General features: G+C 35.0%; 4 protein-coding genes and 1 long non-coding RNA gene across 5 annotated transcripts in view; all 5 read right to left on the bottom strand.

Annotated features, from left to right (window-relative positions):
• Positions 1-11,118: 11,118 nt before the first annotated feature.
• On the bottom strand, positions 11,119-11,910 carry LOC140852161 (uncharacterized). The gene is made up of 3 exons (XR_012135140.1): positions 11,615-11,910; positions 11,411-11,529; positions 11,119-11,337 (listed from the first exon to the last, which is right to left on the bottom strand). It is a non-coding gene; the product is annotated as an uncharacterized lncRNA (long non-coding RNA).
• A 22,721-nt stretch (positions 11,911-34,631) lies between these two features.
• LOC114914577 (uncharacterized) lies at positions 34,632-36,669 on the bottom strand. The gene is made up of 3 exons (XM_073244888.1): positions 35,542-36,669; positions 35,213-35,451; positions 34,632-35,072 (listed from the first exon to the last, which is right to left on the bottom strand). Exons 1-3 carry the CDS (start codon positions 36,062-36,064, stop codon positions 34,926-34,928), a joined length of 909 nt encoding a protein of 302 aa, XP_073100989.1. The 5' UTR covers positions 36,065-36,669; the 3' UTR covers positions 34,632-34,925.
• A 2,206-nt stretch (positions 36,670-38,875) lies between these two features.
• On the bottom strand, positions 38,876-41,588 carry LOC105053271 (protein NDH-DEPENDENT CYCLIC ELECTRON FLOW 5). Its single transcript, XM_010934379.4, is given in 6 exon segments — positions 38,876-39,143; positions 39,859-39,989; positions 39,992-40,316; positions 41,069-41,418; positions 41,421-41,525; positions 41,528-41,588. Coding segments are annotated over 6 exon segments (1,152 nt in total). The 5' UTR covers positions 41,574-41,588; the 3' UTR covers positions 38,876-38,948.
• Positions 41,589-45,432: 3,844 nt separating this feature from the next.
• On the bottom strand, positions 45,433-58,862 carry LOC105053270 (T-complex protein 1 subunit theta). Its single transcript, XM_073244319.1, has 13 exons — positions 58,405-58,862; positions 57,266-57,528; positions 57,026-57,172; positions 56,784-56,945; positions 54,859-54,936; positions 52,627-52,760; positions 50,659-50,731; positions 50,492-50,569; positions 50,261-50,383; positions 50,017-50,111; positions 47,855-48,064; positions 46,104-46,161; positions 45,433-45,797 (listed from the first exon to the last, which is right to left on the bottom strand). The coding sequence occupies exons 1-13, from the start codon at positions 58,550-58,552 to the stop codon at positions 45,732-45,734; spliced, it is 1,635 nt and encodes a 544-aa protein (XP_073100420.1). The 5' UTR covers positions 58,553-58,862; the 3' UTR covers positions 45,433-45,731.
• Positions 58,863-66,146: 7,284 nt separating this feature from the next.
• The window catches only part of LOC105053269 (uncharacterized), a 48,629-nt gene continuing 42,686 nt past the window's right edge, over positions 66,147-72,089 (bottom strand). The window contains 5 exon segments of the mRNA XM_010934373.4: positions 66,147-67,472; positions 67,475-67,724; positions 67,856-68,386; positions 70,537-70,656; positions 71,608-71,698. Coding sequence (XP_010932675.2) covers positions 66,889-67,472; positions 67,475-67,724; positions 67,856-68,386; positions 70,537-70,656; positions 71,608-71,698 — 1,576 coding nt within the window. The 3' untranslated portion in view covers positions 66,147-66,888.

Raw genomic sequence — 72,089 nt, 5'->3', positions numbered from 1 at the left:
ATTTTAAAAAAATTAATTTATAAATAAAAATAAATTTAAAAATATAATATTTGTATAGATATTATTTTGATTATTGCTGCATATTTTGAATTGATGCACCTTGCATGCTTATTTTTAGTATATTATTATTGTTTGATTTATCTAGCTAAAATGTTCATTTTTTATTAGTCTATATAACTCATTACTCTATATTTTATTATTTTATATATTTAGAGGACGAGCATGACTCAAAGATTCATTATCGGAGAATGAATTAGAAATAAAATTTGATATTTTTAATTTTAGATTAAGATTTATTGAAATTGATATAAAATTATAAAATATTATTCTATAAGATATTTGATTTAGTTATTTAAACTAAGTTTTAATCTTAATTTATTGATCATTTGTTCTACCATTGCTTTATAGTATCATAAAAAAATGCCTTACATATTCATGAGAAGAGTTTCTGTGAGTGTGTGATAGTTACTGCGACTCTAACTAGCAATCTTAGATCGAGGCTATAATAACTAAAATAAAAATTAGAGATCAAAAAGATCATCTTAATCTGAAAATATTGAAAACTTTAACTAATATTTTTTTCAAAAAAAAAAAAAAAAAAAAAGAGAGAAGGTGCTTTTCTTTTAGGGGTTTTTTCTCTCCTGGTTAAATAATAGGCTACGCACCGTCCTGGTAAAACTAATTTGCCCACTAAAATAGAATTTTATTTTATTCATTTGATTTTTTGTTTATATTTAATTAGCTTGATTTTATTTTTCCTATTATATGTGGCCTTCCTTATATTGCAAATGAACCTATATTCCACATAGCTTGTTTGGATTTTTTTTTTTTAATTCTTTTTCAACTCCTTAAAACTTCGTTGATAGTTCCAATCTAGCATTTCATTCTGCTATCCTCTATTAGTAATCTAAGATCTTCAGAGTGTGCAATGTCCGGCCATTTCCACCTTGAAAACAAACTAAATCATATAATTAATTTAAGGTTCGCAAACTTGCAATAAATATGCCAAGCTTCTACAAGAGAGACCTCAGCCCTATTCCAGGAGATTACGTCAAGCTTCTACATGCCAAATGATTTTTCCAAAAGCAGTGGCATCTTGGGCGCCACACAATTATCACAAAGCACAAATTTTTATTTATTTATTTATGTTTTTTGGGAAGTAACAAGTCACAAATCTTTGAGGTCCCAAATACTTCATTTGTCGAATCATTAACCATTTTTGGATGTACCCGTTTCTTTTCCCTTGCCAGCCTTGTCTAGTTCAGCACTCATTTTCTGCAAATGAGGCGCACACAAAACTAAATGTTAGATAAACAAACAAAAAGAATAAAATAAAGGAAGATGAGAAATGTCTTGTGGCCTGTGTAAACCAATGTAATTTCTCTTTCTGCCTCACCATCATTTTTTCTTCTATTTTATCTTTCTCCGCCTCGTTACGTGCAGACTTGTACTCTTTGAGTAGACGTTTTATAGTCGGGTCTTCCATTTTCCATTGATTTTGATGTAACTCGTCCCAGATACGAGTACGACCAGTCGAACTTCCAGCTCTGCCGTTGTTTTTTGTCTTTGGCTGCTCTTTTGCAGATTCTGCTTTAGGAAGAGACAAGCAGCTTGATTCACGTGTTTGTAGCAATACATATCTTAATATGAATTTAGTGATACAGCAAACATGAAATATAAAACGCTGGAGGATGCTTGACACGTTGTGCATCATGGGCTTTTAGGTTGTAAAGGTTGTGCTTATGGGCCGTGAAAGTTGGGCTTTGCCCACGTATCAGCAGTATTTGCTTTGATCCAGGCCCGGTCTTGCCCGACGTTCAGGCCTACCTTCCGAGTCCAAGCCCTTACTTGGGCTTGGGCATTAGGCTGGATCTCGGGTTTCCCCAGGCAAAATATGAATAATTAAATATTGCTGATCATCTAAAGATGTCCATTATTCCATTAAGTTTATGTATCGCAACAAATGTGAAATAAGAATATAAATACATCAAATGGAAACAAAACAATACAACAAAAATAAAAATATTCAAGCCAAGCTGGCTTTAACCCTCATACCCGAGATTGGCCTATTTATCTTCTAGGTACCGTCCAACCTGCTGGATCTAAATTCTTGTTCTAAGGCCGTCCAAAAAATAGTGGGCTTGAGCAGGCCGAGCAGACCGCTCAGCCAGTGCTTTGAAGGAACTTCAACAGAAGCTCACACTCAAAGGAGAGCTCAAATGGCCTCATAAAATACATGCGACCACAATGAGGACTCTACATTGTGGGTCAGAAATTCTTGAATGAACTCTCACTCACCTTTCGGTGGTGCCATGTTGACCTCCCTCACGCTGATCAGCTTGAACCTACGATACGAACCAATCAAACCGGGCTTTCTCTAATAATGCTTGTGTACGTGGAAGGTGAATGCATGGTAGCCCTTTATATAATGAGAGTTGCCATTGTATCTGCCCCTGGGGCCTTTGCAGCTCTCCCTTTCCCGTTCCCCCTTCCCGGGGAGAGGGGACTCGAAGCACCCCGGGGAGAGGGGACTCGAAGCACCAGAACGTGATAATTTGGTATTCTCTATTGTGAGATAATAAGAAGGAGCATTAATTCAGTAAATCGTCCCACCGGGAAAGGAGTATAAACGGATCAGCGCCAAGGAGGACCGTTTGCTCCCCATGATCCTGATCATTTCCTCTCGCCGGGGAGACTGACAGCTCATGTCGCTCGGCATGCACGTCGAGGTCATTTGGCCAAGTGACAGCGCGTTTGTGATTTAGTATTCTCCCAAGCAACGGCCATCCATTTGAATGTAAAGACCTATAAAATTTAATTGTATTTTTTTATTCTTTCTTGGAGTTTGACTTGCAAAACGATGGTATCATTCAACTCTACTTTGTTTAGGTGTTCCCGCACCTTATGCCCATCCAGCTATAGAAAAAGCTGGAGCGGAGTCGACCAACCATTAATTTAGGAACAAAAATCATATGAAGCAGGTATTACAGAAGAAAATATGGGACAGAGTTATCAGATTTGGGCCGGTCTGCTCTAAAGATCTTTGGGCTTTCGTCTAAAACAAGTCTAGTCAATCAAACTGATTTTCCTATCTATGCTGGCTCAATTAGGGATGGCATTAAGCTGGGTTCGGAACGAATTTCTAATTATCCAAACTTAAATCTAAATACCCAATAAATTAACCAAATCCAGTCCAAACATTGTGGGGACTGGGTTTTTTTTGCTCCAATCCATCTCAATCGAGTATCAAATAATTTGGGTTTACTCATTCTAAATTCAATTAAGTCATATAGAGTATTTTTTTCATTTCTATCAATTTTAAAGCCAATATTAGTAGGTGAGGTGGCGGCCAACGGGAATAAGGGAAAGAGAAAAAAAGCGGAATGAATGAATGTTACGGTTTAGTAACTAGTAGGTGCAATTAGTAAAATATATTTAATATATATATATGGAAATACTAAAATAGTTCGGCTTGGGTTTAGATTAGATATCAGATCGGATGCATAATCCAGTCCCGATCCGAATCCAAAGTTAAGCATTCGGATTTTACCAAAATCTGGCCCAAACCCAATCAACCCATTGATTACCCGACCCGATCGGGGGTCGGATCAGATACCCATGGGTTTGGATTTTGTTGCTATCTCTAGGCTCAATCCCTTGAATCTTATACGATTTTAGGCCCAAACAATCAAACAAACTCTAAGCCATATCTTTTTGTAGTGCCCATCTTAAAGTAGAAGCTCAAAAGTCAAAAACTTCTACTGATGGAGTCATTAGTCTTGTGATTATAAAAAAAAATATCATATTTTTTCTTCCTCATTCTCAGAGCATGCTTTTTACTGGTATGTACTATATGATCAAATAATATATACCAAGTAAATTAGTCATCTAGTAAACTAATATACAGATCCAGAAAAAATGATATATAGTTTGTAGAATATGATGTTCATTAATACATAACATACAACCATATAATACATACTTAGCAAATTTGTCATCTAACGACTCAATACATACCTCAAGCGAATTGATATATAGTTTCTAAAGTACCATGGTCATCAATATACACTATATAATCGGATGAAATATATCCGTCGACTTTCTGATATATGCTGTAAACTTCTTTGATACATATTTAGTAGTCATTCAATATATACTTCGAGATAAAAATATATTTTAAAAATTATGTATAAATTTTTTTGGAGTATTGGATCACTACTGGATATGTATTAAAAAAAATTATGTATGTATTAGTAAGACGACAAATGCATATCATCCAGTCATGTAAAATGTATTAGTGAATATGATATTTTCAAAACTATGTATCAATTTGTTTGGAGATACGTTAAATGATCAATTTATTAAATATATATATTAAAAAATATATAAAATTGTTACCTAAAATTGAATTTAAGCTAATAATTAAAAAATTATTGTCATAGAATTATTTTTGCAATAATTTTTTACGGTTGCATCTCTACCATTATTTGAAGGATTTTTCTTTTAATGATATTCCAATTAGAGATGGCTAATTAGATTTTTATGTTGTGGTGAGATCTCCGAGACAAGTCTTCCGGGCATGACTACGACTTTGAAGTTGTCCAAAGACTTCTGACCTTTACCCTAGATTAGTTTAATAAATCTAATTTTACAAAAAAAGAACGAGCAGAAACCCATCCTTGAAGTGCTCAAGGATGTGACTGGTAGAGATGCATTCATTTATTTATACATATATATGTATGTATGTATGTATGTATATATATATATATACACACACGTGCGCATGCACATATGCATATTTATATTCAGTTTAATTTATATACAGTCTAAGTGAAAAATGACTACAGGCATTGCAATTAAGATTCCTCGTAATCTACCCAACTAGAATTATTGGCCATTTGCGCTTACATTAAGAAATAAAAGTGAAATATTTTAAAGGAAAATCTCCATACACTTTAAGTAGTTAAGCTATAAGAATCTATGGACTAGGTCTCATTAAGCAATAAGAATTACCCTATGCTTGGAAATAACCTTGAATCTGCATTAAGATGTATTAAAGGGAGAGTGGAAATATCCCTACGCTTTTAAGTGAATCATAACCAGCGCGAGTCTCCTATGAGTCATCACCCTACTCTTTTAAAATACTTTAAGAAGCCCTTCACGTGGAGATGTAGACTAATCAACAAGCAGCTAATTGGTACTTCCACTTTATATGCTCGTAATTTTGTCATGTATTAATGGACTCATCTCATCCATGTCTTCTGGGTTAAACAATACACCACAACAACAAAATATATAATTCCCCTCGAAATGTAAGTTTTAATGCTTACAGAAGTACGATATTAGAAATAATTTGCTGCAAAACTGTCACTTTGCAAGAGCAGGATTTCATGCTCCAAGAGATGAAGTAGGGAATGTTATAAATTAAGTGTCCCATCCGCCGCCAAAGCATTGCTGGAGTGTCCCTTTTCTAGACAATTTTAAGAGCTCTTTTCTCAAATAATACAAAAAAAAAACTTTTTTATCAAAATATACTAAAACGAAACTTATTTACCAAACTAATACAAAAGGAAAAAACGCCATTTTGAATGGCGTTTTTTCCCCTTCCACGTCAGCCCCCATTTCCACGGTGGCATCGTCCCAAAAAAAAAAAAAAAAAAAAACATGAAGAAACGCCATTCCGAATGGCGTCTTTAAAAACGTCATTTTGAATGGCGTTTTTAAAAACGCCATTCAAAATGGCGTTTCTCAATTTTCCCACCCAAAAAAAAAAGAAAAAAATCGTGGGAAAATAAAAAAATTTGTTTTTTAAATTTTGAAATTAGTTAATAAATTAAAATTTAAATTTGGATTAAAATTTAAAATATAAAGATTTTAATTTGTAATTCATTAAAAAAATTAATTTAGATTTTTTATTTCAAATTTTTTTTAAAAGATGTCAAAAAAAATCTTAAGAAAAAAAAAGAAATTATCATAGGAAATAAAAAAAGGAGAAAGAATTATGAAAGAAATAAAAAATTGAAATTTAATTGAAAAACATCATTCGAAATATTTGTCTTAAAAAATTTTTTTAAAAAAATTTGAAGTAATCAAAGAAAAAGAATTTTAATTGAAAATTAAAAAGAAATAAAATTTTAAAGATTAATTGAAATAAAAATATTATTTCAAATTACTTTCGAAAATTAAAAATAATTTATTTTAAAAAAATTAAAAATTTTTTTAAAAAAAGGGTTAAAAAATTTTATAAAAACATAAAAAATTAAAAAAAATAGAAATTATAATTGTAATTGAAGAACAAAGTTTATAATTTTTAAATTTAAGAAATAAAAATTATAATTATAAATGAAATTAAAAATTATATTTTAAATAACTAAATTAATTTAAATATAAAACGCCATTTTGAATGGAAAATTGGAAAATTTAGTTTTTTAAAATTTGAAATTAGTAAATAAATTAAAATTTTAATTTTGATTGAAATTTAAAATATAAAGATTTGAAAAAATATATCATAAAAGAATAAAATTAAATTAAATTAATTATAATTTTTTTGTTAGGGTATTTTATCAATGTGACTTAAAAAAATTAAATTTGAATAAAATTTTGATAAAAAAAGAAATACATTAAAAAGTTAAAGAAATGAGGAAAAGTTAGAAAGTGAAAATTTTTAAGAAGTCACCAAAAATAAGAATTATAAATTAAAATATTTAAAAAAAATTATAAAGTTTAATTGAAATAAAAAAAAAATTTTAAATATATTTTGTAAAATTAAAATTAAATTAATTGAAATATTTTTCAAATAAAATTTAAAAATAGCCTAAAAAAATTTCATAAAAAGATAAAGAATTGAAAAAAAAATAGAAATTGTAATTGTAATTGAAGAACAAAGTTTATAATTTTTAATTTTAAGAAATAAGAATTAAAATTGTAATTGAAATTAAAAATAATATTTTAAATAATTAAATTAAATTAAACATTATTATTTAAAAAAATAATTTAAATGAAGAAAAAAAAATGGGAGGAAAATTAAAATTTTAATTTGAATTAAATTTTGATAAAAAAATACAGTGTAAAGTTAAAAAATGAGAAAAAATATGGAAAACAAAATTATAAACTGAACTTTAGAAAAAATAATATTTTTTTAATGAAAAGAAAAGAATACGTAATAGAATGCTAAAGAATAAAATTAAATTAAATTAAATATAATTTTATTTTTAGGGTATTTTATAAATGTGACTTAAAAAAATTAAATTTGAATTAAATTTTGATAAAAAAAATACATTAATAAGTTAAGAAATGATGAAAAGTTAAAAAGTTAAGAAGTTAAAATTTGTAAAAAGTCAGAAAAAATAAGAATTATAAATTTAAAATTTTAAAAAAATAAAATTTTAAAGATTAAGTGAAATAGAAATATTTTTTAAAATTAATTTCTCAAATTAAAATTAATTTAATTAAAAAATTTTCTAAATAAAATATAAAAATCGCCTAAAAAAATTTCATAAAAAGATAAAGAATTGAAAAAAAATAGAAATTCTAATTGTAATTGAAGAACAAAGTTTGTAATTTTTAATTTTAAGAAATTAGAATTAAAATTATAATTGAAATTAAAAATAATATTTTAAATAACTAAATTAATTTAAACATTAATATTTAAAAAATATTTTAAATAAAGAAAAAAAATACGTAATAGAATGTCAAAAAAATAAAAGTGGAAGAAAAATAAAAATAAAAATAAAAATTATAAAAGTTATAAAAAAAAATATTTCATAAAAGAATAAAATGTAATAATTAAATTAATTACAATTTATTTTTTCGGGTATTTTATAAATGTGACTTAAAAAATTTTAATTTGAATTAAATTTTGATCAAAAAATAAATACATTAAAAAGTTAAAAAATGAAGAAAAAAAATCATAATTTTGTCAGATATGATTCTGAAGTCTCAAAAGCAAGAACAAAAGATGTGTAATCTATTAGAGGCAATTTCAATATTTTTGGAAGCGTATTTTCTAAGAAAAATAGATTTATATTTTTCTGTCGACCCCATGAATCGACTCATGGCTAAAAAAGTTTAACGGCACGCAAAATTTTTGGCTGCCGCACTCTGTGAGTCGACCCGTTGACTTTCTTTTTGGTAATTTTTATTTTTAAAATTTTTTAAAAAGAGGGAGAGAGAGGAAGAGAGAGAGAGGAGGCAGCTCACCGCGGTGCTGTAGGAGAGACGCCGGAGAAGGGAGAAGAGGGACAAAGGAGAAGAGGGAGAAGGAGAGAAGAAGGGAGGAAAGGAGAAAACGCCGTTCCCTTCGACGTTTTTTTATTCTTTTTCTTTTCTTAAAATTTTTTTAAATTTTTTTCATAATTTGTTTAATTATTTTTTTTTTAATTTATTAAATTTTTTAATGAGGATAGTAATTTGAATGATAATTCTTAATTTAAATTAAAGTTAATTTTTTATTTTAAATTATAATTTCTATTTTATTACCATTTTTTCTCTTTTATTTACTATTTTTATGATATATTTATGTTGCTCCTAGATTGATTTTGATGATTACAAAGCAGATCGAAGGGATACAAATATTTTTTATTTGAAAAAGTCTTTATGCTCTTCAGGGGCAAAAACGTAATTTTACCAAAATCCTGATTTGATAGTATCATTTGGTAGAACAAATGATTTGTGATCTATTGGTGAAAATTTCATTATTTTTGGACTTATATTTTTGAAGTTATGAATGTTTTAAGTGCATGAGTCGACTCATGAGTCAACTCATGGCACAATGAGCTGCTTGGCACGCTGAAATTCCTATTGGCACGCTGGTTTTCTGGCTTGGCACGACCTGTGAGTCGACTCATGAGTTTAATTTTTTAATGAGGATAGTAATTTGAATGATAATTTTTAATTTAAATTAAAGATAATTTTTTGTTTTAAATTATAATTTCTATTTTATTACCATTTTTTATCTTTTATTTACTTTTTTTATGATATATTTTTTAATTTAATTTGTAATTTTTATAATTTAAAAATATAATATTAGTTTTCTTTCATTTTTATGATATATTATGTATTCTTTTCCTTTACTTAAATTTGTAAAGGAAGGAGAAGATCGAGAAGGGAGAAGGAGAAGGGAGAAGGAGGGGAAAAAGGGGTTTGGGGAGGGGAGAGAATGGCGTTTTCTCTTTTTTTTTATTTTTTATTTTTTTTAATATCTTTACTTATCTATTTGTAATTTTTTAATAAATAAATTTAATTAAATAATAAAAATAATAATTTAAATGATATTTTCTAATTTAAATTAAAATTAATTTTTTTTTAAATTTATAATTATAATTTCTATTTTATTATTATTTTAATATTTTTTTTATGATATTTTGTTTAAAATTTATTTTAAAAATTTTATCATTTGAAATTATAATACAAATAACATGAAGTAATTTTCATAATCTTACCAAAAGACGTACAGTAGAACTCTCGCCCTCGTATCCAGAAACTGCATACTGAGACTGTCCAATGACTCGCACCGTAATGCTAAAAAATCAAGTCATGTAGTCATCAGTATATGAACGGCCTCTCAAAATAGGATCACCATGAACAATGTGATCTCGACGTGCATCCCAAATATCGATGTACTGTGCATGTCTGATACGCCAGTCGATACGAACTCTCTCTCGTCGATCAATACGATGAAGTCCCTGACTGGTATCAAACTGCTCTGGACCCACAACCAATCGAGACGGGGCCCACCGCCGGGAGAGACGGGGGCTGAGGACCGCCGTCGGGATGCAGGGGCCCGCCGTGGCCATCGGGATGCAGGGCTCGGCCCCGAGAAGTACGACCCGCCGGCATAACATTTTCTCTCCTAATGTTCTGAAACACGTTCGAGTATGTGTATCCATATGCACAAATCATAATATCCAATAATTTAAAATTAAATAATATAAAATGAAATCAATATTTAATATTATTCAATAGAATCAAAATGTTAAATATATCAAAAAAAAATAGTACAACAAAAATGTAAAAATACTAAATACAAATACAACAAAGACTAAGTCCCACAAGGACGTCGCGGCGCCCGTGGTCGCTTGGACCTTCTCAGGAAGGTCCTCGCCGGCTGCTCCTGCTGTGATGGCTCCTCTCCTATATCAGTGGAGGAGATCTGCTGATCATGCTGCTCAGGAATAACTGATGCTGTCGGATCATCTACGGACTGAGAGACCCGTTCAACTCTCTCATCTGGATACACGGATGGACCTGAAAAAAAAGTATCATACTCATGTGGCCAACTGGTACCCGGTGATGGCATCTGGGGGATGTAGGACGAAGAAGACACTGCCATCTGTGGATGAAAAGGCGGTGGCATCTGTGCAGCATCGAATGATGACATATGCGGAATATGCGGTGATGGCATATGTGAAGCATATGGTGACGGCGTATAACTCATATCTGGCGCCCGAACTGCTCCATACCAAGGCGCACAGGTATGTGGATCAACACCAATCGCCTCCAATGCTCCGGAACCTGTTCTCTCCATCTCCCGCAGTATCTGAATCCGCTCGTCCTCATCAGTCGTAGATAAAGCACGACGAGTGTCCAACACAAGATCCGACACAGAATCAGTCTATAAAATAAAAATAGAACTGTTAGTATAAAACAATCAGTATAGTGTACAATATAAAACAAAAATATAACACAAATAACATGAAGTAATTTTCGTAATCTTACCAAAAGACGTACAGTAGAACTCTCGCCCTCGTATCCAGAAACTGCATACTGAGACTGTCCAATGACTCGCACCGTAATGCTAAAAAACCAAGCCATGTAGTCATCAGTATATGAACGGCCTCTCAAAATAGGATCACCATGAACAATGTGATCTCGACGTGCATCCCAAATATCGATGTACTGTGCATGTCTGATACGCCAGTCGATACGAGCTCTCCCTCGTCGATCAATACGATGAAGTCCCTGGCTGGTATCAATCTGCTCTGGAATGCCCTGAGTCTGACCAAACTGCCGCAGGACACGATCGGGAAGATGCCACTCTACCACATCAAAACAAATAAGTGGCACCCTAGCAGTCCATATGTCGTGTCCAACTGTACACATCCGCGGCAGTATAGCCAATATCCCATCTGTATATGGCTTCCACAAAAACTGATATAATATAGTTAAAATAAAAAAAATTAATATAAAATTATAATAGATTATGAATACTGTAAATTGATATTTGTAAAAAATTCAAAATTTACCCGTCTAGATGTATCAACTAATGTATCCAACTGGCATCTATAAACCCGTGCCACTCTTGTCGATACGTGATGAACGTTGAATGCAACGTTCCATCTGTTTCACAATGTACTAATATTAAATAAATTTAAAATAATAAAATTTAAATAAAAAAAAAATATTTCGATACCTGTATCCTAATGGTCCGTCTAGTCTGAATGGAACATCAGGATCCTGCTGCTCTGATGGCATCTCGAGCAACTGTCGTCGTAATGGACTGATAGTCGGCATACGCTCCCATACCCAAATCTGCAAAATTTAAAAATTAAATAAATAATATATCGAATGTAAAATATAATTAAATATTAAAAATTAAAAATTTTAATTCACGTACCTGTAATAATACAAGATAACCGCCAATCTCGCTCTGATCAGCATAGGAACCCCGACACATAGCTCGGTATAGACAAGCTAGTACTGCACTGCCCCAACTGAGTCGACGAGCGAAATCTAAATCCTCTAATAATGGCAAAAACATCAACTTCATCTTATTCGATGAAGTATCAGGTAACAAGACACCACCTAACAATCGCAGCACCTGACCCCTAACATACTGCTGCACCATCTCCTCTGGTGCATCATCCGCAATATGAAAATGACGATAACGATCATCCAAACACTCAATCCTGAGTCGTGAATGATCAAAAAAATATGCGTCGGGCTCAAACCCTAACAACCGCAAGCACAAAGCCTGCCACTCCGGAATGGTAAGTGTGGGATCAACTCCGATAACTGGATCTCCATCAACTGGTAGTCCAGTAAGGATGCTGACATCCTGTAAACTGATGGTCGCCTCACCAAATGGAAGATGAAATGTGTGTGTCTCTGGACGCCATCTCTCAAGCATAGCAGTAATAAGACCAACGTCCATCTGTATACGACCGATCCGATATACTCCATAAAATCCCAGATATCGTAAATAATCTAACACTCTATCTGGGATGTCCTCTGTCCTCCAGAAATCTGCATCGGATCGTCGTAGACGAAGATGTCTGGACTCCTGCAAGAAAATATACTAATTAGATAACGTACATGATTTTTAAAATAAAAATTTTAAAAGTAAATAAGATTGTAATGCTTACGCCGCCATCTAAAATAGTCTGTGATCGATGGTGCTCCTGCAATGTAAGAATGCTGCTGTCTCGGGGACCGGGATATCGTGGATCGTAAGGGGGATGCCACCATGGAAATGGGGGGTGACGTGGAAGGAAAAAAAACGCCATTCAAAATGGCGTTTTTCTCTTTTGCATTAGTTTGGTAAATAAGTTTAGTTTTAGTATATTTTGGTAAATAATTTTTTTTTTTGCATTATTCTGGAAAAGGACTCCAATTTTAACAATGAGTTATAATTGCGAAAGATTCAGAGTACCGTGATGCTCAGAGTGGGCAAATGGCCTTGCCACAGCCTGTGGAAGCCTTTTGTTTCGGATTTTTTTTTTAAATAATATTTTTTAAATAAAAAATTCTCAAACTACCCTTATTTGAAAATTATTTCTGAATATACCGTGGATGACCATGTCAGCAAATATCATAGACTCAACCTATAAATTTAAGGCCCATATGGATAATTCATGGGTTGAGTCCACGAATATTCAGACTGTATGGCTAAAAAATGATTTCATGAGTTAAACTCACGATTTCGTTTAAAAGAATTTTTTTTGAGAATTCTAGACGAATTCGTGGGTGGAACCCACAAATTCGAAGCTAATTCATGGGTTGAACCCACGATTTTGAGCCGACCGGACGACTTTCATGGGTTCAACCCACGATTTTGTTCTCGACCATTTTTTTTCCAAAATTTCAACCAAATTTATGGGTAGAATCCACAAATTCAATGTAGCCGTCGGATTTGAATGGAATTTATGGATTCAACCCATGAATTCACTTTAAATTTCTAACGTTACATCAAATTCGTAAGTTGAACCCATGAATTCATTAAAATTACATCAAAAATGTGGGTTCAACCTACAAATTTATTATCTTTAAATCTACACCCCATCCTCCCTTCAAGTGCACACTTCTTTCTTACTCATTCACATCCCACCCTTCTTTCAAGTGCACACTTCTTTCTTACTCATTCACATCCACCCTTCTTTCAAGTGCACACTCTTCATCCTTTTTATTTGTTACTCATCTTTTCTTAAAATTGATTATGGCTTCCAAAAAAATAAAATTTTATCGAAAGAAAAGAGAGCTCGAGTAGAGAAAGAGAAGCAACCATTTCGTAGGTATGAAGAGTCCTTATTTCTAGATAATGAGTGTAGTGAAAAATTTCAATCAAATTTTTCTGTAAGAAAAATTGTAGGAGATAGTATAGTCGATTTAAATAGTTTTAGTAATTTTCATATTAAATTTTTATTTGAAATGATGGGTTGGCTATCATGATTACGCTCAACAAACCAACGTATCCTACTCTGATTTACTATTTTTATCGTAATTTTAGTTTTAATAGTAAGTCTTATTTCATTTCATCATATGTTAAAGGCCAATTAATCGAATTTGACTGTGAAATGTTAGGTCAAATTTTCGATATTCCATCGGATGGTGATAGATTTTTCAATAATAGTATTGTTTAGAATCATCCAGTATTAGACTATGCTTTCTGTGTTAGAACTATTTTTGACGATCATATAAATACGACCGCTAAATTTGATGCAAATCTATTACCACTTGAAACTATATTAATCCATCATATTTTCACGTTTAATTTTCTTTCCAGAGGAGGTCATAGAGAATACGTATCATATTTAGATGTTTATCTTCTTAGGATGATTCTTTTAGGTGATAGGGTTAATTTGTCCTATTTAATGATGTTCTATATGAATGAATATTTTCAAAGTTCAAAAATCATCTTGCTATATGGAGCTGTTCTGACTGCTATATTCGAAGCATTTAATATCCACATCACGATCGATGATGATGTTGACAAGGTTAAACATAATGATATTTACAATCATGCATCTCTGAGGCGTATAGGGTATACATTTCACGATGGTGTATGGACGCGTACGTCTACAGTAGATAAAGAAGAACATGACGATAACGGAGGTAGTCAGTCTACCGACAGAGAGCAGCCCACACATGCTACATGGTCTGATCAGCAGTCATCCGATCAGCATGCATTATCTGCTCGCATAGACGTATTGGAGATATCTGTTAGCGAGTGGTTTGCACATATGGATTCTCGACTGAACGAGAGATTTGCACAATGGGTGTCCGATTGGATGAGAGTTTTGGCCGATTTGATCAGTTCGTATCATATTTTTATCATCAATTTTCTTCACCACAAGAAGATCCTACTCCAAATGATTAAGCTTCAGCAATTAGAGCAGTACGTGTGGCTTCCGTCGAAGATCTGCCATCTTCGTCATTTATGTTTAGAGAAATATACTTTAGTTTGATATATGCATATGTACCTTTCTTTTATTGCTGTAATTTTAAATGTGTTGTAATCTGGCTAAAATTATGTATAATTTAAGATATGATTTTGACAGCAAAGTGGATAATCAAATAGTTAGTGTACAATGAGTAATTATTAAAAAATTAAAAAATTTATCGATGCCGCAATCCTAGCTCATCGGTCGAGTTCGGAACCACAGTCGATCGACGATGTGGCAGGCAAGTCGTGCCAAACTGATCAACCACCTGAGAATTTCAGTCGACCGTAACCCTAAATCCTAAACCCTAAACCTTAAATCTTAAATCCTAAACCCTAAATCCTAAATCCTAAACCTTAAACCTTAAATCCTAAAACCTAAACTCTAAATTCTAAATCCTAAACCCTAAATCCTAAATCCTAAATTCAAATCCCTAAACCCTAAATTGACCGTTCGATAATTTTAGAAAGTTATTTTAAAATTTATAATCTTCAAAAAATCAAAAAATTTCAGGACAGGTCGACCGTCTGATAAATTCGATCGATCGATCCTGATCGAGATGGTTGATTGACTTCTGGTCTCAGGTCGATTGACCGCGTGGGATGCAAAGTTTGCTGGACCGATTGACCGCCTGATAAACCTGATCGATCGATCCAGATCGAGATGGCCGGTTGACTTCGGGCCTAAAGTCGGTCGATCGCGTGGTACATAAAATTTGTTGGATCGATCGACCACCTGAGAATTTTGATCGACCTATCCAAACCGAGCCAACCGATCGACTCTTGTTTCGCCAAATCGGTCGACCACATGGCACGCAACTTGTGCCGGATCGATCGATCGGATTCCTCATGCGGTCGATCGATCCAGCATGGGTTGCGTGCCACGCGATCGATCGATTCGATGAATCTGGAGTCGATCGATCGGCTCGGTTTGGATAAAAAATCGAGCCGATCGATCGAAATTCTCAGGCGATCGATCGATCTGGCAAATTTTATGATTTTTAAAATTATCGGATGATCGATTTCAGATTTAGGATTTCAGATTTTAGATTTAGAGTTTAAGATTTAGGGTTTAAGGTTTAGAATCAATCAAAATTCTCAGGTGGTCGATCTGTTCGGCACGACTTGCCTCCCACATCATTTAGGGTTTAGCATTTAGGCACAGTTAGGTCGGAGTAAATAGGTCAACTCGATTTAGTGTTTAGGCACGGCCACATCGTAGTAAACAAGTCGGCAGCTTTGGCACGACTTGCATGCCATGTCGTCGATCAACCTGTGGGCTCGGCTTGTAGCGCTCAACCTGTGGATTCGGATTGCAACTCCATATGATATAATAGCACGAATTGCATAATATAAGAGCACTAATTGCACGAATTACATAATCTAATGCACCTGTTGATGTTATATAAAAAAAAAATTTATTACTTTCACATCCATATATTTTACAAACATGAAAAAATTACAAAATATACATCATGTTCCACAAGGTGGTCTTCGCTTCTTTCTTGCAGGTTGCACTCGACGACTCATGGGTGGAGCCTCACTCGGACCCTCGGTATGATGCTCGCCCAAACTCTGAATCGGTCCCTCGATATGATGCTCGCCCACATCGTGCGACTCTGTATGATACTCTATCGGACCTTCACTAGGTCCCTCATACTGGGTCGCTACATACTCAAAATATGCCGCAGTCTCTTTGTGGACTGAAACTGGATCATATCGTCATGCATAAACACGAACGAAGGCATATATGAACTGAAGGATGGAAGATCTAGAATCAAAAATGATGATGTACAATATCGTCTGGTAGCTCCTCTATGCAATGCAGGTGCTCCTGATGATAACGAATGCATGAAAGGTGAAGGAGTGGACTCTGCACTGCCATGATCATGATCATGGATATCGATGGAGATACGAACGTGCTGTCAGACGACGTGGAGATCTGAAGCACAAATATCCTGAATGAGCTGTCCGGATGTGGCTAATGAGTCTGGACGAGCCAAATGATGAATCCTCGCTAAACTATCACTCTGATATAAATAACATGCTCAGCATGGAGAAAATATAAATATGTTAGTCATACAAAATTACAGATAATATATGAAACCTTACCAAATAGTCAATCATCGCTCCCCCTCGATAAATGAATCGATGCGTGATGCGACGATACCACTCCATATAATCATCATAATAATCCATCATACTATCGGTCGGTAGACCGTCTACAATATAATCCTACCGACTTTTCAGAGTGCAACCCAGTGCTGATGAATTCATCTCCAGTCATGATCTGTGCGCCCTCGAAAGTCGATATGATGAAGTCTAAAATCTGTATCACAAACCTCCGAAATCGTCTGACATAGTCCGAACTGACGCATCACTCTATCTGGATAGTACCACTCAACGATAAAAAAGCATAGGAGTATCACTCAGCACCGCCATATATCCTGTCCACTAAAACAGTAATCTGGTAGTGTGGCTAGAATCTTCGGAGTATATGGCTGCCACATGATCTTTTTATTGACAATACCAATTATTGTGGTGTAGAGAGAGCTTCTTTAGTCCTACATCAGTTAGAGTCAAGAAGGAGCATGACTTATATAGATTGAAACTTTTTCTCTCAAGTGAGACACCTTTTAAAGGATAAAATCGTAAGACTCTAAATGACCAAGACCCACTGAAACCTAAGACTCATTGAAGTCCAAAGATGATCATGAACCAAAGCGGACAATATCTCACGTATGTGGAGATTCGACCCCTCCTTGACCCATGACCGCAATACAAATATTTCTTCATTTTTTTAGTAAAATAAGATTTTATATTATTTATTTTATTTTTTGTCTATAACAATTTTGCTTTAAGCTTCATTTTCTTTTTTCCATCACAAGTGGCCTTCCCTATATTGCAAACTAGTGTGTAACCCACACTCTACAGTGAGATTTATCTAAAATCAAGAATAAAATTTAAAATATGTAGATTTTTCATACAATATAATGTATAATATCTTCACTAACTAATGAATTAACATCCATGCTAATTTTATTTCATAATCTCTTCATTTAAACTAAAAATATGATTATCAAAAAAATTTTATCAGAATACTACAGAATTAAGAAGTTCCATAATAAAAAAATCAAAAAAATAGAAAAAATAAGCTATAATATTTGAAATAAAATTATCTCAAATGAAATTAAAAAAGAAAAAAATAAGTAATTAAGGTATGTGACTAGGGGTGGCAATTAGATCGGGTCGATTCAGATATAGGTCAAATCAACATGGATTGGATCAGAACATCATCCATCCAAATCCAAACTATTTATTAAATAGATCAAAAATTTAAATCTGAATACGATCTGTTTATTAAATAGGCAATTCGATCTGACCTACTTAACTCATTTATTAAATAAAAATATCATATTTTTTTCTTCTTCATTTTTAAAGCATGCTTTTTACTAGTATATACTATATAATCAAATAATATATACCAAGTCAATTAGTCATCAAGTAAACTAATATACATATCTAAAATAAATGATATATGGTTTTTAGAACATGATGCTCATCCATATATAGTATACAGCCATATGATACATACTTAGTAAATTTGTCATCTAATGACTCAACACACATCTCCTAGCAAATTGATATATAGTTTTCAAAATATCATATTCATCAGTATACACTATATGGTCGGATAATACATACCCATCGACTTTCTAATTTATACTGTAAGTTTCTTTGATACACATTCAATAGTCATCCAATACATATCTCGAGATAAAATTATATTTTAAAAATTATATATTAATTTATTTAAAGGTGTGTATGTATGTATGTATACATATATATATATATATATATATATATATATGTATATATATGTATGTATATGTATACATACATACATATATACGTATATATGCATGCACATATATATATATATATGTATATACATATATGTGTGTGCATCACTACAAGAAATCTAATTTTTAACGATAAAATTTTAGCGATAAAAATACTTTTTATCATAAATAATTATATTTTTACGATGAAAAAAAATTTGTTGCCAAAAACTGAGTACTTGCGATGAAAAAAAATTTTGTCACAAAAAGTTAAATTTTTTGCGATGAAATTCTTTTTCGTCACAAGAGTTTTACTTTTTGGCGATGAAATAATTTTTTCATCATCAAAAATAAAGTTATTTACAATGAAAAAAATTTTATCGCTAAAAATTAAATTATTTATGGTGAAATATTTTTCATTGCAAAAAATATAATTTTCATGATAAAAGTTTTTATATTTGGTAATGAAAATATTTCATCACTAAATATTATTTTGTTGAAAAAAATTCGAATCTTTTGCCATGAAATTTTAATTTTCGTTGCTAGAAGTATATTTTTAATGAAAATTTTTTTTAATCGCTAGTGTTTTATTTTTTTTCAATAAAATAATTTTTTTATCATCAAAAATAAAATTATTTACGACGAAATAAATTTTTTATCATTAAAAATTAAATCATTTGTGATGAAAAAATTTTCATTGCAAAAAAATACTTTGTGCGACAAAATTTTTATTTTTGACAATGAAATTATTTCATCGCTAAAGATTTTTTGGTTGGCAAAAAAAAAATTATTGTTTTAGGATAAAATTTTGCCCCAAAATGCGAGAACTCCCTCTCCTTGCCCACGCCACCAACACCCCGCTCCCTCCTCGATCGAGCTCGACGTCAGCAGTCGTCCTCCCTTTTCGATCCCTCCCCAATCAGCATCCTCCCTCTTCGATCGAGCTCTCTCACACTGGCGATCGTCCTCCCTCTCCAAAATGCGAGAACTCCCTCTCCTTGCCAACACCGCCGACACCATCATGTGCATGTGACCATTTCTCCACTGAAATTTTATTCAACCATTTAATAGCTTTTGAATTTACCTTTTCAATCTTCGTCAAAAATTTATTGAACTTTCTAAGTTGTGTCTCCATTCCAGTTATTTTCACTAAATCTCTGAGTCTGGAGTCTCGAAATCGAGTATTGAAGTTACTCGCTATGTGACGCAAACAATAAACATGATGTGCATCTGGAGGGTGCCAGCCAAGATGCTCGTTCTGTAAAGCCGACAATATACTTGAATGCTGATCTGAAATAAGACATATACTACGACGTGGTCAAATACAACATTTAAGACAAGCCAATAACCAGCCCTATGTATCAGTAGACTCCTCATCCACTATAGCAAAGGCAAGTGAAAAAATTTGATTATTTCCATCAACATCTGTTGCAATCATCAGCTTCTCCCGATATTTTTCATACACAAATGTAATATCGATACTGATAACTGATCTATAGTGTTTGAAGCCTTCAATTGATGGTGCAAATGCCCAAAAAGCATGATCAAATATAGCCAATGAAGGATAATCGATAGAAGTACTGATGAACTTCACCCAAGAGCCCAGATTAAATTCCTGTAAAGCACGCAACCATTTTGACAATAGGTCATAAGATTTATCCCAATCTCCATATATCAATGTCATTGCTTTTTGCTTTGCCTCCCAGAATTTTCTATAGCTGTCCGTATAGTTGAACCTATTTTTGATAATTGTACCGATACCGACAATAAAAATTATGGGTATTTCTTTTATAACATCCCGAATTTCATTGACAATAAAATTTGAATCAAGATCAGAATGATCCTGAGAAAGTATAGCTGAAACACATGTATGTGGACCGATATACCTTATGATTTCAAAGTAATCATATTGTTTAATAGCTCAGAGCATCCAATTACATTCTGACTATCTATTTTTGTATTTTACCATCCAAAGCTTTGACTCCGACTCGATAATTTTAAATTCATAATGCCTCTCAATATGATACTGTTTTACTGCAGTTTATAGTTTCATTTTTTCTGCAAAATGAAGTCCCTTTAACAACTCGGCACTTTTTTTCTAACTGGTGCACCGTGCCTCCAAATCAGAAGAGAATGATACATTAGCAGCCGTCCAATCAATTGATCTAAATATTGCAGACGGAGTTTCAAATACCCCTAAACTTGGATGCTCTTCCACAGGTCTGCAATCTACAGGAGCAGAAGTACCACCTTCTTCAGGATGGAAGTCCATCTCATCTCCACTCTGCATGTCACCTTCCTCAAATAGCCGATTATCTATGTGCACCATATCATCGACAGGTGTATAAACTGATGATTCTCTAATAGTGACACCAACCGCATCAGGATCAACGAGAGAAAATTGATCCTCTGCATGTCTGAAACTTTGAGTCTCTGGTACATGCTCAGTGCTCTGAGCTGTTCGAGATAGATCGATCTATTGAATGTCTTGAGTTATTCTTATATCTGTATCGGTTATTTCATAATCATTCTATTCAGTTTCAATAGATTGTACTTCTAGATACAACTCTGCACCAGATAAACATGGGTGAGAATTAACCGTTGAAAAAATTACTTCAATATCCTCATCTTCAGTAATCGAAACAGGTTCATATTTTAACAATATCGGTTGTATAACCTATGGATATCTATATATTATCGTGAGTTTATTTTTGCTTTTGTCTATACGAAAGAGTCTACATAATTTATTCTCCAACTCCTCAAATCTAATTTCTGATTTAATTCTAACTGTCCTTTTAAGATGATGAACGTATTCAATCACATTCGATCCATAAATTGTAGAACCATTTATGTAACATAAGACCGTAATATTTTCTTCTATCACTACAGACATAACAAATACAACAATTTTATCATACTCTATGTAAAACAAACTACATTGATCAAAATTAACAATTAAAATAAAATTTTTAATAAAAATTTACTTAAATTATATCGATATTTTTTTCACTTATAGAATTCTACATTCTTTTAAAATATTTCATTATCATATTTATTTTCTTCACTTACCAAATTTTACATAATTTTAAAATATTTATAATTAATAATTTTATTTTTTTACTAATGACCATTCAAATATTTATAACATTATAAAATTTTACATGCTTACAAAAATTTTATATTTTTTTCTAATTCTTCACTAACAATTCAGATAATTATAATATTTTAAAATTTTACATATTTAAATTAATTTATAATTATTAATTTTATTTTTTCCACTTATAACAACTTAAAAATTTATGATATTATAAATTTTAGATACTTAAAAAATTTAATAATTATTATTTTTTTACTTTCAATCATTATAAAATTATTAAAATTATAAAATCTTACATATTTACAAAATTTTTTACTTATCAATTTTTTATTCACTAATAACATTTCAAATAACTATTATATTATAAAATTTTACACGATATTAAATTATCTATACTTAATAATTTTATTTCATCACTTATATCAATTCAAAAAATACTATAAATTTAAACATACTTAACAAAATTTTATAATTATTAATTTAATTTTTTCAATTATACCAACTAAAATTATTATATATTTTAACTAAATTAATTTTCTAACTAAAATATTTAACACTTATTAATTTAATTTCTAAATTTACAAAATTTCAAAAAATAACAATAACATCTAACTTTACAAAATCTTAAAATTATAAAAATCATAATATTAATAATTATTTATAGAAATTAAATTAATTAAAAAAATATACCTGACACAGCCAGACGAGAAGGAGGGTGGTGGCCCGAGGGGAAGGCTTGAAGCCGATCGACCGTGTGAAGGCCGGGGTGGCCACAGGGGAGGGTGGGCCCATGGAGGGGGCAGCGGAGAGGATAGCACCGCGGTCAGAGGGGAGGGGAGCACGGCGGGGATCCATCGAGGAGGATTGTCGAAGGGGAGGGGAGCACTGCGGGGTTCCATCGGGGACTGTCGGAGGGTGGGGAAGCAGAAAAAAAAAACAGAGGAAACCTGGCAGTTAAGCTTGCCAGTCGGAATCGTGACCTCTGGTCACGATTTCAGAACAAAAAAAAAGAGAAAAGGCCACGTGGACCTACTGCATGTGGGCGCATGGGCGGAATTTATGGGTTCAAATCATGAATTCGACGTGAATTTTTTTTTAAAAAAAATTGATTAAAAAAAAATCATGGGTTTGACCCACGATTTCAGATGTGCTACCACCTGGACCATATTTTCGTGGGCTCAACCCACGAATTGGCCACGTCTCTAAAAATTCGTGGGTTGAACCCACGATTTCTGCCCAAATCAGCCCACCTACCGCATTTCGAAAATACTTTTCAAATGGAGGTACTTTCAAAATTTTTTATTTAAAAATATTATTTAAAAAAAAATCTTTTTGTTTCTGTATTTCAGCGTTGAAGCACTTGGTCCCATATGGATTTGCCTCCAATACTGAAGTATTTCAGGTATTTGTTTTTATTGGTAGAAAGAAGGTAGAACTCGAGGGTATAAGAGGTCCTTCTTTTCACGGATTGCAGGTCTATGTACTTCCATTGATTGCCTTCACGAATTATAATGTAAAGCATGGGACGTTGAAAATCTTTCAGCACAAGATTCGGCTTGAAGGCCATTTTCATATAACAATTCATAAGATCATATTAGTCATGAGGGTGAATTTAATTAAATAATAAAAATATATTTTGGTATGCAGTATATTATTTCTTCCTTCGAAGTTTATGTGAATGGGTAATGCACGGCAGGAAGAGATTTGAGTATTTTTTTGGACTAAGAGAGGATTCTATTTTTTCAAAATTTTCCATCTGGTATTCTTTACAGCTAGGTTTATTTTTGTATGGGGGAGATTAATATTTGGAGAGCAGCCACACGCACCTATGCTCGGTTTAAAGAAAAAATAGCTACACCTATATATTGTAATTAAGATGCCTCCAAATCCATCCAGCTAAAATTATTAGCTACTTGTACTACATTAAGATATAGTAGGAAAAAAAAAATGTTATTTGCTTGGCACCTATTTATCTAAAAAAAAAAATCAGCTGATATAAAAATTAGAGATCAAAAAGATCACGTCACCGTAACAATCATTGAAAATGCTAACTAGTACCTTTTTTAACAAGAAAGGAAGAGCCAAAAGGGTTTTTTTTTTTTTTTTTTTGTTTTCATCCTCAATAACTAACGAGCCATGTATCTTATTGATAACATCAATTATTATGGTGTAGAGAGAGCTTTTTTAATCTTACATCGGTTAGAGTTAAGAGGGAGCATGACTTATATAGATTGAAACATTTTCTCTCAAGTGAGACACCTTTTAAAGGATAAAATCATAAGACTCTAAATGATCAAGACCCACTTGTAATAACCCGGTCCGTTGGGCCAAAAGCCACTAAGCCCAGTAAACAAAAAAAAACAAACAGAAACAGGGAGGAAGACTCCCGATCGGAGTCTTCCTCTTCCCCGATTCCGATCAAGAATCGAAGTCCTAGGGCCATTAAAAGACCCTAGGACGAGCTCTATAAGAACTCCCCTCCTCTCCTCTAATAGTAGATCCATCAGTCACCGACGATCGCCAGAGTTTTTCTCCGATTTTTTCGATTGAAGCCACGGCCCCTCGACCGGTGCTCGCCGCGATTTCATGCCGGTGGGGGTCATCGGAGGCTGTGGTAAGGCCTCCTTCCTCTTCCTCTCTTCTCTCCCTTCTTTTTCGTGCCTGTGGGCACGATTGCCGGCGACAGGTGTCGCCGGATTTTATCGAAAAAGAAAATCCCTATTCGGCCTCTTCTTTTCCTTGATTTTTCGGCACCGACGGTCACCACCGACCGCCGGCTCTAGCCTCTCCGAACTCGAGGGAAGGTTGTCCCTTGCCGTCGGCAACCGCCGGCAAGGTGCGGCCGTGAACGACCGGTTTAAGGAACAGGGACCTCTAGGTCCCCTATTCCGGCCAAAGAAGGCCACGGGGAAAAAGAAAAAGAAAAGGAAAAGGAAAAAGAAAAAGAAAAGAAAAAGAAAAAAAAAAGAAAATAATAATAATAATAATAATAATAAATGCATGTGAGAGAAAGTTTCTCTCATCTCTCTCTCTTAAGTCTTTCTCTTTCTAAAATTGAACTTTCTCTCTCTACCTTCTCTCTATATTTTCTCTCTCTAAATTTTCTTTCTATTTTCTCTCTCTATATTTTTTATCCTTTTTATGGATTTTATCTCTCTAGGATCATTCTCTCTCTCTGATTGCTTTATAGACCCTAGGATAAACTTGAGATGAAAATATGATGATCCGAGACTGCTCTGAAATTCGTGCAGAATTAGATCCCGATCCAATCCTTATTCGAAATTGATAACATCGATCATGGTTAATCCATATTAAGTCACCCTGATATACCTCTGATGATCTTAATCGTGATTGCCACTTTTGAAGGATACGAAGATTCTCTCTCCACTTTCTCTCTCAAGACCGACTTTCTCTCTCTAAGAAGGTCTATGAATCCTGTACCAAGTCATGCCTTCATCTTTTAGGGGTTCATATTGACTCTAACAAGATGATCCGAAATTGCTTTGATATCCGTGCTGTATGTCAACCTCATTTGATCGTATCAAAGATCTTTCAAATTCATTATTAATGAACTCTATTGATTGATCTTGACCTTAATTCGATTTGTGCTTCACGATTTCTTGATCAAGTCACTTAAATCTGACCCTCAGATCAGAGACCCTGAATTGTCCTGGTATCTGGATGGACCGACACATCCGGTCAACAGTCCTCTTTCCTTATGATTTAATCTTATTATATTCATGGAATAGAAATTGACGATGATTTGATATTTTAAATAGGATTAGCTGATTCTTCTAACGAAGTCTGAAGATCTAAGATGAACGAGGTAAGTGGATCTTATGCTCATTATTTATTTTTAAATGATCATGTTTTTATGTAAAGAATTGCTATTGATGAAATCATAATTTTTCATAAAATAAGGATCGGCATATGTGATATGAAAAAGCATGTTTTATTATGAGCATTGATTTCATGAATATGTCTTATGAAAATAGCATGATTATGAAGCATGAATTTCATTATTTTTTCATCTATGTATATGTATGCTTTAAGAAAAAGATATAATGATTTCAAAGGCTCTCAGATGGCTATGAATAAATTTCTTCGGGAAGGTCGACATCCGGAGCTAGCATCCACACGAAACATGGCCCTGCCAGCGTGTATAAAGTTGGCACATGAATTAAGAACTCTGTCGATTAAGAAACATGGCCCTGTCACGGGTATAATAGTGACCTTAGCACGAATATCTGTGAGCAATGTTTTAAAACATGACATGAATGCATGATGAAAATGATTTACGATTCATGATTGTGAAATATATATGATTTATACATGCATGATGAATTTATAACTTGTTTTGTTATATGCTCTATGAAATGCTTTATTTTATATTATCTGTTATTTTTTAAATATTGTATTATCATGAAAAACTTATGCTTGATCTGATAAGGAAGCACAAGTTCTACTTACTGGACTAGTATAGCTCATATTCTTTCTGTTTTCTTTTTGTTTGAACAGAGAAATAAGGTTAGGATCGGCAAAAGGAATCCAAACTTGAAGATCGGTATAACAAGCTGAACAATTTGACAACAGAAGTTTAATTTATTTTATAATCATGGATTTATAGTTATTTATGAATGTTGAGATTCGGGTTAGTACTTGCTTTTGGATTTAGATGCTCTGAATCAATATTGGTTCGATTATTTGATGAACAATAGAATTGAATCTTTTTATTTGACGGATTTTAGATGATTATGATGGATTGGCTTCGTGTTATCGTGGGCTCCATCCCTCGGTAGCATGGCCGTGTTATGTCCTGAATTTGGAGCGTGACATTTTATGGTATCAGAGCTTAGGTTATAATCATTGGGGGATTATGATATAAATGATATAAATGATTAGAATATGATAGAATAATATCAGAGCTTAGATTATAATCATTGGAGATTATGATATAAATGATCAGGATATGATAGAATAATATCAGAGCTTAGGTTTAAGATCATTGAGATTATAAAGTGATATCAAAACTTTATGTATAATGAATAGGATGCGACCGAGTGGAGTATAATGGATAATATCAGAGCTTAAGATTATGATCATTAAGGACGTGATAGAATGATATAAAGTTTAGGTTATGATCACTAGAGAATATGACTTAAGTGGTATTTGAACTTAAGATTATCATTATTCGGGATTGTGACTTTAGTGATATTTGAACTTGAGGCTAAGATCATGAGGAACATGATAGATATAAAAGAAATGATTCAATAACTTGATTTCGAATCAATAGGTATTATGATAAAATTTATGCATAAGTGGCATATGATGTCTATAATAGACTTGACGAGTTATATCTTAGATTTCAATTAGCAAGGTTGACCTGAGTACGAGAAGTGTTGACCCTAGAATGAAGTGGGAGGTATTGATATATTATGTTAGGCATATTTGATGACATTGGAATGCTAAACCTATATGAATAAAGGATATGATAACTTTGCTGATTTTGATTTCTTTGCAAAGAAAAGTTGGTTTGGAAGTTGTCTAAATGATTATAAGGTAAATCGAAGGTTAACTCAAATTAATTCTAGATATATTAGATTCTTGAGGAGTGGTGAAGCTTATGTAATAAGTTCAAACACAAAAGGTGGATGAAGATTTAATTTTGATGTACTATGTCTAAAAGATAGTAATGACAAGAAAACCTTAAATTTTACCCTAAATTGTATATGAAATCTGAAAGTTGGATCTGTCTTTGGTTGATTTAATATACAAAGATATTTTTATTTTTGATAGATTTAGATAATTTGGTAAGTTGAGATCAGAGTGCACAGCAAAAGCGTGATGGTCTGAATTGATTAGAAATATTAATCCTTTAAATCAAAAGATATTATGAAATACGTTAGTTGTAAATAAGGAAGGATTTTACTGATAATAAATGGATGCTAGAGAGAAAATTTATCTGATCAAGGAAAGACTCAAAGCAGCATAGGATAGACAGAAGAGTTGGACAGATAGAAAAAGAAGAGAATTGAAATTTTACTTTGGTGATTATGTTTTTCTAAAAGTATCACCTACTAAGGGTGTCATGAGGTTTGGAAGACATGGCAAGCTGAGTCCGTGATATATTGGACCTTTTAAAATTTTAAATCGAGTAGGAGATGTTGCTTACGAACTAGCTTTACCACCAGATTTATCCAAAGTGTACAATGTCTTTCATGTTTCACTACTGAAAAAGTTTGTACCTGATCCAGTAGTGTGATAAAGTATGAGCCATTGCAAGTTCATGAAGATCTAACCTATGAAGAATTTTTCCTCTGAATTATTGATCAAAAAGAGCAAGTTCTAAGACGGCGTATCATTCCATACGTAAAGATTCATTGGAGTAATCGTGAAAAGAGAGAGGCCACTTGGGAGCTTGAAGATGATATGAAGACGAGATATCCACACTTATTTAAAAATAAAGGTATGTTAAATTTCGAGGATGAAATTTTTTTTAAGGGGGGTAGAATGTAATAACCCGGCCCGTTCGGCCAAAAGCCACTAAGCCCAGTAAACAAAAAAAAAAAACAAACAGAAACAGGGAGGAAGACTCCCGATCAGAGTCTTCCTCTTCCCTGATTCCGATCAAGAATCGAAGTCCTAGGGCCATTAAAAGACCCTAGGACGAGCTCTATAAGAACCCCCCTCCTCTCCTCTAAGAGTAGATCCATCAGTCACCGACGATCGTCGGAGTTTTTCTTCGATTTTCCCGATTGAAGCCGCGGCCCCTCGACCTATGCTCGCCGCGATTTCACGCCGGTGGGGGTCATCGGAGGCTGTGGTAAGGCCTCCTTCCTCTTCCTCTCTTCTCTCCCTTCTTTCTCGTGCTTGTGGGCACGATTGCCGGCGACAGGTGTCGCTGGATTTTGTCGGAAAAGAAAATCCCTGTTCGGCCTATTCTTTTCCTTGATTTTCCGGCACCGACGGTCACCACCGACCGCTGGCTCTGGCCCCTCCGAACTCGAGGGAAGGTTGTTCCTTGTCGCCGGCCACCGTCGGGCAAGGTGCGGCCGTGAACGGTCGGTTTAAGGAACGGGGACCTCTAAATCCCCTGTTCCGGCCAAAGAAGGCCACGGGGAAAAAGAAAAAGAAAAGGAAAAAGAAAAAGAAAAGAAAAAGAAAAAGAAAAGAAAAAGAAAAAAAAAAGAAAAAAAAAGAAAAAAAAATAATAATAATAAATATATGTGAGAGAAAGTTTCTCTCATCTCTTTCTCTTAAGTCTTTCTCTCTCTAAAATTGAACTTTCTCTCTCTACCTTCTCTCTATATTTTTTCTCTCTAGATTTTCTTCTTATTTTCTCTCTCTAGACTTTTTATCTCTTTTTATGAATTTTATCTCTCTAGGATCATTCTCTCTCTCTGATTGCTTTATAGACCCTAGGATAAACTTGAGATGAAAATATGATGACCCGAGACTGCTTCGAAATTCGTGCAGAATTGGATCCCGATCCGATCCTTATTCGAAATTGATAACATCGATCATGGTTAATCCATATTAAGTCACCCTGATATACCTCTGATGATCTTAATCGTGATTGCCACTTTTGAAGGATACGAAGATTCTCTCTCCATTTTCTCTCTCTACTTTCTCTCTCATGATCGACTTTCTCTCTCTAAGAAGGTCTATGAATCCTGTACCAAGTCATGCCTTCATCTTTTAGGGGTTCATATTGACTCTAACAAAATGATCCGAAATTGCTTTGATATCCGTACTGTATGTCAACCTCATTTGATCGTATCAAAGATCTTTCAAATTCATTATTAATGAACTCTATTGATTGATCTTGACCTTAATTCGATTTGTGCTTCACGATTTCTTGATCAAGTCACTTAAATCTGACCCTCAGATCAGAAACCCTGAATTGCCCTGGTATCTGGATGGACCGACACATCCGGTCAACAGTCCTCTTTCCTTATGATTTAATCTTATTATATTCATGGAATAGAAATTGACGATGATTTGATATTTTAAATAGGATTAGCTAATTCTTCTAATGAAGTCTGAAGATCTAAGATGAATGAGGTAAGTGGATCTTATGCTCCTTATTTATTTTTAAATGATCATATTTTTATGTAAAGAATTGCTATTGATGAAATCATAATTTTTCATAAAATAAGGACCGGTATATGTGATATGAAAAAGTATGTTTTATTATGAGCATTGATTTCATGAATATGTCTTATGAAAATAGCATGATTATTAAGTATGAATTTCATTATTTTTCTATCTATGTATATGTATGCTTTAAGAAAAAGATATAATGATTTCAAAGGCTCTCAGATGGCTATGAATGAATTTCTTCGGGAAGGTCGACATCCGGAGCTAGCATCCACACGAAACATGGCCCTGCCAGTGGATATAAAGTTGGCACATGAATTAAGAACTCTGTCGATTAAGAAACATGACCCTGTCACGGATATAATAGTGACCTTAGCACGAATATCTGTGAGTAATGTTTTAAAACATGACATGAATGTATGATGAAAATGATTTAGATTCATGATTGTGAAATATATATGATTTATACATGCATGATGAATTTATAACTTATTTTGTTATATGCTCTTGAAATACTTTATTTTATATTATTTATTATTTTTAAAATATTGTATTATCATGAAAAACTTATGCTTGATCCGATAAGGAAGTGCAAGTTCTACTTACTGGGCTAGTGTAGCTCATATTCTTTCTGTTTTCTTTTTGTTTGAACAGAGAAATAAGGTTAGGATCGGCAAAAAGAATCCAAGCTTGAAGATCGGCATAACAAGCTGAAAAATTTGATAACAGAAGTTTAATTTATTTTATAATCATGAATTTATAGTTATTTATGAATGTTGAGATTCGGGTTAGTACTTACTTTTGGATTTAGATGCTCTGAACCAATATTGGTTCGATTATTTGATGAACAATAGAATTGAATCTTTTTATTTGACGGATTTTAGATGATTATGATGGATTGGCTTCGTGTTATCATGGGCTCCATCCCTCGGTAGCATGGCCGTGTTATGTCCCGAATTTGGGGCGTAACACCACTGAAACCTAAGACTCATTGAAGTCCAAAGATGATCATGAACCAAAACGGACAATATCTCACGTATGCGAAGATTCGACCCCTCCTTGGCCCATGACCGCAATACTAATATTTCTTCATTTTTTCAGTAAAATAAGATTTTATATTATTTATTTTATTTTTTTGTCTATAACAATTTTGCTTTAAGCTTCATTTTGTTTTTCCTATCACAAGTGGCCTTCCCTATATTGCAAACTAGTATGTAACCTGCACTCTACAGTGAGATTTATCTGAAATCAAGAATAAAATTTAAAATATGTAGATTTTTCATACAATATAATGTATAATATCTTCACTAACTAATGAATTAACATCCATGCTAATTTTATTTCATAATCTCTTCATTTAAACTAAAAATATGATTATCAAAAATTTTTTATCAAAATACTACAGAATTAAGAAGTTCCATAATAAAAAATCAAAATAATAGAAAAAATAAGCTATAATATTTGAAATAAAATTATCTCAAATGAAATTAAAAAAAATAAGTAATTAAGGTATGTGACTAGGGGTGGCAATTAGATCGGATCGATTCAGATATTGGTCAAATCAACATGGATTGGATCAGAAAATCATCAATCCAAATCCAAACTATTTATTAAATAGATCAAAAATTCAAATCTAAATCCGATCTGTTTATTAAATAGATAATTCGATCTGACCTACTTAACTCATTTATTAAATAAATCAAATTAGATTAAATAGATTAAACAGGTGAAACAACATAAATAGATTATGTTAAATGGATTAAAAATAGGTTAAGCAGGTTTTAAATAGATTAAATAGATCTTAAATGGGATAACAAATTAAATAAATTAAATAGATTATCTGGCTCAATTCAGTTTGAATATTAAATGAATAAATAGGTCAGATATATAAAATTCAAATCTGACTCAAATATTAAAAGAGTTAAATGGATCGATCTGTTTATGATCTAAATCTATTTAGTCTATGTCTAAAGCTATTTATGGTAGATTGAATATGAATCGAATCATATTTTATCGGCCTTATATGTGACTGGTTGTGTTTGATGATTTTTCTAGGAGGTGTTTTTGAAAAATATTCAATATGAATTATCTTTCAGCAGTTGAAATAATATATTCTTTTTGAATCTGAGATGAAAAAGTTAGAACTTTTGACACATTATCAAGTCTAAATCACTTTTTGAAATATGTTGGTAACCAGAAAATTATACATGCTATCTGAAACATTATACATCAAATATAATCTAAAACACATAAGTACCATCGAGGATGTTTTGGATAATAATCGATGCACTAAATATATCGTAGTTTGTTTTCCTTGCAAGATTAAGTGCTGGAACACAAATTAGTTGCCGAGCTAATTTTTTATAATTATAAAAATCATTGTACCAATTTCATTTTCAATAGTATGATTTCAGTTATATCTTAAGACAATAGATATATTAAAGTTTTTCTAATAAAAAATATAATCATTTTACTAAATAAAATATAGCATTACAAAATATATTGCAATTTTACCATGATATAGGGGGTTGATTATTTTAAACATATTGATCACACCAAAAATATCATTAACTAAATTTTGATTGTGAATGCGAAAAAAATAATCAAGCTATAATTTAAGGAAAGATTATGGTGGAAGTTCCAAAGGTGGCATGAAAAGTAGATATAGGAATTGAGTTTGATGCCAAACCACAATAAAATTTGAATATTTGATTGTACCTTATTATTTTTATTCATTGCTCATTGCTTGTACATTTATATTATTGCTTATTATTTATCTTTCACTCATATCCTCTACTTATTTTAATTATCATGCATAGCAAGTCTTAAATTTTTGGAAAACTCAATTGATCCCTCATTTTAGATTGTCTTTCTAAGAAATAAGTGATATAAAAGCTTTGATAGTCTGACCCCTTTTGATCTAATGATCGAGAGAAAAAGAATGGGTAGGAGCCTAAATTTATGTTTCTCTTGCAGAAGGATAATTGACCAATAGACCCCCTTTATTTAATGGCACAAACTATACATAATAAAAAGTATGTAGACGTACTTTTATTTAAATACTTGATTATAATCTTTAGAGTATCATAATCAATGGCCCACACATATTCATAATCATGGTAGATATCTCAAAAGAAATATTTTATTTTGACTAGCCCATTTTGAGGCTCAAATCATATAATTTGACTTGATTTAACCTTTTTAGGAGCCATCCAAAGTTATAGATCTCTAAAAAAGATATTCAATTTCAAAAAAAAAAATCATCTCAATCGAGTATTGTATGACCAAGTTATCATCTTTTATAGTTTGATGTGCAATTCAACTTTTTGATGTGATGGATCTTGTTTCTGAATTCAATCTAGCTTTATTCATAATAGCCGACATGATCCACATCGAGTCTTTATAATAGTAGAAGTGATTCATATCGAATTTGTTGATTCTTCAGGATATCCATAATCATCTAAGTAATCCACATCAAGTCGATGATCCACCGGAATCAAACTATTTTGTATACCGCGGAAAAAAATTTTTAAGGATATGCGGTAGTTGCGGTGAACCGTGGCTAATGATCTCACTCTCACATGTTCCCTCTCCCTTTCTTTGCTCTCTATCTCGTTCCCTCTCATCCCATCCCGCTTTCTCCCTCGCCCCCCGCCCCCCCACCCTCTCCACACATCCCCCCAACCCTCTCTGTCACTCCCATACCATCTCTTGTTTCCTCACATTCTCATGCAACCACTAAACTTCTTAAATTGATTCATAGTCTTTCTGGTAGGTCCTATTCATAACAAGCTTGAACCTGCAATACCTAGTACTCAGCTCGATCGTGTTGCAAGTAACCACTCGATCTAGCTCGACTAATTCCCTTTGCACATGTTTTGGTCTATCTTACTTGGTATCACATGATAGTTTTATCGGCCAACTATTATATTTCCATCCCAAATTTAGCCACGACTCACCATCTCAGTCGTTCTCTGGTTAACTTTTAGTTACTAACTTCCATGTCGGTCTTGTTAAATCAATACAGACCTCCTCGACCTATTTTTTTTAATTTCCGAGATAAGTTTCTTGTATCACCCAATTTTTGGCAAATGCGGCATGGCGGTCATCCAACGAATCTTTGGGCTTCCACAATGGGTTAAGATGTAGTGCAAACAATGCCAACCACATCCTATCAACTAATGACCAGAAGGATGATAGGGGTCCTCAATACAAGTGCATAGGAGTTCTACCAAAAAAAACATGCGCATAGGAAACAACACAAGAATGAACAATTTGAATTTTGTGCTGAAAGTGTATGTATAACTGCATCATAGTTGTTATAATTGTTACATAATTGTGATTCTACTGAATAATGATAACCCCACAACACCATGAAGTCATGAATTCTGGATGAAAAACGGAGAGTTTCGTGTTATTAACTAGTTTTTAACTTGGTGTAATCTATTGGATAAAACGCATGAGAAATCAGTTGCCACCACCACATTCACACATTGTCAACCCACGTTCATAACGTCAGGAAAATGTTTGCCAGCTGACTTGATCAGGATTTAGGAGATTCAAATATAATCTGTCCTCAAAATGCTCCATTTGTTGTAAGTTAACCAATCGTCAGTTGTTACGTCGGAGGGAAAAAGATGATTCCCGTCTCTTGGCCCTTTAATGACAAAAATTACACTGCAGATATGCTGGCAAATTCAAGCTCTCCTATATCATGCAGCAAGCAATTAGATTTATTTAGTAGGATTAATTTCTGAAAGAACTGCTGGGTATGGCAATTCATCATCCCTCTCCTCTTGCTTGTTCACAGGTTAAGACTCTGCTCCAAAAAACAAATCCAATTCACTCCGCAAGATGATTCGAACTGGATAGCAAGTGGAGGTGCAGTTCATTGTCCGCCATCAACCCTGGCAATTGCTTGAAGTATTTAAAATAAATGACCGATATTTATATCCATCCTTCATTTGTGGCAGACGGAGGGAAGGGTACATATAATACTCAACGTAGAATAGAAAGCAAACTTACTTGAGTACATATAATACTCAACAGATAGACTAACCTCGTACATATAATAGAAAGCAAACTTACTTGAGTACATATAATACTCAACAGATAAGACTAACCTTGTACATACCGGTGCACATATTTGGAATGTAAAGCAGGATATAAATACACTTAGAAATTTCTATCAATCCGAGGGAGGACATCAAAGGTCATATGTGAAGTCAAGCTAATCCACGTCGTCCAATTCAAGAAGAGGCGACAATTGACCAAAGATATCCTCGTCGTCTGCTTCTGGAGGCAGCGGGTTAGTGCTGGCCTGGCCTCTCTCGTTCCGTTGGTTCCCTCCTGTCTTATAGATCCTACAAATGGCTTTCTGCACTCGTGAGCAGAAAAGAAAAGAAGAGAGAAAATATGATCAATCATAGATTACAATTATCTATAGACAGGATAGATTTGGTTCATGTAACAAGGCATTTAGCTTTGCAAGTTTGACTCATGTGGCGTGGTACTCACTAGAGTATCATGGCTTCCACCGGGAGGAAGAGTGTACTCTATCATAACCCATTTTGTCGAGTTTGAGTCGTTCCCTCTCAAAAGGAATTCAAATCTTCGCTTATAACCAACGATCTGGCCATCCTTATCAGGGACTCCTTGCTTTTTTTTGTTTTTCCAATGGCCACTGCCGTCGGCAGTCTGCCGCTTTAGACTCGTCCGGTTTGCATAGTAGTAATAAGAGCCCTTCTCACTGACATCTGCGAGCCACAGCCATATCAAGCTCGTTAACCCATTGAATGAATGAAATAATAATGGACAGAAAGCTAGTATATATATGTGGAACGGACTTTGGAGTTGCTCAGGCCGGGAACCATAGGGGTCAATTCCTTCATGGATGTCTCTAGAGAAACGCCTGCGCCCGCCGACGGGGTCGCGCAGGTACTCTAGCAGTTCATGATCATCGGGCTTAAAGCGCACACCAAGGGCCTCCATTTTAGGTTGTTCTGAAACTGCCAGAGCTCTTGTTTGAAACGATGGAAAAGCTTTGAGATGTAATCGATTGTGTTGATGGTGGATATTTATAGAGGCAGATGAGCTCTTAGTTCCGAGAGCAAGGACCTCCCTGTTCTTTGTGGTCGGGGAGTGAAACATAGGGGCTTCCTCTCTCCCCATGGTGAAGGAAGGGCAGGTGGCCAACTCACAGTGGCGATCACATTTCGGTATATAGCCCTCTGCAACTCCTCTTGAGCACTGAAGTAAAACCCGCTCCATGTGGAGAAGGGAGCTGCTCCATGTGACTCTTTGCAACTGCGTCTCTGTTTCTCTTATTCTCCAACTGTTTTGTCGGTCCAAGTTGGACCCCCAATCCATGATGAGAGGGGAGCCTGGAGCTGCTCTATCCCTATACCTGGTGGAAGGGGACCTGAGATGAGGAAGCTCTGCTTTGACGTCCACGGTCACCGATAAAGGGAGAAGCCTTTCGATTGTTTCGTTGTCTTTGATTATTGAAAGCCGACCCAGTCAAGGGAGAAACCCAGATCTTGCCCACACTCACCATGACTGCCCACTACCCTGGAGCGAGCGCGAGTCCAGTACAACAGTGCTCTCCCCAGTCCCCCAAGCAGCTGAGACCGGGCGCGCCAAAGCCAACACCACCTTCCCTCCCTTCCGGAGGGGAAGGACGTTTCCCTCTCCCAAGCCCATTCCCCGCCCACCGGGAGACAGTGGAAGCCCATTCCCTCTCCCAGCAGAACCCAATTGGGCCGAACCAACTCCATTGGGCCACAAGACTGGGTTGACCCAATCCATCCTTATCATCCTCTCCTCATCATAACAAGTTCTTGTTGAAAAAATAAAAAATTATTCCTACACCACATGCACAACATCACTATGTACCATACCAATCGCCTCGTTTCATTTCTATGGGCTTCATTCATCATATAGTTCGATGGGATATGGCATTTGAGGCATTACAGGCTGCGAAGATCATAGCTGCACAAAAGGATCTAGATATGAAATTGTTTTCTTTTTTTTCATACAAATGAAATTGTTTCTTTGAAGAATGGTTTTTATATCAAAGACTGCTCACAAAGCAACAATGCAAAAGTTTGAGTTAGAGCAATTTGGGGAAGGCGCGCCGAGTGACACAAATAAAGAGCAATCAGAGGCCTTTTCTAAATTTATTTAGGGCAATGCCACAAGCATGGTAACAAGAGATGCTACTCCTAGTCCTTAGGTGTGCAAATTGAAGAATATTGAATTGATAGATTTATAGTGTTTTGTTCGCAGAAAGTTAAAACTCGCAGCGAATTTGCTAGTGTTCCAAAGATCCAAGCAACAGTTTATAAATGATAATATAAATATACACAACTCGATGGAAGCTCATGGAGTCTATTCGAAACATAGCTCATGCCAGCTCTGAAGGCCCTGAACAACAAGACATTTGAATGCTTGGAAGTCTCTGTTCAGGTGAGCGAAATAGAATCCAACAGTAGCACTAAAATGGAGATAGTCATGATCATAATTTAGAATTTGAGGTGGTAGGGAAGATGAAAAATAAGATTGTTGGAAAAGCTAAGCATACTCAACGATCAACACATACCAGACGGCACTGAGTCAGTGTCATCTACTGATGATGTTACTGAAAAAAGTGCTTGCAAAGTATGCAAAGAAGATTGCGAAGGTAATTTCAAGGTATGGGCAGAAAGCAAGAAAAGGGCCGAGTATAGAATGGCAGTTATGGGACCTGTTTTGGGCCTTTTTTTGATTCTTGTTGCAGTTATTTTCTCAGTAGTGAGAAATGACAATGATGAGCTTTTCTTTGATTTCGTTCCAAAATATATAATATATCTTCTAGTAGCCTTCATCATATTATCCTATTGTATGGTCTCTCGCTGTATGATGAAATTAACGAATAATTCTAACAAACAATTATGTAACTTAGACTGGCTAAATGCATTACCAACAACGATGTAATTGTGGAACTGCATCTATGAAACATAGGACCATCCAGTCTATACTATATAGAATTAAAGTTCTCTCTCTGTTACTGTTGGGAGGCATATATTTGAGCTTTATATGGCAAGGACTCGAAACAAATTAATTGCTTAAAAGGCTTTCCTCCATTGATGAAGTTGCTTCAAAGTAATTTATTCTTATTTTGGTGTTCCAAAGGTTAAAGGCATTATAAAGAGCAAAACAATTAGCATCAAATGTTTGAGTAGCTATCTCAAGACAAGTCAACTATCTAATGCATTCCCTTTGTGCACAACATCCTTAGTAGCACGCACGTCTATTTTAAAATTTTTCTTAGAATAATTGGTGATATTTATGAAAAGTATTGCGAAAATGAAGCTTAGTCATGTTCAGCTACTCCTTTCCTCTATTATGCAATAGCCACAATGCCAGTGATCAATCTACTGTTGAATTATCTGTCAAACTTCTGAAAAGGATGGGGAACCAGGATACAGGCTACATTTAACACTATCCAGCAAAATACATGATAACATCTGACTTGCAAATATATAACTAACCATTTTTTTAGTGGTTGAATCTCCGCATTGTTAGCAGCATCTCTGCATGATAAGTTGTCCCAAATGTCAAATTACCAGGATGTTTGTTGCAATGTTAATCTCCTAGATTGAATAGGTTTCAGTTACAAAAGTTGATGTGATTCTGGGACTTGTGATTATTGGTGCTTCCTTTGTATATTATTTATGCTTCTTTTGTAAACTAGATTTTTCAATTCTTTTTATCACTTACGAAACCATATGCTTTTGTTAAGTGTATGGAGAAACTTCTGCATGCTTTGTGAATATTCTAAACTCAAAAGCTTGCACTGCCTACTAACATAACTAGCCTTTGTTAAGACTAACTGCGGTTCCATTCCCTTCTCGTTATTCATTTTCTTCATATTGTCGGCTCTTTCATAATGTGTAGCACCTTATTTCATGTTAGCAGGATCTCACTCGCACTTCAAGCTTCCCAATTAACCCCTATTCCCAGTCTACCTTTTTTCTCAGATCTACTTGCAAACAGCAAGAAATTTTATCATTGTCGAGCAAATGAAGGAGAAAAAAAGGAGAAAATTTAAGAGCTCTTGGTAGTTTCATAATTAAATTAAATTAAAAAAAAAAAAAAAAACTGAACATATAAGCAGCCTTTCAAATGACAGCACACAAATTTTCAAAGTAGCAGAAACCTTGTTCAAAATGATAGAAGAAGGTCCCTTGCAATCTTTATTGATTAGCATGATTTAGAGGTTTGGATTATACAAGTACTGAGCTCCCCTCCATGTGCCTCCAGGACTCAAAACTAGAGGTGTCAATGTGGTAGATGAGCCAATGCAGACATATGCAAATTTGCCATACCATTCATATTTTGATCCAGGGCTGAAGACATAAAACTCGTCAAACCCGCACTTTCGAATTACAATGGAATTTCGTCTTCCCTGCATCATCACAAAAGAAGAGATATACTTCATCCAATTAGCAAAGAATAAATTTTGTTAGTTAAACAAAACAAATTGTAAATGGTCCAACTGTATGAGGTTGGCATCGAATATTCATGGATCCTTATGATCAAATCCTTCAGGATGAAAAATAAAACATCAGTCTTTCTTAATATTTTCACTTTGCATTGCTTCTGGGAAACAGTGGAAACCATGAGAGGTCGTGCTAAACACATCATAAATATACATGAAATCCTTGACATGAAAATCAAACTGTGGTCATGTAACTCATAGGTGTTTTCACCAATTCACAGGTTTATAAATCTCATAACCGTCATGAATGAGGGAGGGAAAATGGTGATGCTTGCATCTTTTCTTTTCATATTTTGTGCTCTTACTATACACCTTTCTCTTTTCTTTCTTGAAACATATACCTTGATTTTAAGTTTCTTTTGTTATATCACATGTCTCATAATTCCTGCATCCAATAAACTTTTTCCTTGGATTTTTTTTCACATTTCTATTTCCTTTGTCAAATTTGTTTCTAATTTCCCTTTAGAGTGATTATTGTCGAGGCTTACAACACCCATCCAATTCTTGGTGTTCAAACTTTTTCCTTAGAATAATAACAACACCTATAAATACTTATTTAATATTAACATAAGATCTATATATTGAAAAGAAAAGAAACTCCGGATATTGGTTAGCTCATTACCCTATCAATAATTGTGAACTCTCTAGGTGCATTGGAGTAAATCCTGCTCATTCTCTCTGTCATATGTGCATAATCATCATCTTCTTCTCCCTCTGATTCTTCTATTTTGAACCCTTCATTCTCATTTTCAATTCCTGCCTAGAGAACAATGATTGAAGTGCTTTCTGAGGTAATGATTGGCCTGAATTTGAGGTTCCTTTTCTGCTGGTGTCTGGAAGAACAATGCTGAACTCTGACATCATTGGCTGTTTGCTACGGTAATTTGAACCTTGCAGCCCCACAGCATAAGTTGCATCAGGTGTGCTTACTTTGAGATGGCTTATAACAGAGCCTGACAATTGGATAGATGATGATTTAGTATTGTTGATGGTAAACTCTGAGCCTAGGAGATCTTGATGTAGTGTCACCAAGCATTTGACTTCAATCATTTTTTCTGGAGCAATGGATACAAGCTCCACCTGGCATTGAATATTGCACAGAATCAGAAACAAATGAATGAATAAAGCAGAGGAATTAGAGTAGGGATGATGAAATAGTTGATAACTTGGTGTACCATTAGAATGTAACCACTGTCATTTGCTTAATTGTAGTGCAGGAAACAAGTTCAAAAAGCAGCATGTGACATGATTAGAGCTCAATTTAGATTGAATAAAGCAAATGAACCGTTGTTTGCTTAGTTTAGATTGAATCTCCAATGTCCCCACCATTCCCCTCAAAAAGAAAAAAAAAAATGTTGAGCTCCTAAAACTGCATCAAAATCTCCCTTGACTAGGGGATTGATGGAAGGAACTCTTAACTCTTAAAAGACCCATGTCACTCCTTTGTGGATGAATCTTAGTGTTAAATGTAGCTGAGGAAGTGAAGATGTTGGAGTTCACATTATTAGATGAAGCACTAAAGAAATTCAAATAAAAATCATTTCTTATGATTCAATGGCAATCCAGCATTTCTATAGCAAAAGAGGTGTTTTCTCTTCTAAGAATTACATGGATGGGTTCAGCATATTCTCAAGAATTTAACCTCAGAAGATTTGGAAGATAAAAACTTATTTTTGCTACATGAATGTTAAGGATAAAATTACTTTAACTAGCATGATGCAATATAATTGGCCCTTGCTTCCAAATCTTTGATCTTATCCAAATTTAACTATATGTTATTGGAAGTACCTACAAGGAGAAAAAGAATGAAATTAAAGATCGAAGACTCCTGCCTGAATAGACTCTTCAGGACTTCCTCTAACATTTTGAAGAGACCAAGCGCTTGGGGACCATGGAATTCCACCATCATTCACAAGCTTGAAATCCGAAGACACCCCTCCTCGGATAACAGCTTCACCATTTTGCCCTTTTGACACAGCTGTTTGCAGCACTTCCATGGTGGCTCCATGCCACAAAAGCGGCTTGTATGATGTTATTAGGCCACTTGGCAGCACCACGTTGGCAACACTACCATTGTCCATTGCCATCTTTATGACACAACTATCACCAATACCTTCAAAACTGACTCCGTGACCACCAAATTCTTTCTTCAAGTAATCCACATTGATCCGGGAGGCTAGCATGAAGCCAATGCTAGCAAGGAGTGGATTCTTTTGTGTTTGTGATACTGGGAGTTGAAAAGAATGTGTGTATGAAAGGTTTTTGGATGCTTCAGTGGGTCTGAAGGGGGAAAGAAGTAGCGTTGAGAAAGAAGGCAGATGTTCTGGCCATTGCCATTGTCTTCTCTAATGCTTTATTTTCTTAGACCTGAGAATTTTCAAGTTAGTGAGACACTCGGCCTTATCTGCAAGTTTCTCAACTTAGTGGTATTGTTTAGTCTAGAAGATTTTTTTAAGGTGGGCAGGAAACGGATAATATGTTTGTTCTTTTGTGGGCGAGAGTGGCTTGCTTTTTAGATATTTGTGATATGTTTTTTATTGCAAGTGGACCCTAGACCTCAAACTAATAACTCGTCCTTCAATTTGGCTGAATGGACTTACTTTACACCCGTCTAATGTGTCTTAAAACTTTGTCCCCTTAGGAGACTCTCAAAGGTCTGGCATGAATAACTTCAATAGAATTTCAGATCAAGGTTTGTAACATGAGGAGATGAACCAATTAAAGAAGAGAAAATGCTTGTCTGCAGTGGCAAGTTTGCTGCTTCCTTATGTTAACTAATGATCAGGAGTGGCAACCATTCTTCAGTCTGCATCATTTACTTTAAGCATTGTGACCATTACATGTTAAGAGAAATTCTTCATACACCGTCCTCAGTGTAGAAAATCCAACATGAAGCACACCATCTCGTCCGATTAGAGCTTTCCAATACATATTTAATATCCGTAGTTCTACTTTTGTTTGAAATTTTGAATGATGAAAATATCCCTTCTCTTCTTAAAAAATTATGACATCCTGTGCCAATATTATGACATCCTGCGTTAAAATTATGACTTTTTGTACAGGATATCATAATTTTTCCTTAGATGTTATAATTTTAGCAGAAGTATTTTCATCATTTAAAATTTTCATAAATTTTTCAATGACGAAAATATCCTTCCCTCTTATAACATCCTATGAAAAAAATATGACACCTGTGCAGAAAGTAGGATGTCATAATATCGGCATAAGATGTCATAATTTTTTCAGAAGGAAAGAATTTTTTTTCATTTAAAATTTCAAACGAAAAAGTAAAACTGCGGACATTAAATATACGTTGGAAAGCATCACTACGTGATCCAATCGGATGAGACAGTGGCTCCACATCATATTTTCTACACCACGGGCAATGTACAAAGAATTTTGCTATATGTTAATGGTAGTGCTCGGGCCCAGATAAGCCCAGTTGATGGGACTTGCACCTGAACCCAACATGAGTTGGACAATACAGTGGCTTCAGCTGCTTGCACTATAATAATCAGTTTTACTAATTATTATACTATTATTTAAAATTAATTATAATTTTATTATTTATATTATTATATGATATTATTATATTAGTATAATTAAATCATATAAATTGTTATATCATTATTAATCAAAAAAATTATTATTTATTTTATAATTACTAATTATTTTTACCAATTAGTAAAAATATTATTATCTTTATGTAGATATTGAGAAAATGATTAGTAAAAGTAGCATTATTCTATTCAATTAGTGTATGATTATGTTCTATTGGATATAATAAATAATACTATTTGAATATCAACAAAATAAATAATTAAATAAAATATTTTGTTTATTATGCACATGCTAGATTTTTTTTTTTTGCCCATCTTGCACTCAAAAATTCAGAGTGATGAAAGTGCATTGAGCAACCCTCATGTTCTTAACAAATTCTTCAAGGTGAGGTCCAACCGGTCCTCCTCAACCTGGGCCTTCTTCCTCATTCTCCAAGAGAAATTTTTGTGCACTGCGAATGGTGCAGAAAATTAATATGGAGTGCATCACTTATCTGATTGATCCACGTAGTCATCACTTTCCAACATATATTTAATGTCTGCAATCGATTTTTTCGTTTAAAAATTTTATGACGAAAATATATTAAAAAAATTATAATTGTGCATAATATAATCTGGATGTCATAATATGGCCTAAATATCATAATATAAAAGAATATTTTTATCGAATATTTTTCAATGCGCATTTAATGCCTGTAAATCAATTTTTTATTTGAAAATTTGGAATGATGAAAATAATTCTTTTTTTGAAAAAAAATTATGACATCCTGTTCATATTATGAACACAGAATATCATAATATGGACATAGAATATCATAATTTTTTTTAAAAGATGAATATTTTGTCATAAAAAATTTTTAAATAAAAAATCGATTTGCAGTATTAAATATGTGTTGAAAATGATGACTACATTGACAATCAGATGAGACAGTATACTCCACGTGGATTTTCTACACCGCTTGCGATGCCAAAGAATTTGCCATTCTCCAATGTATGGTACAAAGAGACACTAGTGGTGTGCACAAAGATTACCGTCCTCCTTAAGTTTGGACAAACGAGAACGAGGCTCTCTACTCTTCTGGAGGCCTTTTCTCTTTTCTTCCAAAAGGAGGGTTGCTGGCTTCGTCCATTCTAACATTAAGGACGTTCTTACCTCCTTACTTCGCCTCCGACCGAGGCAGTGTCGAGGTAACTTCTTCAATCCCCAATTAACTTAAACTTCATTTATTACAGATTTAGGAAGATTGGGCATCCAAGAAGGGAGTGCATAAACTGCGTAAGTTTCACCCCTGTCAAAATATAGGCCATACTATTTTGAATGATTGAGCCCAAAATTCATAAAATTCATGTGTTGAACTAGTACAACTAGAAAAAATCAACCTACTAGGTTTATATTTCCAACATCAAGGAAATCTCTATTTCTTCCTAAGGATTCGGGCCGGTTGCTCCAAAAACTCCTAGGTATTTGAAAATATAAGACTAATACAGACTTTTCTAGTTGCACTGGCTCCACTCATAAACTCCATGCGATTTTAAACCCAATTATCGAAACAGGTCCTAAATACCTCTACTCCCTTCTATCTAAATCTAATCCTATCCCCGACTTCTGCTCCTCCCATGGCTTTGTCCTTGACTCCCCTTTCTTCCTTCACCGACGAACCCCTCATAAGCCACCAATCATCATCCCATCAATTTTAGACACACAAATAAGAAGAGGGGAGGAAGGCTCATAAAAAAGCAAAGGAAAAAAAAAAAAAAAGGAGCAGTTGGAAGACGAGATGAAAATGCAGAGAGACTCGAGGCCCCTTTTGTATAGGGGCTGTGTTAGCATTCTTTATACAGCAGCTATCTGGGCAGCCGAGAAGACAGAAGATTGTCGGAAGAAAGATTAGAGAATGGACGGCTAAGATTTAAACTTTCCATGTATTTTAGAAAGCAAAGAGGAGATCTCACCGAAGATTGGAAGAGGAAGGCAAGATGGACGGGATGAATCGAGATGAGTGGGTGACGAGTGGCTCTGAGCACCAGAGTGGAAGAGGAGATTGGAGGCCCAACAAGAGCTACTAAATACCTGAACCGCTATAGGTTGAAGAAGCATACACACCTACAAATCGGTGAAACAAAGTTGGCCTTTAAAAAACCTAAATCGAAACCTATTTTTCTGATTTTGAAAAAAATACAAATCCAAACCTGACTGAATGTGGAAAAAAATCTGACCTGAACTGAACTGAAATAACCAGTTTGGTCGATTTTGCGGTTTCAGTTTGTCTAAACGGCTCTAAAATAAAGGACTTTTCAGTAAACGGTGCACAAGCTAAATTCGGAAGTAGTAAAAGCAAGCATTTATGATATTCCTGAAGATTTAAGTAGACACCGATGGCCAACTAAGATCCACAAAGAGGACCACAAATTGTGTAAGATCTGTTCAAGTGCCTGTTGCAGCTCAATCATACTAAGTTGGCAAGAGCAATAGAGGAAAATGTGCCTGAAAAAATATACAATGCCAACGATAATAGAGAGCATTTTTTTATGTATAGACTTTTTCTTCCAAGATTTATGTATCAACCGTTTAAGATTCATCAAATGAGAGCAGACAAGCGATATAGCCATACCAACCAAAAAGCAACAAAAGAAAATAATCAATAACCTCATCCGATTACATTCAAAACTGATAAATGTGTTGAAGTACCACAACTCTGAAAATCTAACATTGTAATGTGAAATACAGAACTGCAAAAACAAGACTAAAAGGGATTCAGAACAGATCGTCATTGCACATGCTGTTGGCTCATCAAGATGCTCATTTACCAGATCTCTCTGGATCAGAATCAAATTTTCTAGTGCCCTCACCTACTAAAATACATGAAAATATTAAAGCTACTACTTAGCTAGCGAATTACTACTAGTGATTCATAGTCAACCCATATGCACATCATTAATCCTCATCCATCCCGGCCGGCGGGTCTCTCTTTGGGCCACCTGCTGGTTTTGCCATTATAATCTGCCCAGGAAGTACAAATTTTCAATATCAATATATATGGAATTTTGTTAATGAAGCCGCCAAATAAATGAAACTTCCTTGATGAGCTAGAAGCAGAGAAGGTGCAAATTAGTAGAGTTGGTAAAGTCTTTGGAAGTTGGTATCAAGGACTTCGGTTCAAGTCCAGCCTCACTCAGATTTACAGTCTGGGTTTTCTGCTGTCCTAGTTCTCAAAAAAAGCAGCAACAGCACCAGCTAGAAGAAGAGGATACTTGCAGTAGAGGAAATGATACCACAAGGAAACTATAAAATAGGAAAGGAGCTCACCTGATCAACCCGGAGAACAGTACAAGCAGCATCTGCAGCATATTTCAGTGCAAAGAATCTGCTCCAAGGATGGGGTAATTTTAATTAAATACCTATACAAGAACTACAGGTACTATATACTAAAAGCTACAAACATATGCTACAGTTCAAAACAATAGATATAGCTAATATATGGCAGTCCTCCACAATGGATAGGCTCGGTTCAGCCCATGAAAAACGCGAAGACTGCAGCAAAAATGCCCAAGTATATATGCATATAGCAAGAGCGAGATAAACAAGGGTTCGATACTGATGTTCCAAGCTGTTGAATGGGATCTGCTAACTCTAGTCTGTTTACTGGCCAAAATTCATATGCTTTTAATCATTTGATGCATCGGCTAAAAATTCCAAATCACATGATTGTTAGTCTTACGTAGTTTAGAGGTATTAGATCAAATTCAATGACTTCAATCATCAATATCAGCTCCCTACTATCTGATTTCACCTGACTGGATGACTTAAAATCTGGTCAACCAGATCCTAGTCATCTCTCTCTCTCTCTCTCTCTCTCTCTCTCTCTCTCTCTCTCTATATATATATATATATATATATATATATATATGTATAATTTACAAACTGAAATAACAAACAAAGCAATGATCACTATGAAATAACATATTCAGAGACCAATATAAAAATTATAAAGTAGGGAATCTATCCTTCTAGGTAAGCCTGTAACTTTTTGAAGAAATTTCTGTTTCACCTATTTATGACTAAGCATTCATGGTACAATTAGCTCTCAAAGGAAAAATATGTTTGCCTCCATATATACCAAATGCATCTTGCATCAGCTATCCTAATTGATACACTTTACTAATCACAACAGTCGGCAAATCTTACCAAACTCACAGCAACAGCAACACTCATGTCTCCCTTGGTCACTTCTAAAGCATCGTCATATCTTAGACATGCTAAAGATATCAACCGCCAAATCTGACATGAAATATCTTGCAAGGTAAACAACCATTTTTAGAGAAGAAAAGAATCCACCCGTCCACTCCAGACAGCACCTCCCATCTACCACAGAGGGCAGAGTTTTTTGAATATAACTACCATCAAAATTTTCCTTGATTCAAAGAATAGCTCATTCAGATCAACCACAACAATAGTGAGATATTTCACATATTCATTCCGAATTGATCATATCCACTGCAAATGGTTAGAAGTAAGAAACAAAACCATCTCACCACCAAAACATCTAAGAATAATCACATTTCATTGCCTCTGCTACAAAAGCAGCACTTATGTATAAAACTGTCATTGACTTTTGACATACTAAACTCTTTTCAACAATGATAGGCTCTCCGAGGTCACCTCATGCACTTAATTTAGTCATCTATCAGACAAACCCCAAAGGAAGATCACATACAGCAAACAAAGAATCCTAATTATTAATTTACCTAATACATTTCACAATATGATAGCAATTAGAAGGATCAAAACTGGAAAATGTGTTCAAATCCATTTAAATTTAATTCCAAAACAATTGCATTCATAACTGATTAGGCAGTGTCCAACATAAATTCTAAATTTTAAAAAAAGAAACTAAGGAATGCAGCTTCCATCAAACAGTTAACTTAGCACATGGCGGTTCCATGATGATATAAAATTTTAAGTTTAAAAAGAAATATGATTAGAGGAAAGACAAGAAATCAACTGCAATAAATCAAAAGAATACTTCATGATCTCACAAGCAATGAGAAGAGGCTCACTTGGTAAGATGGAGATCCCAGATACTCATGGTTGAGACATCCTTGCAGACACCTTCTTCCAAACCAATACCGACATTGGTGTTTCCAGCAGCATGTTCAGCATACAAGGAAGAAATAATCTCCATAGCATTCAGCCCCGCATTCTCAGCTAGGGTTCTAGGAACCATTTCAAAGCTTTCTGCAAATTTCGCAATGGCATACTGATCCAATCTGCAACAAGAGAGCCAAAATTATTGGATGCCTTGCCAGATTTCATGTCTGTTAGCATGTGAAATTTGTCCACTTATCTTTCCAAATCTATTGTCAAAAAAACAAAACAAAAGATACAGAATTAACTGTCACATCAAAATATACATATGAAGAACTTTATACATTTTTCTTCTTTCCCCCAAGGTGAGACACCAGCAGAGAGGGGGAGAACGAGATAATTTATTTGTATCAAGATGCCACCTTCAACCCACAAAGCATTCATAAAGGTACAGGATTTTGATTTCAGGAGAGAAAATAAGAAACAAGATGGAAGAGGAGGGAAGGAGGGGAGAGAGAGAGAGAGAGAGAGAGAGAGAGAGAGAGAGAGAGATGAGAACAGAAGTGAAATCCATCACAAGAAATTTTTTTCTCCCATTCAATAGCTAGTCTTAATATCACAATTCTTTGATGTTCTTACCAACATAAAAAGATAATTAAAAGTCACCAAAGACAATTCTATAAAACCAAGACCATCCTAATCCACCTTATCATATGTCCAGGACCTTTTGACACAAATGTATTTAAGTAGATCCCCTTACCTACCAAAACATAACTTTTCTGCTGAAAAGAATTAAGCCTCAGCTCCAAGATTTAATGAGTTTAGACCAACAAAGATTCTCTAAACAGTTCCATAATTTTCAGCTCTTAATAAACACAAATGACATAAAAAATGATAAAGATATAGAACTATTGATCATCCAGAATATTACATAAAAAATCTATGTACATCAGAAACATTACATTGAAGATGCCCTAAACCATTGATCATCATATTATGGGGAAGAGATGGGAGGCTTGGAATGGTTACCTGCCTAAGGGCCAGACATATTCTAGATAGCATACTCATTTTTATGTCCAAGACAGTTTGAGCATAAAATGTGAGGTTAAGTGATTATCATGAAAGCCTAAAATGATTACCATCGAAGATCTACACAAACTCATAAAAATTTGAACATTACAATGAAAACAAAGATGAAACTAATATTTCTATCAAATTTTAAAAACTAAAGGATATCAGGACTGAAGGACTTATGCATCACCTACCAAAAAAAAAAGCATGAAATAACAATACATCGACTATATTGGTACAAAATAATAGATAAGCAATACATAATGAAGCCCCTTTCATCTCTACATATTAATAATTGTCAACAAGGAAACGAAGAGGCCCCAGGAGACTCGCAGCACCCACAAGGACCAACACAAGGTGTTCTTCACGAACAACCTATCGAAGAGAAAGGCATATACATAACAAAGAAAATTTAACACAACCAAAGAACTAGAACATCAGCACTCATATCACCGCTCTAAGACAACAACCAGTTGTTATAAGCCAATGGAAGCCTCAATGTTACTATTCAACAAACTTGAACCCATGAAAATCCCCAAATTAGCTTGTTACAACCATATTCACCAAAAGCCTAATATCCTAAAGGAAAACCCACTTCGATCTTGTTGCGTATGCTAATCAGCCCCAAATATACTCAAGAACTCATCATAGTCGAGCTACATAAATTCCCAAGTGTTCCACTCAATTACGTAATGAAACAAGGGAGGACCATAATATCCCTAGCACGACAAACAACGAAACATTCTATTATAGCAGTGAAGATGCCCTGGTGCAAGATGAACAGTGCCTACCAACGTCAGAATGATAATGTTATATTCATCCCTATATTTCCCAGGTACAAAAAACAGATAAATCTTTGAGATTCTCTCCATCCTGAGGAACAATACCCATGTTGTTACTAGTTAAAGTAAGAGATGAGCATGCAACTTGACAAGAGTCTCACGAATCTATAATGAATAATTAATCAATTGAGCTATGCAATGATGAAGCATCAAAAAGGCATGAAATGAAATATTGGTCACCTTTTAAGGCATATTTAAGAAGACTAGAGAAGAAATAATACCCTGTTTCTTTAAAGGAAAACTCTTTCAACTTTCTTGCCAACTCTATCTCAGTAGCAGCAGCCCCAGGAACTATGCGACTGTCCCTGCACATTGCCTGTTGAGAGATGGAAAGACTGTATTAACAGTGGTGAAAAGGTCAAAGCTTCATAAGACATAAACAGGAACAACCATTTTATGCCCCCGCTGCATGTTATCTTAATGCCGAATTTCCTACCATGGAAGAAATTATATTTCATGACACACCTTGTACGTATTAACACCATCATCAACAGCCCTTTCAAGGTCATCCAATATACTATCCGTACTACCCCGTACGACCACAGTAGAAACTGAGTTTCCACCTTCTTCATTTTTCACAACAGTCACCTATTCAAACAAAAGGTGAAAACATTTAGCATTCAAGAAAACAAGCTAACCAAAAGAATTTCAAAACATTAATAATGACAATGGTGGTAATAGATATGGCAACAGTACCCGAACGCCACCAATTTCTTCCACTGAGACAGAGTCAGCATATCCCAGCTCATCAGGATTTGGTCTGCTAAGTTTTAGCTGTGTTTATTATCAAAGAGGCATATTAAGCACCTTGTACAAATATATAATATAAAAGAAAAAAACTTTCAAGAAAGAATGAAACCTACAAGAGCTACGGCACCGGTTGTACGGCAAAACCTCCTCAATTCAAACTTCGAGCTAATTTTTAGAACCATGAGTCTGCAAGAGATGGTAAAAATTAGTAATATTCACTTCATATATCATCAGCTACATATAAGTCAGACTATGATGTGGTACAGCCAAAAAAAGAAACACTAAAAAGGCTCTATTCCATCATGTGCCATATGAGGCACACCATCACCATACAAAGGTAAATGCATGAGAAAATGTCTTCCTATGGACAAACAACCATCTAAGCTCATGGCAGGGCCCTTGTCTTAATTTCCTAGGCCAAAGAAACAGAAAAAATGCAGAGCATAAATCAAAATAAACAGCCGATTTTTAACATTCTAAAACTCCGGTATAATACTCCCTTGTCATAATACTCATCCATATAGATGAGATAAGCCCTTTTGGTTTGTTTTAGTTGGATATTTTCACCTATCAAGTATCACATTTAGCACAAGTTAAAAAAAAAAAAAGAATTCTCACAATAATATAGTGATGCAAGCATACATGTGCAGGTCTAAACAACATGCATGACACACAAGCCTATAAATATGGTTTGAATTTTCAGAAGAAAATCGGAAATTAAAACCATAATTTTTTCAGATTTGGACCTAACTGATTTGAAACCATGCTCAGCTTCAGAGTTTCTACTGAAACTAACATGGTAATTTTAATTTATATACAGGGATTTTGTATTTCCTCATTTCTTTGAATTCCAAGCATTTTATCAAAATCAAAATTTAAATTTAAAGAAGATTTCAAAACAATGACATGGAGATCTAGGCAAGTAACTTGTTTTACATAGTTTAATTAACAAGGAGCTCAAATCTCCATCATGTAGATTGTCATGTTTTTAAATGGCCATCAACAATAAAACTATATACTACCCTGTAAAATAATGTGAATTGTAGAAAGGACTATTTGAACATTTTATTTTTTAAATAGTGCAATATTTTGACTATTTCACCATAGAAGATACAATGGCCATATATCAAAAGGTCCCTAATAACACAATATACTCCACAAAAAAAAAAAAAATTCTAGTTTATTTTCTTGGCCTGTTTTGTCATTTCTTTTTCCCAAATTTATTACACAGCATTTGGATTTTCTATAATATCTGGGAGTGATGATGCTAAAACTAATGTTGAACTGTCAAAACCATCTAAACTGAAGAATTTCAAACTCATTCGACCAGGCTGGATCTGAAACAAAAACCAAAACAAAGTTTTTAAACCTTGCTATCAATTAGATTATAACATAGAAATTGCCATTTGCAAAATCAAGCAAGCATTCAAAGTTTCAAACATAGGTGTGAAAGGAATAAATATAGAAAGTTAACTAAATTGGACGGGCAAGAAACAACAACAAGAAGCTGCATATCTGGGATCCAAAGAATGTACCAAGCGAATGAGAGAGAGAGAGAGAGAGAGAGAGAGAGAGAGAGATCAGAAACACACAAACATGTCCTTCAACCTACATAGCAATGGATAAACCACATTCATACTATGATTAGTAAAAGAAATTGAAAAATTATATTTTTAGGCCAAATATGATAGCTCACAAAAACTTACTTGGCACTTATGAAAATAAAACATTAAGGTACACAAGCCTCCACAGAATAATGAAAATAAGGCAAACCAAAGTATATTTAGTACATGACTACTAGTTATATTTAGTACTAGCGTGAATTTTAGCAAGTAAAACCAATCAGCACATATTTCTGCCCCAGTAGTCCACTTATTGAGATTAATCACCATACTGAAATAAAATGGAAAATAAATGAAAGAAACAGAACAAGGAATTGCTAAAACAAATAATTTCTAATTCATAGAAATTGCACGACACCTCACCAAATCACAACAGTCATTCAAGAGACAGTTCCATCAAAATTGAATGGTTCAAGGTATAAATGTCATTTTTTAGGGCCATAAGAAAAGCTCATTTACTTGTAGCGCTCGCAGAAATGTAATGCCATGTCTCCAACTGCAGCTCCACTTACAACCACCTTGGCACCTGAATCAGCAACTGCTTTAATGAGCTCCTCAACTTTGGCTTCTTCAGTTTTTGCATAATTTTCTAGCTGCAAACAGCATTAATCTTTCCATCATTAACAGATATCACTTATCCATCTTCATCATTATCCAACTGTCACGTCCAATGGCTATATGCATATTTGAATCAAAATAATTGCTCAATTTTCAAAAGTAGGATATTAGAAACTAAGGTTGTGTTTGACATTATTATCATCAAGCTTCGTCGTCTTGAAACCAGACCCATACTAGCACCATCCTATTACTGTATTGGTATGCCTAGTATGGAGGCCAGTTCGGCATATCAACAATTGGTACACCTCCCATACTGCGTACCACTTCGGTATCAATATGGTACAGTATGGTCAGTACACACCGATACTTACTAATGCGGGAAGCCTTGGTTGTCATTTTTATGTTTTTAAAAATTGTTTTTTGCCTAAGCTTCCGACAAAAGATTCATGTACAGTAGTCATTGCTGTTTTTATTTTTCATAGCAGACTAGAAAAAATGTAGAATAAGCAAAAACATAAAAACTCACACGCAGATATGCTTTCTCTAAAAAAAGCAACATTAGAAGCCTACAAAAGACCTTAGTTCCTATTACCATTAAAAAAATAAATTGCACACATGACTGAATACATTACAAGAAATGCATACAAGAATCATCGAACCCTCAATCTGTTCTCAAATACTTGGACAGTTTTCATCAAATCGGTATTTCAATGCAAAGATATCCATATTTACCAAAATCAAATAAAGAAAAAAAAGCATTATTATTTGGATCTTGAATTACCCATATTGGATTTCTATTTCGATCTTTCTAGAGATTGACCAAAATCAGACCCATTTACACCATTATTCACAGCAAACTCTCCTTTAGCAATGTGATGGTAGACCGTTTACACCATTATTCACAGCAAACTCTCCCTTAACAATGTGATGGTAGAAGAAAGCATTTAGATTAGCAAATCTAAACAGGATAAAACAAGGGAAAGAAGAAATGGTAGAAGAACAGGAGGAGGAGGAGGAAAAAAGAAGATGAAGGGTGCAAGTGCAGAAAAAAATTTGGGCATGGTTTTTGAGAGAGAAGGAAAGGAGAAGAGGAGAGCATCAATGTGGGGTTACCTGCAGCTGGAGAGGAGACTAAGTTGCCAGATCTCATTGGGAAGAAGAGAGCAGAAAGGTTAGTGAGGAGAAGGGGTTGGGAATGGAGAGGTTATGGACAAAAGGAGTGCAATATCAGGTATGTATCTATGATATGATACAAGGTATGTATCTGAGATATGAGATACAATATGAAAGAGCATTTTCATCCTTGGCACAGCAAACATTATATGATGTTTAAATTTTCCAAAGACAAAAAAACTACTTTGATTATTTTTCTGTACCTTGTGTGCCTATATTGGCATGGCTTACCATACCAATGACATATCATACTAATAGAATATCGATACATACAGCCTAATAGGTAAAGCATCAATACAGGAAGATTGCTGCTTTATGACATAAACTATCAATTATTATGAATTTTCAATTTTGGCTTGAAAATCAATATTATGTAATTCACATCCAATTTTGCTTACTAGCTTAAAAAATCAAAGCTGGATAACAGATAATTGCTTATTTATTAACGAAAGTGCAAAGTTAAACAGGTCATTTGCAACTTGCAATAACAGAAAAGAACAAACAAAATGGAGGTTTTTGAATATCTTGATACATCCCCAACATATCTAAGCATACCGTCGTAGACTTTCCAAAGGTTTGTGGGGCAATTCACAATAAAAATTTATGAAACATCAAAGCTGGTTGAGACATTTTCAGCATGCAGTGCTTGAAACTTTCCTGACACCTTTTATAAGCGAAAAAATAAAACTACAAAAAAAGAAAAACAAAATGTAAAAAATGGAGAACAACAAAAAACATGCTTACATTTTTTTGGTCAAAATTAAAGGTTATAAGTACCAATTTGGGTACCCATATCAGTATGAGAACAGTACGCTGTATCAGGTGCCAGTACAGCACTTCTCTTCACAATGACACTCGGTACAATAGGCATACGTGGTCTCAGTCTTTTAAATGTCTGGTATGATATGCCCAGTACAGACCAGTAAGATTCGGTAGTTAAATCCTTGGTCAAAATACTACCTGTTCAGCATTATGGATGAGAACAGTTCCCTTTGTTTCAGTTGCAGATGTATCAACACCTCCAGCAAACACCACAATCTGCAAAAGTAATGCATCATCAACATTTCTATGTCAGCAGACTAAGCACCAAACAAAACAGCATGAATGCTTTAAATATCAAAAAATAATGTCAAAGAATTAAAGATAAAGCAGTCATCTTATAGTCTCATAGTTAAAGTGCTCCCTTCCAATTTTAACTATATCCAGTCTCGTAGGTAAGAAATACATCACTTTTTCCATACTAAGATAATGAATTAGTGCTCCCACAAAGCTCACAAACTTGGTACAGAAGGATATGATATCATGCACAACATCTATCCACAAGTTATGCATAAAAAAGATCCATGTAATGGGGTTATAGAAAGTTAAATTTCTGACAAATACATACTGATACCACCCTGGAGTACACAATGAAGCATTGCATTTCTTGCTATCTAATTCTTACACCCCCAAAATATTTGAGCTTGAATTAGTGGAAACAAATCTAATTACAAAACTTGTGTCATAGAGAACAGATAAAAGGAAATAAAATTTTGAATCTCAAAGAGATGAAAATACTACATCAAACAAATGTGCCTCAAGGGTAGGTGGGCATGTCTACCACGACGATTCCCACATTTACTTCTCTTGTTCTCTTAGGAGACTATAAGCCTCATATCACATCCTTTCAAAAAGAGGAAAGAATAAAGATTTTAAATGGATGCCTGCATTTTTTCAAACAAATGCCTATGCCATCTCGCACAATTCAGTTTCCCCGTACATCCGACAGGTACCGAACATTAAGATGCTCCCTAAGGGAGCATGCTTTGTAGCAAATGCTTGTTACTATCACATATTAGCATGTCTGACCAACAAAGGAATTCAAATACCATAAGAATGAACCAGACCATGTCATCTCTCTCTCATATATACATGTAGGTGTGTGTATATATAGATAGATAGAGAGAGAGAGAGAGAGACATGCATATGTATTCACATATGTGTATATGCATACATATACATGCATTTGTGTGTGTGTGTGTACAATGTGTTACATGAAAGCCTTGACGTCCGGCACATTCATGCTGGACACAGAGGTCACCTGAAATAAGGCTGGGTGCTGGACTTTGAAGCCTTCTGCTTAAAATCAGCAACACACTGGATTACACTGTTTAATTATTTAATACCACTTTTTCCTTAGGCATCATGCCCAAGTACAAGAAATGGTATCTTTCTGTCCGCAGCAAGACTCTAGCTCGACAGGGATTCTTCCTCACACGTGCATCACATGTGTGCGACCCTAGTATGAGTACTAATGGTAGATTTTTCATCCCATTCTTTGCAAAAAGGCTCATTTGAAGCTCAGCTACATGCACACCTCAGAGCAAGGCTCTTCAAAAAAAAAAAAAAAAAAGGCTGACAGGCAAGTTTCTGTATAATGAGATATGTGCATCATCACTACAGGTTATAGATGCTTCAATGCACTATATTCAATGACACACAACTAAGGCATCGTGTCATATATATTTTAACATGTCTTGCATTCTCATATGACAAACTTACGTAATTTTGAGATGTTACAGTGCACTCCTCTCCATGCCTTGCATAAATAAAATCAAGCTATTGAACCATTTGAGGTCATGATGTGATTACTCCAGAGGAGGAAATGCTCAAGCAACCGGCATGAATGGTTAACAAACAAAAAGTCAGAATTTGAAAGAACAAGCTTCTAGAAAGTTTAAAAAAGAAAAGAAGTAATTGTCTTGTGTTTGGCAATCATGCCCATGGTGCAATATCAAACCAATATCACAAGCAAATAAACCATGTCCAGAAAGGTGCCATATATGTAACATCAACGAACCAAGAAAAAAGGTAAAATTAACCGAAAACAATCAGATATTATTTACCTTTGCCTTTTCCATCCTCTTTATACTCCCGATGGCATCATTTTTTAAGACCATACCACGAACAACTGTGCAGTTGTGCAAACCACCACCAAGCAGTTTTGCAACTCGAACATTATCTACATTAAAGTTTGCTGGGTTTTTTGGACAGACTTGGATGCATGCCTGAAATATAATAGCTTCATGTTCACAATAGCAACAAAAAAAATAAAATAATAGATGAGCTCAGGTGTTGAGGTACGCACATCAGCAATAAGAGGACACAGAATACCTTCTTGCCCAAACTGCTTGCTAGCAACAGCAGCTTTCATTCGAGAAACAACTTCATCTTTATTTCTCACATCCATAGTTTCTGATCCTTTCTCAACCAACTCATCTAATATTTCCACTGTCTAATCATTAAGAAATAAAATGCACATGTGAACAACATAGCTCTTACATATATTGATTTAACAGCATTAACATTTCATCAAAGCAACAAGAACCTTATTGATTGCTTTTGTATAGCCACTAATTATTTCACTTGGATGCAGCCCCATCCTGATAAGCTCCTCTGCACCTTGAAGGAGTTCCCCAGCGAAGGAGATTGTAAGATTAGCTCCATCACCAATTTCCTCCTGTTGAGCCTTTCCTGCCAGCACCAAAATTTTGGCAGCAGGATGCTGGATCTCAAGCTCATTCACGATAGTGGCAGCATCATTTGTTACAAAGAGCTTGTCCAGATGATTGATGACCATTTTATTCATACCTACACAAATTATTAAGAAAGATTGATGGATAAAACCATAAACACAACTCATCATACATCCCTAAGCAGGTCCATAATAATCACAGAACACCACTACAAGAGCGTGTCCACAGCAAGAATGAAACTGATAAAATTTGGGAAAACTCAAAATAATCTACAAACTTTTCTTCTCTGCTGTCATGCATAAATTCAAGAATACAGCACATGAAATCCCGCTAAACCCAAATTACCAGCTTTCTTCCCAACTTTGCAGCAAAGCACTAACTGATGAGGTACAGTATAGCAAAGTTAAGCATGTCAAAGCTAGATAAATTCCATGAGAAGTTCCTGAATTGGATAGCAAAAGATCCACAAATAAATCAAAAATAAATATTTTTCATCAATAATACACCCGTCCCTCCACTTGCCAACCCAGCCAAAAAATTTAAAAAAAGAAAAGAAAAGGTCCTGAGTTACAAATCAACGACAACAATATTCGTTCACTGCACATTTGAAAACCAGAGCAAAACAAAAATAATATAAGCTGCCATTGTCCGAAACACAAGTAGGTTCTGCAGAAATGCTGGAAATGGAAATATATAGACCAAGCAAACAAAAAGAACACTCCCACAATAACTCAGGTTAAAAAATATATAACTTTACGCTATTTCGGGCTCCAATCTCTTTGGATTAATTTCATTTTTTCAACTGATTAAAGAACAGAAACAGTGCAGATTGGCACGATCAGATGGAAACCTAATCGCAGAACAAGTGTCACAGAATCACTATGAAAGAATCCATGCAAACATGAAAAAACCCAAATGAAATCGCAAAGAGATCAAATCTTGGGTCACAAAACAGAGTTCTTAACAAGATTTTAAGCGGGGAAACTCTCACCATTGGGGCCGAGTGAGGTGCGGGTGATGACGGAGAGCTCCTTGCAAGCGTCAATGTTCTTGAGCACCGCCTCGTCGAGCCCCGATAAGTGCTTGTGCCCTTCCTTGAGCATCGCCTGGATCCCGTACGGCCGCATCTGGAACCCCATCTTGCCCTCCTCCTCTGCTGTGCCCTAGCCAATGGAATGGAGACGAAGGAGAAGCGAACTTCGAATCCCGAGAGAGGCGGCGATCGAAACCCTAGAATCGGGCGTTTGCAATCCAATCCGAGACGAGGCCGGAAGAGAGACACTAGAGAAAGGAGCAAGAAATGGGACGCCCTAGAACGTTCTGGGTCTAGTGTAAAAAATGCAGAGCGATCGATCACATGACGTGGGCGTGGTGGAGTGGAAAAATCTACATAGATTGGGTTCGAGCCAAAGGATCCAGCCCGGACCCAAGGATTTAGGCAGCCTGTTGTATCTCCGGACGAAAGAATGATTGATCTTCTTTCAAAGCATGCACTTTACAAAATTTGTAAAACACGATGTCATGATCCTAATGGTGGTAAGAAGAGATTGGAGGGTTTTAAAAGTTGTGCAAAATACGATGTAATAGTTGATGCCGTGAACAAAAAAAAAAAAAAAAAAAGAATCACTCTTTCAAGCAAAGATACAATCCGAACTCGAGGATTAAGCCTTCAAACCCGATCTGATCCACACTTCTCTTCACATCCCTTTGTGTAAGATACAATCGGGTGATGATATATGTCTATTTTTTCACTTGTTCTCCAGAACTCAGCCCGACTAATCAATGTTCCAGTAGGGTCCAATGCAGCACCACATAAGATGCAGTTTGGTTCGTTCATTTATTTTCCTTTTTAGGAGACTCTGTTTCTAAATGCAATGTTTTTGTTTCGATTTTTAAATTAAATGCTATAGTTGTTACTGCCATATTTCAGGTCTCATCATTCTGCATATTTGTTCCTCTTCTAGCTGTCAACTATAGATTGAACATAAAAACTAGAATAGCCTTGCAAAATCGTGCAGTGGTGATCGATCGTGCAATAGCCAGCAAAGTTCTCATGAAAGGAAAAGAATACTGCCCAACTTTCATTTTCCAGCTTTAAGTTCTTACAAGGTTTTAAATGGGTCATAGATATTCTCGAGTTGCAACTATGATTTGGGTTTAAATTAGGATTAGGGCAAAGATCTTATTATTAAGAAAAATAAACTCAAGCATCCAAAGGTAATTGAAATGAATGGTTAGTCCTTTGGATCTCTTTTACATGCCTCGATTAAGAGAACTTTAGATCTTAGCTCACTATCCAAATCTACACCATGATTAGGATTACTCAAAAGTATGTAGAAAATATTTTACGGTAAGATGGCTACCCTCCTCCTCCTTCATCCTTGAATGTACTTGATTTTCATGCCTCTATGAACATTTTCTACAAGACAAAGTCCCATCAAATTTCCTTAAGTCAAATAGGTCAGTGATTTCTATTTGATCTTGCTCATCAAGGTCTTTAGGATGAATATTACTGCTAATTTGAGCTTGGAGAGATGTTGCAGCACAAGAATGCCCTTTATGCACAAAATTATCATATGTGGTGCTTCTACCATGCAATGGTCTCTCCATATTTTTCGAACTAGAAAAATATTGCATTCCTTAGGACAATTGATTAATATAACAAACCAACAACTTCCTTTAAATTTTTCAAAGCAACCAGTTCAGCAACTTCATGTAATTGATTATATTTTGTGAAAGAAAGTAAAATAACATAAAGTTTGATTTATTCATGAGCATCCATTATTAATTAAGATTAAGAAACATTATCAAGAACATCTGGTTGAACTAACTTTCCATTGATATATAATATGTAGTGTCTATTCACCTCATGAATCGTGAATATGTTCATTTGTTATTTCTTTATTGATGAATTGCTTAAAAAAAATAAAATCTCAGACCCAAACTCCTAAAACCAAGAATCAAAACCCACTCACGTGCTCCCCTTCTTGTTATTACAGAGCCTTGTGGTACGTTTTGTGAGTTCCATATTACGTCAGTCTGGAGATTGGTGGGTAAAGAGAGGTTTAAATCATGTAAAACTAATATTGGGCCCGTGCATTATATCAATCCAGATTGTGATGATACACTAGATTTCATAGAGGTTACAAAGAAAGGGTTACAATCTGTTCCGACACAAAATTGATCATTGGGGTGCAGACCGGATGTATCAAGAAAAGCTGGTTTAAGATGCACCCAGAATGATCCGAATTAAGACCGACCACCGGACCGCTGTGCTAAAGAGAAGTCGCGGAATTGGATAGCTGGAAATCATAGACCCTCACAATGTTCCCACTAATTATTTCGTGCATTCTCCTTCTTAAATCATGCACAAATTTCGCCAGCCATAATCTAGAGCGATAAAAGAGTAGCACATATTCCATCAATAATAATAATAATAATAATAATAATAATAATAATAATAATAATAATTAAAATTGAGTAAATAATCAAAATTTGAAGAAATTCATCCAATCTAACCCAATAAACACCGGTTTCGATCAATTGAAAAGCATAAATCGGATGAAATCGGGTTGGAGTTTGTAAAAATCGATTATTTACGGTCGAGTTCGGTTCTTATACTTTTAAATCATATGAAATCGAATCTAACCAATGTAGTATTTCACAAACTCACTTTTATTTTTGGGACGGCATCATTTAGACTTCAATATATCATTATAAAAATACTTCATCATTTATTTGAATTTATGAAATATTAATATTGAATTATTGACGAAAACACGTCAATTTAAAATAATTCTAAATGAAAGCTTTTAGATTTGGTTGCTTTCAGATGAATAAATTTTTTTATTTTTATTTTATTCTGTACAAATTTTAAAATAAATTTAAAATTTATAACTTATAATATTTAGATTTTTTTATATTAAATTAATTAAAAAATAAATAAATTTAAGTGGATTAATATTGAACTTAAAATCAATATTGAATCAACATTGAAATCCAAACCGACACAATCCATCTGAATCCGCTACAAGCCGTTCACTTCGATTTCAAACGGTTTACACATAATAAATGGTTGGCTGTGGATTAAATTTTTTTCAATCCGATTGAATTCGGTCGGATAAAATTTTTTTGCCAATCCGATCGATGTTCAGCCCTAATAATAATAATAAATTCTATCAAAAAAAAAGCAGCACATGCAGAATATTGCACCAGCATGCAATATATTAGCTGCTGTTGTTGGTGAAAAAAAAAACTAGCTCCTTCTATCTAACTCTTAGGATCTTGGAAATATAGAAGCAAACCAGCATGGAGGAAGTAGCACAAGGCCGTTGACAGCAAACGAGATGGCACAAAATGTTTTCATGAAACCGTAAACCAAGCATTCTAAAAATCATGGAAGTCCTGTTCCTGAATAATAGTAGTACAGCAAGTGCAACATTACACATAAAAAGAGAGAAATATTTTCTTTTGAACTAATTTTTCTAGGATATCTAATATGTAGTGTCTATTCACCTCCTGAATCATGAATATTTTTTTTGTTACTGATTTATTTATAAAATGCTAAAAAAAAAAAAAAACCTCTGACCAAAACTCGTAAATCCAAGAATCATCTAAAATACAAACTCCTCCATGCAAAACCCACTCAGTTGCTCCCCTTCTTGTTGTGGAGCACAAAAGACATACTGGCGAAGGGGTTTTGGAGAGAGATTAGCACAACGAAAAAGATTAGCAGCAAGGATGTTATGCGCTTGAGGGAGAGCTGGAGCATCGATTATTATGAGAAATAGCTAGAACCAAGAAAATTATATAATTGAACCAAGTACTCACAAAAATAATAATGCAGTGTCTATTATTTACCTGAAAATTATAATAATCTTCTGCATCATAAATACATCGTCTTCTCATAGATACATAAATCAATCCTTAATGAAAGAATCTCAAATCTAAACACAAGTTCCCACTCTTTCACGGATGAACCACACGTTTTCACTTGAACAGGCAAAAAGAAAAAGAACAGTAATAATAATAACGAAAAGCCAACCATTGGTTGGAAAGAATCCAGAATCAAGAATCCCTCTGCTCTTGCCGAGATCAAACACAAGCTCCTCCACCCTGAGCCCGCTCGGTTGCTTCCTCGTCGATCCTGTGGAGCACGAAGCACGGCCTCCCCGTCTCTCCTTCCCGGAACCCCCACAACTCCACCTTGTCGCCCACCTTGACGCCGCTCCACCTGGCCAGATATGTCGAGTACTCGTCGCCCTTGAGGATGGTGCCGTTGGTGGAGTCCCAACGGCTCATCATCACGTACGCCTTCCACATGCTAGCTCCCACGTACACCGGCACACGAAGCCCTCCGTGCTTCCTCCCGGCCTCTTTCTTCTTCTTGATCTTCTCCTTGGAGGAGACCTCTCCTTCGCCTGGTTCTTGGAATAACCCACCTTCGGGTTCGGCCGGTTTCAGCTTCTTGGTCTCCCGGCCTTGGAGGTCTTCATCTCCGGTGCTCGGTTTCTTGCGCTTCCTCTCTTGGTCGAGAAGGTTGGCGGCGGCCCTCTCCTCGTCGGAGAGGAAAGGGATGAGGTGGGCCCTCACGAAACCGGCGGGGATGAGGAGGCGGTTCTGGCCGGCGTCGAGGTCGCTCTTGGTGAGGGTCTTGGCCATGATGAAGCGTGGCTCCGTGCCGTTCTGCTGCCGCGCCAAACCCAGCACCCATGCAGGAGTCATGCGTGGGAGATGGACTTCATCGACCGCCTTGCCTTTGGATTTCACCATCTTTCGAGACGTTCTTGATTCTTGGATGGTGGAACGAGGAACAGAACACGGAAAGCAGGAGACAACAGAGGAGAAGAGGAATTGTCAGAGAAACTGATGGGTGGTGAAGGCTTCGTGGTCAGTATTATGCATATATATACACGGAGGGTGGGCGGAGATGATTTTTATTTGTTTGTTTATTTATTTTAAAATACTTCCCCTTGTTCTGTCGGGACACGGAATCCTTCTTTTAATTCCCTTGTATCTCTCGGAATAAGTTTATACCGAATTATGGACGGTTGTGATCATTTAAGCATCCTGATGAGGCGAACGTTATGGTCTTGACGTCACCGAGGTCCAATGGAGTCAATGTTTTAGGATTGATTTCTTGCACAATATGGAGGTCAAATCGAGTCCAGCCATCACTGAGGCAACCATGCTTGCCCATGACGGTCCAAAATTGGGTTATGCTAGTAATCGTCAAATAAGTGTATCAAGATTAAATTTAAAAAAGTGAAGATCAAATTTAATGAGACTTTCGAGCATAATGATAAGGTTAAGAAAACAACAATACTCATCTTTTCTTTTTCTTTTTTTATTTTTTTTATAAAATTCTAATATTTACTTCATCAATGCAGCAACGTGTGGTTTCCATGCAATCCTAGACAATGTGCAAATCAGCGATGGGCATGACTGATAAACCTGATCTCTCTTCGATTCCAGCCCAAATTTGTGCTGTGCTGTCTCAAAATGAAGAATGGCGGCTGAGCCTTCTGATCTAATTCCAACAGCAGCATGAGCATCAGATCACTGTCTAATCTATGCTATGGTCAGGATTGCCACAGATTTTTGTGCCACTATCAATATTTTCTATCAGACAAAATGCACAGCCAAATCTCCATAAGTTGAACAAGATATTGAGGACTATTAGATTTTTCGGATCAAGGTCCTTGGAAAGAACATTACTGCTAATTTCAGCTTGGATTAGCAAAAAATGCCATTTGTCCATAAAATCATCACATAGTGTTTCTAGCATGCAATAGTCACCACATATTTTTTGAACTAGAATATGTTGCATTCCTGCTTTTTATTATAAAGATCAGATTCAGACAATCGAACGATCAAACAAACCAACCATTTACTTTAAATTTTCAAAGCACCCAATTAGCAACCTCTCCATGTTGTGATTGGTGGCCCAGGGCCCACATCAGCAGAAAGGATTTGTGGTCGGGAATTTTCAAAATATGCATAAATTGATATTTTTTTATTAATTTTATTTTGTGAAAAATAGCAGCAGTTGAATATATAGTGTAAGCACCCACAATTCAATAAGACTAAGAAACTGGATAATGAACATTTTGTCAAACTAATTTTTCCAAAATAATATGTAGTGTCCAGTCACTAGATCAATAAGATAACTATGATTTCCTAGAATCATGAATATTTTCTTGTTTCGATGTGACGCCAAGAAATTCCAAGCCAAAACCCATGAATAGAAGGGGAACAGCGAGATTGAGGGTGGGATGATGTGATTTTTTGAATTTTTTTTTTTTTTTTTGCCAGTTTTATTCCTAGTTCTATTGAAATAGAGGTTCCTAAATCAATATCTGTAGGAAGGAGATCATGGACGGTTGTAATCATTCACAAACGATGGGTCCACATCGTGATTTTAATCTTGCATACCGAGGATCGGATTTTAATCTTGCATACCGAGGATCGGATCGAGTCAATATTACTTGATCATCACAAGAACATGCAGGTCCGTTCAATCATCGTGCCAATAATCTCCCGGATTCTTCAATAATAGCAGAATGTATTCGTGCTGTCGCCCGTGGACGAGCTAAAACTTGGGCCATTTTACTTAGTAGGCCGTCATGGGCCCTGTGCGAGGTCCCCTGCCTGCTCTTTTAGCCGAATTTGGTTCGTGGATCTAGTTAATGTGGGCTCAATTTGTGCATAAAATCACACGAGAAATTCTTTGTGCACTGTGAGCGCCAAACGATATAGAAAATCTAACGTGAAGTGCACCATCTCATCTAATTGATCTACATAGTCACTATTTCTTAACATGTATTTAATACCTGCAGATCGATTTTTTTATTTAAAAATTTTGTATACTGAAAATACTCCTATCTTTTGAAAAAAATTATAACATCTTGCATAATATAGTCTAAAATATCATAATATAGCCTAAGATATCATAATATAAGTGGAGCATTTTTATCCAACCACTTTTCAATATGCATTTAATGCTTATAAATCGATTTTTTTATTTAAAAATTTTAAATAACAAAAATACCTCTGAATCCTGTACATATTATAGATGCAAGATGTCATAATATAGACATACAATGTCATAATTTTTTCAAAAGATACGAGCATTTTCATCGTACAAAATTTTTAAATAAAAAAATTGATCTACATATATTAAATACACGTTAGAAAACACGCGCTGAAATTTCGAAAAGATAGATGTTAGAGGACCACAATTAGCCATTAATTGAAACTGCTAATTTTTAGAAAAATAAAATAATATATTTAAATTGATAAAGATATTTAAATTTATTTAATTCAATGAATAGTCAAATCGATGGCACTTATAATAGGAAATCAACAAATAAAAGTCATCTTTCAGAACATATTAATTTACACATATTGCATGAGGCCTTCAAATGTATCATAATGTCTTATAAAAATAAAGATTAAAATGGTTGCTGCGAGGTAATAATAGCAAACTTTCGAACCATTCCACATCTAATGCCAATTCTCTTGAATATGCGCCTCCTCTGATCTCACAAATTATCCTTTCTCCATGTGGCTATTAACTATAAGCTCAAATTTTACCAAAAAAAAAAAAAACTATAAGATCAAAATTTTGAATCCTTTATAGTAGTTATTATTTATTTTTGTAAATTTTATTCTTTTATCACAAATAATATTTGAACCACTCAAGCACAGTGGATGACAGCAAAAAGATAGATGTCAACCAGAAACAATCACCAGCTTATTCTTTGGTTATGTGCCAACAAATGTTTTTTTTCCTTTTTAAACAACATCTTCAACTTCAATTTTCCAAAGTACATCCATGCAGTAGTACATAATTTCCAAGACCAAACTTAACTGGATCATAGCAACATGATTTTTAAATATCTCATACAGTTTGGAAACAAAAACAATTCCCAACCACATCCACAACCCATGAGATTCACAAACTGTCAAGGCTTCATTAGGCGCCAGAGTCTTGAGTCTGAGAATGGAGTGTACCATTGCAAGCCGGTGGAAGCTGAGACAAACCGAAAATACACAACTGTATCTTGATCTTTTGTGAGAGGACGCATCTTCTTAACAGGTTTACTGATCCCTGAAATAAGCCACCAACCAAATGCATATGAGGCTGCAACCTAAACGCCATCAACTCAATCCATAATATTCTTGAAATAATAGCTGCCCTGCATGTTCCCCTCATCTTGACACATCTTACGAAGAGCACAAGAATTGCTAAACAGTGACTAAAGTAGAATAATTCATTGTGAAAGGCAAGAGCACCTCAACTGGTTATTTAATGATGATGTGGCTAACAAACAAAATCACCAATGCAGGTAAAGCGAGGAGACACTGAAAAACACCCCATGTCCTATCCGACCAGATACAGACTGCTGGTTTGTCACAGAAAAATTTACAAGGTGCATTAATTGAGCAAAATGACTAATAATCAGAGAGTCATTCAAGAGCAGTCTCTTGTGAAGCTTCGGGTGCACCTTCTATCTCCAGGGAGCATAACCTTCCGACGTTTGCAAGGTTGCTGCTCTGATCTCTTAGCAGTTAGCTGCACATCAACTTCATCATCTAATGAATTCTTATCATCAGCTATTATGATATCTTGACATGATATGGAAGGAAGATGCCCTTGGCAAGGACCACCACACAACCCACTCTCTGCTTCAGTGGTAACAACTTTCTCGCATTCACCATCCATGCCATCTGCTTCAGTAACATCATCGTTTGGGCACTCATTGCCATCTCCCCCATCTGCCCTAGGAACATCCAATTCCTGGCGGTTATCACAATCTCCATCCCCTGCTTCAGTTATACTAAGTTCCTGGCAAGCTCCACCATCCCCAACTCTGGCCTCAGATCTCTTAACTTCCTTACAATCTCCACCATCCTCCATAGAATCAATTACCTGGGAATCTTGATGATCCTCATTCTTCACCTTAACAGTATCGGTTTCCTGAGAATCCTCAACAAAACCATCCAGTTGCTTCCCAGAAGAAAGAGAAGGGCTTTCTGAAACATATCCTAAGTTTTGGGCAAGTCGGACTCTGGTTTTCCTGCTTCATGGTTCCGATTAGACCGTGCATGGTCCATATTAAAAGATTCAAGTGATGTAACATTTGCTTCCTTTTCCTGCACAGAGCTCCACAATGTATCACGTACTCCAGCAACTTCAGAGCAATATGAAGCCGAACAAATCTGGGAATTTGAGTCTCCACCTGGTGGTTGGCGAGCATCCTTGTCTAGGCTTGAGGAAACAAATTGTAGACTCCCATCCACATGTTCCTAATCCACAAATATACCATGTTACTACACCCATAATGAGTAATAAATGTAATGAAAGAATTCATGCATCAAATGAGTATATAAATATTGATGTAGTGAAACTAGGCACCATGGAGGAAGAATACCACTACCTGACATGCTGTAGACGCAAGTTTCTGAAAAGGTTCATACTGTTGTTGACAAGAATTTTCCTGGATCTCCGAATAAAAGCCTGAAGTTGCTCCTGGTTGAAGAAGCTCCTGCACAACCGGTGCCACTTGTTTATCACACCGAGTGACATCAGAAGACGTAGTTGACGGTTCAATTTGAATTCCTCCATCAGAAGCAGGCCCTAATGAATAAGAAAGTACTGGCCTAGCTGGACTGCACTGCTGGGGAAGAAATTCTACAACTGGTACTTGCTCAACATCATTTTCATATCCTCTGTCGGTAGCAGGAGTTATTGAATCACCAACTGCTGGTTTGGCTGGACTGCATTGCACAGGAAGAAATTCTACGATGGTATCAGCCTCAATTTCAGGAGACCCTGAGGAGAGATGTCCACTGCTACATGTTGCTGGTGTAACTTTTTGAGAGGGGTCCTTGAGAAGATCAGATATCAGCTTCCGAATAATAAAACGCTTAAGATAAGCCTCAACAGGCGAAAACCAATCAGCACCAAGCTGGAAAAAATAAACCAACATCATGTCTAGAGAAACTTGGACAGGCACAATAAAATGATTTCAGAATGATCTGGTGCTATTTGGACTTCAGATGAAAATGGAAGACCTTTCCAATAGGTAGGTTGTGGGATACGAACAATGTAATGGAGGTACATGTTCTTCAAGTATCCACATATGTTAAAGAAGGGATTGCTATACATGGATGCATGCATGCATGTACATGTATGTGTTGTGGGTGTGAGTGTGTGTGTGCGCATGTTGTGTGTATAAATGTGTATATGTACATATGCATGAGTATGTGCCATGCATGAATTTTGTACTCATATTCTTTTATCCCCCACACGAACTTTATGTATGTGTGCATACAACTGATGCTTGCCAACCGGACATCCAAAAACACATAACGTTATTTCCAGAGTAAAAGGAGACATGCTACACTTTAACTATAAGTGAGATATATGACAAACAGAACTATGAAGAAATTTGAAGGCACATTCTATATTGAGAAGGTTATCTCCATAATCACATTCTATGCAAGTACTGATACCTTCAGCTATTCTGTGTGAAACAATCTTCCACCACTATCCTGGTAGGATGTGCTATGCACCACATGCATAGGTATGAAGAGCTGTTCCATGAATATTGCATACACCTCTAATAAAGATCTATCTGGACAGAATAAAAACTAAATAACCCATTGTGTCATTTAAGTTCTAGCTCAAATCAGAATCCAATAATAGTTGCCATCCAATATCACAATCTGATCCAATCTGGTAAAAATCAAGTAGGTAGGTAAGGGTTCTTTTCTTCTAAACTGAGCTTTGGCCAATACAGACAAGTTAGCACTGCAGTAACAACAGCAGGAAGGAAAACAGGGCCAGCGATAAGGCAAATTTCAGCAAACAACTTGTTTTTTTTTCAAATGACCTACTTATGATTACAAAATGCAGACTTTTAGTTAAATCCTAAAAAAAATTGCCTTTAGAAAATTAAAGACATTCGATGCTCTATCCTGAGATTTCATTTCATGAGACTTTTGCATTTGGTTAGAACTAGAGGTAAAGAAAAACTCCTGCATGAACTGCCTGCATCTCTATATACTTCAATTTACCAGCCTTTTGTGGAAATGGATCAATAAATCATTTTCTTCCTCCTTCAATTCTCTCTCCGTATAATTAGACTGCCACAAATCGAGCATGCACGCTGGACTCTGGAGCATTCCCATTGAGAGTCATCAAGCATGCCGGAATCTGTGAAAATCTACCAGAAAAGTGGAAACCAAGGTCTGATAAGTGTGGCTTCCTTTGCATGCAGAAGACAGGCGAGACATCTAGAATTATCCTTTCAAGCAAAAGCACATGCATTGCAAGTGATAGATTCTAGTTCTTACAATACTAAAATAGCCAAAAGGACCACCCTCGCCATCAATGGAAGAACAAGTGTCAGTTTCCACATTGTGGTTAAGAAGGAAATGTCTATTTTAGCTGCCTGAGAGTAGTTTGTTTTTCTTATAATAAGGAATCCATTGACAGAATTAGGCAAGTCGGAAGACATGAGAAAATGGGATATATGAAATAGTTATATAAAATGACATTTCAATTGAACAAAAATTAAACATGCATTCTCAGCAACACATGCAAAGAAGACCAGACAATAAAGATGATAAATTCAGTATTCCATGGCACTTGAACAAATCCATTAAAATCTGAAAATTTTTTAAACACCTCTTCACACAATTAATTTAGCAGTGGACAGGAAGAGAGTCAAAGAAGTATCCACATGATCGATCATTCGATCATGTACAAGATTCTGATTATGTTCAATGGCCTAGACTACCTATAATTTCTTACGAAGTTCAACTTCTTTAGACCTCTTCTGCTGATTTTACATCATACTCATGCAACTTCCATGCGATAAGTTTAAGAAAAGCGTGACATTTTCAAATGATAATGAAATATGTGGAAACTAATATAAGAAATATGACAGGCCAAGTAAACTTCTTAAGAATGTGATAAATAAGTATAGACATTACGAAAGTGTAAAGGGATAATTTCATAATTCAGTAGTGAAACAATACAGGTCATTCTTGTAGTTCCTTCTAATTTTCAGACAAATAATTTTGAAAGATTACATAGAGAAAAATGACTCACAAAACTGGAAAACTTGGTGATTTTGAAAGGGCTGAAATTTGATGGAGCTTCTTCCAGAAACAATTCCACATACTGAAGTACGAAAAGGCCACAGTCAAATGAATTCTCCTGTTGTGGCAACTGTAACAAAAAGAAACAAGAGAGAAATAAGCCACCATTACAACACAAAACAGGAAACAATGGATAAAGTTCTCCCAACATAGTTACTCAAACAAGAACTGCATGAACCATAAAGCTGAGAGTGGCATATAGAAGATCAATGCCATGCAAATATAAAATTCATAAGCAAGGATAACAAAAACATAAATTTTGATCAAATATGGTGGAAGTAGGTTAGCATTATCGGCATACATTCCATTAAAATAAGGACACAAGACACTATTGAACAATATTGACTTTAAGAATCTGTCAGGCAGAGAAGTGATTTAGTTGTCAAATGTCATGGTGAAATATAATTCTATAACCACAAAAAAGAGAACTTAACCTAAAAAAGCTTATCGTATTTCAAACCTAAATTCACCAAAATGAGATCTGAAACTGAAATTATAGAACTATGCTGGTACACAGAGAACTTTAACCTAAAAAAGCTTATTCTATTACATTCAGACTGGTTTAGTGGACCCATGCATCACCAAAAAGAATTGAGTATTCCTTCAAATATAAAATGTCTAGCAAAGGATAACCATGGAGACATTTTCCTCTTTAAATTATCTAACATATCAATATATTTTAATAAACATAGAACCCCCTTCCCCTACTTATCTTCTAAGACTAATATATGCCTAACAATTCCGACACTAAACTATTTTAAACAAGATAAACATTATCACAGGTTAAATATGCCATAGATCATGAAACTCCAACAAGTATGCTCACTAACAACTATATACTTCATAAATATGCCAACAAACAAGTATTCATTTATACCCAAGAGAATTTCACAAATTTCTAATTTCAATAATCAGTAACTTGACATTGCTAGCAAAAAGTGGATTGCGCATAACCTGTTACAATTAATAATACAAGTTTTTCCAAGTTCAATTAAGTTGTGATTGAACCAGGGAAACAAACCTCAAGTGAGACATATCTTAAGTTTGAGAACTTTGCTGAATTATCTTCAGATGCTTCTGGGTGTCTTTCCTTCCATTCCTCCCATAGGTAACTGCCAATCTCCAAAATACAGAACTAACTAAGGAATCACACTCATTAACACAAAACTTTAGTAAAATTGCTGGACATCGAGACCAGGGTGAAAGAAAAAAGAGTTTCATACCAATGGTCAAATACAAAGAAAATATGTCCTCCAAACAAACAACAGTTCTACCAAGGCAAAGAACATTCCAAGACCTTCCAAGCCTTTCAGAAAGTTAAGTGTAAGTAACCCTACAGAATGCATCAAAGGACAGAATGACCTTCAAAAAGTTTAAATATTTCAGTTATATATGTGTCAATGCTGGAACTCTTTAATAGATGGATATTTCATTCAGAATGACTATTTTGGTTAAGTTCCAGAAGCTTTGAAGACTTTGACATTTGTCGTGTGCATTGTATCA

This window comes from Elaeis guineensis, chromosome 10 (genome assembly GCF_000442705.2).
Source record: "Elaeis guineensis isolate ETL-2024a chromosome 10, EG11, whole genome shotgun sequence".
NCBI classification, from domain to species: Eukaryota; Viridiplantae; Streptophyta; class Magnoliopsida; order Arecales; family Arecaceae; genus Elaeis; species Elaeis guineensis.
This window is presented reverse-complemented; position numbering and strand designations above follow the sequence as displayed.

Excerpts from the sequence above, each read along its gene's own strand:
- LOC114914577 (XM_073244888.1), bottom strand. The coding sequence starts at position 36,064 with ATGGATTGGGGGTCCAACTTGGACCGACAAAACAGTTGGAGAATAAGA. Across the intron at positions 35,452-35,541 it reads CCGGCCTGAGCAACTCCAAA|ATGTCAGTGAGAAGGGCTCT; the intron begins GTCCGTTCCACA and ends TGTGGCTCGCAG. Across the intron at positions 35,073-35,212 it reads GTGGAAGCCATGATACTCTA|AAAGCCATTTGTAGGATCTA; the intron begins GTGAGTACCACG and ends TCACGAGTGCAG.
- LOC105053270 (XM_073244319.1), bottom strand. The coding sequence starts at position 58,552 with ATGGGGTTCCAGATGCGGCCGTACGGGATCCAGGCGATGCTCAAGGAA. Across the intron at positions 50,384-50,491 it reads AAGAAATTGGTGGCGTTCGG|GTGACTGTTGTGAAAAATGA; the intron begins GTACTGTTGCCA and ends TTGTTTGAATAG. Across the intron at positions 50,112-50,260 it reads ATGGTGTTAATACGTACAAG|GCAATGTGCAGGGACAGTCG; the intron begins GTGTGTCATGAA and ends ATCTCTCAACAG.